This window comes from Benincasa hispida, chromosome 5 (genome assembly GCF_009727055.1).
Source record: "Benincasa hispida cultivar B227 chromosome 5, ASM972705v1, whole genome shotgun sequence".
Classification (NCBI taxonomy): domain Eukaryota; kingdom Viridiplantae; phylum Streptophyta; class Magnoliopsida; order Cucurbitales; family Cucurbitaceae; genus Benincasa; species Benincasa hispida.
The window spans coordinates 27553440-27625528 of NC_052353.1; the positions used below are offsets into that span (position 1 = coordinate 27553440).

Here is a 72089-nt window from a genome sequence, read left to right on the forward strand (position 1 = left end):
TCTCTCTATGCTATCGTTTAGTAAAACACTTTTACTCGATAGCCTTTCTATGAGATCAATCCAAATGAATACATCTACCTCTCAATTTTGGAAAACTATTTTCCTTTTATCTCATAGTTACCATAAAACTTTCAGTACCCTCTCACTCAATTCGGTTATTAAAGAAAAAGACTAATTAATTATCACATAATTAATATATTATAAATAAATACAATAACCAACTTATCATATTATATTTATAACCTATAGTTTTAATATTTCATCATATGAAACATATAAACTATAGTTCTTTTCCTATTTTATCGAATTTAATATAAATCATATTTATATTAATTTTTCCAATTAATGTAACTAATACATCAAATCAATTATATCAAATATAATTGAATCAATTTAATTATATCACATATAATCAAATTTTCTCTTGTTAATTTGAACACTTCAAACTAACCCAAAATCTGATTCTCAACTTGAACCCATTGAGCTACCAAGGGTACCTTATGGACTTGTAGCTTTAAGAACCAATGGTACGTGAATAACTGACTAAACTCTTTAATCACGAGATCCACCATTCTATCATATAGTTCTAGAATTGGAGATCCATATACTCTCCACCACAATCAGATCATAGTGTTTTATCTTCTTACCTAAAAGTTTTCAACTTCAACCTTATACTCCTTGAATTTGTCAAGGGCTTCAGCCTTACGTTGCATTAGGTAGAGATACCTGTACCTTGAATAATTATCAGAGATGAAATATTCATGTCTACCTCGAGCCCTAACACTCATCGGATCACAGAGGTCAGAATTGGAGATTCACTAGTATTGACTCGAAGAGTCATCTCTCACTGTGGCAGTGTTTGTTAGGAACTAAATCCTTTGTAAGAGAAACTGACGTGGTTAGTAGCATCCAAATCAAGGATCCAGGCAGAATCATCATTCTCTACCAAACACATCGCTAAATCCAATAAATCATATTTACTGTCTTTAGACATCCTTCTCTTTTCGAGAATAGTGGGATCAGTATCAGAACCTAAATAAGCTCCAAGTTGCATTTGAGAGAACACTTCTCTTCCATGACCCTCAACAGAGTCAGCAACAATTGCTTCCTCTTTCTAAAGTTTAATTTGGGAACTGACACTACTAGTTTTGTCGTCCATCCCTTTTTGCTCAAAAAGGAAGAACTGGCATTCAAAAAAATCTTGTAACGAGTCCATTATCTCGCGTGCAATGACCATGTTCTCAACCCTTTTAGCCAAAACATCAGGTATGCTAGCCAAGATGTGAATTCGGGCCAATGAATTAGCCTTCATCCATAACTCATATGCATTACAAACACTTCACGGTGCATCAAGGGTCAGGACTTGAGGACATTCCTAAACCATGACAAATTCGAGGTCGTTTACCACGAAAAATGTTTTACAAGACTCTTTCCACTGTATGTAATTGGTCAAATTAACGGCTTTAAATGGAAATACTAACGAGTTGTTGAAAACAAAAACACATTGACCTACGTTAAGTTTTAAGCAAATACCCATTGAAAAAACATACAACATCCAATAAGTTTTGCAATGACGCTTCAAAGGTTTAGGACAAAAGCTGCCAAAGGGAGGTCAATTATCCCTCCTCTAAATTGAAAATTTCTCAACCAGTCATTAATGCCAGAACAACTCTTGTTGCCATAACGACTAGCCGTCATTGAGTTGTTCAAGAGATAATTAACTTACTTAACAATCTCCCTAAGTGTGACCCACCATTTTAGGCCCTAGAGATCTGCTCCAAGTAGCTAATTCAAAGGAGAAAAATCCGATTGGGACAAAACTGAAAGCAACCCTATCCATTTCTGGAGTTCACTTTGATCTTGACCAACTGCACAAAACCTATTTGAAGAGGGATGCACCTAAGGCGTCATGAGGGAGTACAAAATGATCTTACGGTGTGAGCCAATGACAGAGACCGTAGGACATGTTAATACACACTCTTCACCCACTTACTATAAACACTCTCTTCGTCCACCTTGATACTGACTCATGCAAACACCATCCAAAGGGAGATGCTCCCAGGGCACCACGAGGCCAAGCATGAATCTCACGGCGCAAACATTCAGGGAGAAATGTGAGTGGAATCATTGACATATCAGATACATCTCTTCCTCTCACAATGTATTTTATAAGCTAGGGGTTAGTTTACTTAGAAAAAACACGGCTAATAATTTTAACTAAGTGACTGTTTAGGTTTTCCCAAGAGTAACATTTACCTTGGATAGTTGAAACAATTGTTGATCATCATCCATTAAACTCTTTAACGGAGTCCTTGACCAACTATCGTATGCTTGTAGAAAATCTATCTAATTCACTTTTCAAGGTAGGTTCCCAGGTAGGGGTGTTCTGTTTCCATTAGCTTAAGAACCCCAACCTGGACAGAACCCGCCTTAGACAAACAGTCTCTTATAGATAGATTTAATACAATTTTAATCTTTTATGCTAATCACTTTAATCCTATTAAACTGATTTAAAAAGATTAAACTTAGGTTGCTAATCCCATTAGAACCTTTGAACTTAGGTCTATCTCAATCCAATTTTAAAACCCTTTGAAAACTATGAGTTCACCCTAAAGTCTGCATGCAACTATTTCTTATCGATTTTAGTTCTAATTTCTATTATAGCACTTATAACGAAAACAACCAAAACCAACCACAATGCTAAGCTAACACATGAATGAATTCATAATGCTTATAAACATCCTAAGTGTCATGCCCAATACATTGTTCATTCATTGCTACTTTTTATATAACACTTATACAAAGTGGCAATGAAACAAGAAAAACGTGTGTCCATGTACCCTTATACTATAATGCTTATAATATAAAGATGGTGTAGGATAATGCTCACTGCATGCACAAATATTACTCTTATATTTTCATGATGCAAGCGCATTCTTTCACGTAATTTCTTCATGCTAGATTATAACACTTATAATACATGACGCATGAATAATTGCATAAACTAAGATGAGTTTTAAATCTATATGTCATACGCTTTGCCATATAAACCACATACATCACATGTATAATAAAGAAATGTTAATGAACTGGGAGAAATTGCCTCAAATCCTCAAAAAAAAAAAAAAAAAAAAAGCTAACTATTCCAAAATAAGGAGTCTCTGGTTCAAACAAGTGAACCGAGTCTTGAACCGTCCAAGCGAAGCCATGCCGTCTCCATTGATCGTGCACCATACACCCCGCGATTGTCTACATGAAAGAACAAATGCTTTGCTCAATCGTTTACCTATGCTTCCAAAGCTAAACGATCGTTTAGAAACGATCGTGTACTTTTTACTTATGCGATGAAGCACAAGGTATGCAATCATCTCGTGCGCCACGCACAACGCAAGCCTTATATACGATCATCTAAACAACTACGACGCGATGAAGCACGATCGTCTAAATGATTGCTGAGCGAGAGCCTTCGTATTGTATACTGCATGATCGTGTAGTCAGTGACTATACGATCAGCATGCTACCTTCATAATCGTTTAGCGCGCGCCGTCTTCCTAAATGAGAAGCATCATATGCTCCCACTACGATCATCTAGCTCATCGTCTATGCGATCGGGCAACCAATGTCATGCGATATATAAATGATTATCCATCGTTTAGCATTAGCTAAATGGCCGTAAATACTACACGATCGCAAATTCTACACACTCGTTTAGTTAAATCTCAACAATCGTTTACCTGAGGCTACACGACCCGACCAACTCTTGGTCTTCTTCTTCGTTGAGAACCGCATCTCCATGCTTCGAAACTTCATCACGAATGACTCAACTAACTCAAACACTTTGAATTACAGACTCGATTGCAATTAATACGCCCCAACACAGGGGCCCTTACAAATTAACACTTTGTAATTTAAAGAAAGCTTTAAATAGTAAACATTCATCAACGCCATCCGCAAACACATTTCACAATTAAAACAATGCAGAAAACCCAACACGACTGTAATAAATTCAAAACAAAAGTGAAATTTGGAATATCAGAAACAATCTGGCTCTAATACCAAATTGAAGAAATCAGACATGAGGATTTCCATGAGCAGCGAAAGGATCATTCTAAATTTGAATCGTATATGAACAACAAAATTTACAGTCGACAAACGTAAACAACAAGCTACGCGCAAAAATAAGAAATTACAGCATGTTTTATTACACGATCAAAGGCAATTAATATACATACCTTTGAAGACTCATCTTCACCCCTTGATCACGAACGCTCGATTAACCCACAAGACTGCAACACTCGAACGCTCGTACACCATGACCGCTACACTACACGATCACAGCTAACTCGAACAAAGTGATCACTAAGGTCACGAATACAGCAAACGCAACGAACGGCCTCCACAGAACCTCGACTAGTGTCAAGTTGAGTATGATACTACCAAAAAAGCTACCTTGGTATTCTTGGTGTGAGAATCCAGAAGTGTGGAATCTGGGTGGACTTGGTTAGAGCATGAGATGGGAGAAGAATAATCGTGTAAACGATTGAGCAAGTGGGAGATGTCAAAGTCTATATCGTATAGACGATGCCCAATCGTTTAACAAAAGCTATGCGATCATTTAGCAAAAACTATGCAATTATTTAGCAAAAGCTATGCGATTGTTTAGCTCATCGGCTAGCTGAGTGTCTATCGTATAAAAACACTTCATGATCTTCTAGTCTTTCCAAGCTGTCGTTTAGTAAATCGTATTTACTTGAGAACCTTTCTGTGAGTAATTTTCGAGAATGGAATTCTCAATTCAACATTGGCAAATCTTCTAAATTTAAGAAAACATTTTTCCTTTTATTTCACAGTTACCATGAAACTACCAATAACCTCCCACTCAATTGGTTATTAAAGAAAAAGAGATAATTATCTAATAATTAATATTATTATAAACATAAATGATAACCAACTTACCATACTATATTTATAACATATAGTTTATAAACCATAACTCTTTTTCTATTCCATGGTCCTTAATGTAGTGGGAGTATCGTTGGGTTTTATGTCCTAAAACTCGCAGTTTGTAAAAGATAAACATTTTCTATAGTCAATAAACTTATTATTGATTTTATAAATTGTATACATAAAACACTAAATCCAATAAACTAAGACCCATGACTATTACATGAGTACTTGAACTTTATGTGGAGACATAAAAGTGGACCAGGTTCGAGTATATAGTCAAAATTATCTATAGTATATAAACAAGGTCGGATGCCTTATTCTGGTAACACTATTGGATGTGGCCTACTCTGTAGTTGTTACAAAGAGTTGTAAAGTGCTACAAACGAAGTGTTCCTAATTCGTACATGTTATGACATGAGAAGTGAGGGCATCCTATGCAATGAGTTTGCATAAGATCAAACCAAGAAATAAGTCACTCTTACTTTATAATGTTGTCTATTATATAAGACTGACTATTTCACTTAGAGGACGTACGTAACTCGATCTTAATCCTAATCTAACTATGAAGTCCTGTTTATTCAGGATTTTCCTTAGATTTGCATAGGTGAGGGTTGGCTCAATAGCGCTGACTCAACAAGCCTCCCATTTCAAGGGTAAGACCTAATAGATAGTTGGGGACATAGGGTGCAAGATGTAATTCGCACCTACCCGAATAAGGGATAGGAGAAAGGTTATTCTCTCAAGTACTGAATCCAGGTCATGAATAAGGGGCCCCCTCTCACTGGGTTGAAAGAGTTTTGGTTTAGTGACTGTATCACAAACCAGTTGTTCATTAGAGGATCTGTAGGAACTTGAGGAACAAGATGTAATCTTGGGGGTAAAACAGACATTTGACCCAGCGTTATTACGAACAACCTGTGAAGGGTCGACTTACTAATCATGGTCAAATCATGTGGACATAATATATCTATAGGGAGGGGAGTGCAACTATGGGCTTTAGTAGAGTGATCCACTAGTTAACAAGTGGGGGTTAATTCAGTCTATTGAGTTTAGCTAATTAATCTCAGATCGTTGGAGCCCATGATCTGTAGGTCCACGAGGTCCCCCTACTAGCTCCTAAATGGATTAGCTTTAGAGTAGCATGATAAGTTAATTTGAAACGTTCAAATTAGAATTAAAGGAATTAGTAATTATATGAGATATAATTACATGTTTAATTTTAAGAATTAAATGGAATTGGGGAATTAATATTTAAAATATGATTTTAATATATGAAAGTGGATTTGTATAAAATTAATTTAGTATTTGATATTAAATTAATTAAAATTATTTAAATTATTTAAATAATTATTTATTAATTTTATTAGAAAATTAATTTATGAAATTAATTTGTAAAATTAATAAATTTTGATTTTTGAAATCAAATGTGATTTTAAAATCAAATTGGAAAAGATAAAAAAACATATAAATGGAAATTCAGTTTTTATCATTACACCTTCATAGTTGCTCACACAAAATATTGGATTTTATGTCCTAAAACTCGTAGTTTGTAAATTAATAAACATATTCTGTTTTGTTTTTCGATAAAATTGTTATTGAAATTGTAATCTTAAATCTAATAAACTAAGGTTCTGAGGCTATTTAATGTAGTTTGAACTTTATGAAGTGACATGAATGTGGATCAAGTTCAAATATATAGCCAAAATGGTCTATAGTATATGAATGAGGTTTGGCGCCTTATTCTGGGGACACTATGGATGCGGCCCACTTTGTAGTTAGTACAAACGATGTGATCCTGAATCGTTCATATAGAGATATGTGAGTGGGGGCATCCTATGCAATGAGTTTGCATAAGACTGAACCATGAAATAGTCACTTTTTACGTTCTAAATTTTATGTATAAAACTGGCTATTTCGTTAATTGATAACCTAGGTAACTTAATCTTAATCCTGAGCTAACTATGAACTCTTGTTCACTCGGAATTATTCTTAGATCTACATAGGTGAGGGAAACTCATTATCGTTGGCCCAATAAGCCTTCCATTTCAAGGGTAGGATCAGGTGGATAGCTGGGATCATAGGGTGCAAGACGAAATTCACTCCTACCCATTATAGGGATAGTAGATAGGTTGTTCCCTTTAGTACTGAATCCAGGTCTTGAATAAGGGGCCCCACCCTGTCCTTGGCCCGAGAGGGATTTGGTTTATAGGTTGGACCTTAAACCAATTATTGATTAGATGATCGGTGGAACTTAAGGAATAAGATGTAGTCTTGAGGGTAAAACGGTTTTTATGACCCAACCGAGACTACGAACAACTTTTGAAGGATTAGCTTCCTAATCATGGTTATATCAAATGGACACAAATATATCTATAGTGAAAGGAATGCAACTACGGAACTATAGTTGAATGACCCGTTAGTTAACGAATGTTGATTAACTCCGTCTAAAAGAGTTTTAGCCAGCTAATCTTGGATCGTTGGAGCTCATGATCTATAGGTTCATTAGGTTCCCCTACTAGCTCATATGGAATAAACTTAGAATAGTATGATAGAATAATTTGAATTGTTCGAATTAAGTGAAGAGAGAGAAACCGACAAGTATATGTGATATAGTGGTCGTTTTTTTAGTTTAGAGATACAGCTTTAATATTTAAATGTGATTTAAATATCAAGAATATGAATACGTTCATATTTGAAAGCTCGGAAATAATGGAAATGGTCAAAGATGTAAAAAGTCAAAGAGTTGACTTTTGACTTTGAAAAGTGAAATTTTGACCGACCTTATATTCAAATGTGATTTGTATTTCGAGAAAATGAATGCGGATTCATGCTGGGAGGTCAAAATTAGTCAACACAAAAAAAAATCATAAAAAGTCAAAATGTTGACTTTTTGGTCAAAGTTTGACTTTGAAAAATGACTATTTTGCCCTTTGACTATAGTTAGTGGGAAAATCAAAACTTTTGTTGGATAATTCTACTAATAAAATAGTGGGCTAGGTGTTGGCTTATAGTGGAGACATTAAGCCCGCTTAGATAGCAGATTCTAGGTGTTGGGTTTTTATTGGCTTTGTTTCATGCAATTGTTACATGACTTTTTTTTATAAATTGGCTTTCAATTTGGATGAAAAAACTTTTGCAACTTTTGCCAAAATAGTTTTCAAATTGGGCTGGAAAAAATAAAAACCCAAACACAAAAAATTCCATTTCTTTTTCCATCTCTTTCTCTCTCTTGGGTTCTTAATCTATCGGGTCCCATAACCAGGTTCTGAGTCCAGAGGATAGTAGGTCAGCTCTAGTAGTGGTTCGGAAAAGTTCGAGTCGAGATTCAACGAGGAAAAGTAGTTTTCGGGAGCTTCAAAGCTAATTTTTAATTTACTGTTTTTTCCTTCAATTGCATATTTTTTCCTTTAAATTAAAAGCAATTAGAGTGTAATTAGATTCTTATTCCGTTACGTATGTCTCGTGTTCCATCACAAAACCCATTACTTAAGGCTTCAATTACTCCAAGCATGAGTTGCATCTCATGCAGCCATCTTCTTTACATGATTGTCTGTAATATATTGAGAAGATTGGAGTGAATTTGAGGCATGCAATCTATAGAACTTTTTCTGTAAATTCGGGTCCAAGAAGATGTTCTTCAAGTGGGTTGCTATTGTGTGTTATTCTACAAGTTTCATTGATTCAAGCCTATTTTGAGTCCCACAACTCAATCTAGAGCACCAAGAGAATAGTGGGGAAGATCTTGAGGTGTTCTATAACAAGATTTAGAGAAGTCTGCAGCTGGAAGTTAAGATTTCAAGAGTTCTACAAAGGTATAACTTGAAACCCATTTATTTCTGCAAGAGCATGCTTTAGTTTTTGCCAAAATTAATGAATTAGAGTACTTAATGATCCTTGTTGCTTCCGCTGCGTGCTGATACAATCCAACAAATGTAAATAAAATCCAACAGTGCGATAATCTTTCACAGATCGCTCGTAAGTACAGCTGGGCCAATAACTGTTATGCCTCTGTAGTTACATCAAACTCCTTAAGTATCATTGATCCTTCTAATGAACATAAGTTATAGTTCTACTATGACTAAGTCCTCTCTTCCAAAGAGAAGTTGTGGGCACCATGTTCAAGCTTCAGAATCAACCCTTAAGGGAGCAATCTATCTACTTACCCCAACTTCGGGGAATGAGTGAATTCCATCTTGTGTAACTGAGTTCCTAGCTCCCAAATCAGAAAATTCCCCAAAAAGGTAGGCATGTTGAGTTGGCAATGGCCACTCTCACCCATATTAATCAAAGGACCGCCCTCAAAGATAGGAGTTCCCAAAACACTTAGGATTGAGGTCATGTCACCTAAGGTCGTTTAGGTGAGATGTAAATCTCCAGTATCAATGGCGTTATATACAGAGACAAATCATCTTGTGGTCCGGTCTTATACAAACTCTTTATATAGGACACCCCCACTCGCATGTCTCCACATGAGTTGTCAGGATCTACCATCTACATTAGTTCACAACACTTGCGAACCTCTACAAAGCGGGTCGTATCCGTAGTGTTATTAGGATCAGGTATCCCAACTTAATCCTTATACTACAAACCCATTTAAGTTATCACTTAAGGCATGTGATCCACTTGTATATCTCATATACATGCTTAAGTTTACATAGGATAATCATGGAGCATTGTTTATTGGATATGAGTAAATGCTAGAATGAAATAACTCTTATGTTATTCATAACAATGTGTATATATTACAAACAATGAGACTCTGGAGAATTAGGACACCAATCCCAACAATCCCAACATCAAGGTGATCAGTCCCAAAATTTAACATTCGTACTGATTTACACATTGACTCTTTCTTAACTTTAACTTCATTGAGTTTATTGGGGTTGATGCCCTAAATCTTGTAGGATTCTGTAGTTTTTACATTTTCTCTTTCCCCCGTAGTATGGGGAAGAAGTGGACTCTTAAACACCTGTCTGAACAAACATTTTGTGATATAATAATATGAGATATTTTATTCACTTCAAACTTTGAAATATGAGATATTTTAGTTGCATTAACCACAAACCAATGAACTAAGATCCCTGGTTGTCGTTGTAACTTAAGCATGTATGTGGAGATATACAAGTGGATCGTGCTTTAAATGATAACCTAAATGGTCTGTAGTATATGGATAAAGGAAGAAAACCTTATCCTGGTGACACTACGAGTGTGGCCCATTTTGTAGTTGTTACAAATATTGTAGAGTGCTATAAATGGTCTGATCTTGACCATTCATGTATTAGACATGCGAACGGGAATGCTCTATACAAAAGAGTTTATATAAGACCGGACCACAAAATATTTAGTCTTGTTATAGAACGGCGTTCATGACAAAGACTTTCATTTCACTAGGATGACCATAGGTAACATGACTTAATCCTAAGTGAGTTGGGAACTCCTGTCTATGCGGGCGATCCTTTCATTTGCATGGGTACAAGTGGCCAGATTGCCGACTCAAACCTACCACTTTGAGGATTCGTCTGATTGGGGAGCTGGGAACTCAGCTACACAAGACAGAATTCACTCCTTCTCTTAAGTAGGAGTAAGTAGATAGAATGTTCCCTTAAGGGCTGATTCTGAAGCTTGAACAATGTGGCGCTACACCTTCTCTTGGCTCGATAAGTGATTACTCATAGTAGGACTATGATGTATTAATCAATAGAGGAATCAGTGGTACTTAAGGAGTTAGATGTAACTACAAGGGAAAAACGGTAAATTGGCCCAGCTGTACTTACGAGTGATTTGTGAAGGGTCATCGTACTATTGATTGGTTATATCCAATGGATACAGAAATATATCTATAGTGTGAAGAGTGCAGCTGTTGTCTTTAGCTGAGTGTCCGACAGTTAACGGATGGTGAATATTGTGATTAAGTAGTTTAGTCAGTCATTCACGTACTGTTGGAGTTTCAAGCTACAGGTCTATAAGGTCCCCTTGGTAGTTCAATGGATTCATGTTTGAGAATAAGTTTTTGGGTTAGTTTGAAATATTCAAATTAACAAGAGAGAATTTGATTATTATGATATAATTAAATTAATTCAATTATATGTGATATAACTGATTTGATGTATTTGATACATTAATTGGAGGAATTAATATAAATATAATTTATATTAAATGTCATAAAGGAGAAAAAGAACTATGATTTAAATATTACATATGATGTGATATTAAAACTATGGTTATAAATATAATATGATAAATTAGTTATTATATTTATTTATAATGAAAACAATTATGAGACAATTGTGGTTGGTTATTTTTCTCTATTAACCGATTAGGTGGGAGGTTTCTATCAGTTTTAATAACTGATGGATAAAAAGGAAAATTGTTTCAATTTTTCTAAGAGGCAACATATTCGATCGGGTAAAAGAAAATAGCTATACGATAAACTTTGAGAGAGTGAACGATCAAGGGTCGAGTTTGCTAGACGATAGCTCCTTGCTACTCAACGATCGAGTATCCAAGTAGTCTATACGATAGACTTTCACATTTTCCCATTTACTCGATCATTTAGTCGATCATATAGTTCCTTCTTCCCTCTACCAAATCCATATAGATCCCACACCTCTTGGATTCTCACACCGAGAATATCAAGGTAGCCTCTTGGTGGTGTTGAGTTTGATGTTCGAGGGTCGAGGATCGAGTCTTACTTGATTTTGTTCAAAGATCTGACAGTTTGTGTTATTCACTGGTTGTTCGTTCCGTTCGTGCATTTGATCGAGTTTGTTTGGACCTTGATTGTTGGATCGAGGGAATACTCGAAGAATAGTTCTTCAAAAGGTATGTCACTCGATTTCCTTTGTATTAAACTTAATAGCATGTTGTAATTTACTTGATGATGAATAACTGGTGTTGTTTGATTGTAAATGTGTTAATCTTTCACAATGAGTTTAGAACGATCTGTTTCCACTCAATAGTTCTCTTATTTAAGAGTTCCTTCAGAGTTCACGCTTCAAGTCAGAGATAACAGATATGAGGCAAGTGTTATCAACAATAAGAGATTTTATTCTTTCCTTCTGAACATCCTTAGAATCCTCGCATATCTTCTTGTAAAGGTCATGATAGGTAGCTGTAATAAATGAGTCATGAGTTTCATCATCACCAACAATTGCAGTGAAGTCACCTATGAAATGTTTATTTTCATAGATGTCAGATGAGATGCAATTAACAAATGCATTGGCATCTTCTTCTAGATCACTATTGTCGTTAGACTCTTCATTTGACAAGATCGGGCATTCTGACTGATAATGAAACAAATCTTTCGCATTCTCTAAGTCAAAACAACTTATCGTTGTTTGTATCATTCCCTCCTAGTTTGTTAGAGTTCCTCTTAGAACATTGAAATTTTTTAGCAGTTGACCTAGAACTATTGTTATTCTTTGCCACTCTAAGAGAATAAAACCTTGACTTCTTTTCAAATTTCTTTAACACGCGAGAGAAATGTTTTAACAATAAGAAGATTGCATCAACAAGATTTTCTCCAGGTTCCTCTCTTGATTCAAATGAATGTCTATTGATTGACGACTGCAAAATGATTCTCTTGTCTATTTTCTCAAGCCTGTCACTAAGAGACATTTCAAACGCAAGTAATGATCTAAAAAGATCATCAACTTTCATAGTCGAGATATCTTGGCTTCTTATATAGCAATGACCTTCATGTCAAATCTCTAAGAATTTTTCAAAGCTTTTCTTCAGGGATCTTCTCTTATAGAGCAAATGATTCATTTGCAATGTTAAGCAATCTGATATTGAACTCTGCAATAGTCTCATCATCTTGCATTTTTAGAGATTTAAATTTTATGGCCAACAACTGCAATATAGAAATCTTGATTTTGGATGTTCCTTCATAAGCAACAACAAGAATATTCCAGACTTCTTAGGCAAACACACAAGTGTTGATCAAGCGAAAAATGTTTTTGTCAACATTACTAAATATGGTGTTTAAGGCCTTAAAATTCCCTCGATAAGCTTCATCTTCTTCCTCGGTCCACTCACTTTCAAGCTTGAGCATCGATTCACCTTTCTCATTAGAGACTTATGGATGTGACCATCTGATTATTATAGACTTCTAGGATGTACTATTTAAAGACTTCAGGAAGGCAATCATCCTTGCTTCCCAATATGCATCGTTGGTTCCATCTAATACTGGTGGACAAAAACAATGTTATGACTTATGTTATACTACACGATAAAATAAGAAGGAATCTGCTATAGTAAGAACAATTGTTATACTACACCAACTGAAAAAACAATAAAGAGGAATCTACTACACGATAACAATGTTATGACTTATGTTATAGTACTTCACAAGACAATTATCAAAATGTAGAATAGATAAAATAACACCATAAATTGGTAACCAAATTTGGTGTAAATCACCTACATCTGGGAGCAATGTGCCCAGAAAAGATAACTTTACTAATATCAATGATAAACAATTATAACGCAGTACTTATCTGTAATAGATGTACGATTACAGTGACTCTCTTACAACTTCATCACTCAACTAATAGACTAGGCTCCCCCTAGGTGTGATACTTCTTCTCATGGCATCTTAGGCTTTCCCTAGGTTATATTATCAGTGAAGCAAATCTTAGGCTCCCCTAAGATCGAGACTCCTTCTCTATAAGGCTTGAGCTCCCCTTAAAACGTGAAACTCCTTCTCACTCGTGTTGTATATTTCCTTCTAAAAACAAAGTTCCCTTTGCTCGAATGGTTTAAGCTCCACCAAAGCTTGAAAGTACCTTCTCAAAGGATCTTCTTCCTCTCAATGTGAGGTACACAGAGTACAACTCTATCAATGCACTACACGGTTGACCAAATACACTGACTATTTGATTTTAGTGAGAACTTTCCATAATAACGGAACCCTTTAAATATGAGTAACAGAAAACACTGAGCAACCATAACTTCTATAGCAATCGAGAGCGAAAGGAAAAAATATCGGCAGAATAACAGCAAAGGAAACCACCGATAAGGGGAAAAAAATCTAGCAGGATCAGCATTACCAAAGACATTCCTCATCCTGAAACCAATAACGTAGAGACACATCTCATAACATTTGAGATGCTTAAATAAATATTGCCAACCACAAAAAAAATTAACAATTTGATTAATGTCATGCTTTTTAATTTGATTTCAAGAAATTAGTTATCACTTAAGTAGCATGATAAAAGATTATTTTTTTATGGAAAATAATTTGGATTTGAGTTTCTATGCTTAAGCATATTGTTTAAGTCCCCATGAATAATGTAAGTAAATGACTTAATGAAGTATGTATCAAAATCAATACCCTAGAATACTTTGACTCTAAAATGTTCACACATTTTTCTTTAGTTTTATTTATTGTTTTAAAAAATCACACATTCAAAATCGATTTTCAATTCTTAGTTAAAATTGACACGATTCTAAAATAAATAAACAAAAGTGTGAATTTGATCCCTGAGGACGATACAGCTCTCTTATGCCGTTTTAATTTACTATAACTTGACCATGTACTCTTGCATTGACATCACGAAGTTAAGGTAGGTTATAGGTTTTGGGATGACCAAATAGGAAAATTCCCATAAGAAAATTTTGATTTTCATTGAGAAAGTTTTAAACAAACATAAAGTAACAATTGATTCAGAGATGAAAGTAAAGAAGAGAAAACTAATTATATATGTCTCCATGAGGTTGTGACCAGTGAAGATCAAAGTATAGTTGTAGAATCTAAGGAACTAGTTGTGGAACGTATTGAATCGGTTGTGGAAATGATGAAATTTTGAGAACGGCAACTATAGCAGTTAGAAGGTTTAGCAGGACTACCAAACCACCACAGAGGTATTCTACTATTTTAAATTACATATTATTGATTGGCATAGGTGAACTTCAATGTTATGATGAAGTAGTTCAAATGGAAGATTTTGTCAAGTAGGAGTTGGCCATGAAGTGAGATGGATTCTCTTATGGCAATTGGTGGAGTTACCAAGAGATAATAAAGCTTTGCATAACAAATGAGTTTACATAGTCAAACAAGAAGCCAGTTGTAGCAAAGGATATAAAGAAATGCTTGTAGTCAAAGATTTTCAATAGAATGAATGTATTGGCTTTAAAGAAATATTTTCTCCTGTAGTTAAATGAACTACTATTAGAATTCTATTATCTATACTGGCAAAAGATCATTTATTCCTAGATTAGACGGATATAAAGACAATGTTTCTTCATGGTGATTTACATGGTATATGATCGAACTGAAATGGCATCATTAACCCCTTTCGATCCAAATCAAATAAAATTATGTGTCTTACTCTCTAATAAATAGTAAAGTGAAGTATGGAGTAAAACCACAGAGAGTCACGAAGATCTCTTATTAAAAAATGTTATAGAATAGTAACCGAAGGAGGTTTGGTGTTTGAAATTGTTGCAATGGAAAATATATTCGCATGAAAATAAAATGAGAATAAGAGAGAGAAAGATTTGTGAAATTCAACAGTGAAAAAATCTAGTCCGCATTTGATGTTATATTTCCTCAATTAGATTAATTGCTCGCCGAACTCTAGACGAAACATGCTTTGCTTAAGCCTAGTCAAATTAATTAGAATCATAATTAACCGTCCTAATTAGCGAATTAATCAAAATGCATAGAAAATAAATCCGCTCAAAATAAATTGACCAATCACATTTAGGAAGGTTGCTAGGATGAACAAATTAATTTCCACCTTCTAATTAACCCATTAAATATGACTTTTACCATAAGATTGATTAAAGCAATATTTAGAGTGGTCGATTTCACAATTAACCAAGTTGATCTATTTTTGCTTCCTATGACTTATTACCTTAATCAGGGATAAATCTAAGCATGGAATAACATCAACAAGCATTGGTTGTCAATCAATACATAAAAATATCATTCATAATCAGAAAATTCATAGTAGAAATCCATAAGCAGAGAGTTTGAACAATGTGAAATAAAGGGTGGGTAAAAAAATATTTGATTTTTGAAAACCCTGTTATCACTTATTCTGCTTGTTCTAGTGCTTCCCTTTTTCAGGATAGTGGTCAACCAAAAAAGTTGGGGGTGACAGATGGAGTGACAACGATCAAGTTCGATCATGGATGATCAAGCCGAATACGATTGAGTAATCGACCTTAAAAAATTTTGTTTTCTGGAAGTAACCAAGCTTTAAATTTATTTGATTTCATAGATTATATTTCTTTTATGCATTTCTCCCTTTTATTCATGGAAAAAAGTCTGAAGGAAAGGATATAAAAGTTTGCTCTAACTAAGGAGTAATCTGCAAACTGAAGTAAAATACCAGTAGGATACAAGACGTGACCAAAGCTCAAAGTACACAAATGTGGGCATCATATTAATAGTTGATCCTAAATCTAGCATCACATGCTTAAATTTAATCTTACCTATCAAACAGGATAAGGAAAGTGTACCTAGATCGTCACGTTTAGCTAGTAAGTTACCAGTGGAGATGACTAGGCTTTCTTCACTCTTAGGCTTGTCTTCAATCTTAACCCACAACCTCTTGCCCTTTGCAGTAGGGCTTTCATTTCTCTCAGAAGACTTGACAACTTGCTTCTCATCCTTCTACACAACTCTTTAAGCAACAACCAACTTGCTAGGGAATGGGGCAACAGGAACATATGCGTTAAAATTCCATGGATAAATATTAGTCTAATCAAGGATCGGATCACTGGACGCCATTAAGAACATCCTCAAGTATCTTCAGAGAACGAGGGACTACATACTCGTGTATGGTCCTAAGGATTTGATCCTTATAGGATACATGAACTCTAATTTCCAGACTGATAAGGATTTCACGAAATCCACTTTAGGAGCACCAAGAAGAGGTGCATTGCTAACTGCACTATGGAGGTTGAGTAGCAGCTTATGAAGCCGCCAAGGAAGCTGCGTGGCTCAGGAAATTTCTAACTGATCTAAAAGTGGTTCCAGACATGTCAAAACCCATCACTCATTATTGTGATAATAGTGGTGTCTTGGCAAATTATCGAGAACCTAGGAGTCACAAACTCGGAAAGCACATAGAGCAGAAGTATCGTCTCATTCGAGAGATTGTGCATCAGGGGACGTGATCGTCATGCAGATAGCTTCGACGCACAATGTTGCTAATCCATTTATGAAGGCACTCACGGCTTAAGTGTTTGAGAGTCACTTGCAGAGTATGGGTCTACTAGACATGCCACATCTAGTCAAAGGCAATTAGGAGATTTTGTATTGGGCGTGTATTATGCCCTAGTTTCTTGTTTTGTATACTTTTGTATTAGTTTGACTTTTATGATGTACACCCCAATATCTTTAGGATAAGCGGGAGATTGTTGAGATTGATGCCCTAAATATCGTGGGTTATGTAGTTTGTAATTGTATTATACAAACAGTTTATTTATTTAATAAAATATGAGGTATTTTATTCAACATTTAGTAGCATTAACCCACAAAACCAATAAACAAACATCCAAGGTTATCTTCTGTAACTTAAACATGCATGTAGAGACATACGGGTGGATTATGTTTAAGTGATAACTTGAATGGTTTGTAGTAGATAGATAAGGTTGAGTACCTTATCTTGTGACACTACGAATGCGGCCTATTTTGTAGATGTTACAATTGTTGTAAAGTTCTACAAATGATTTAATCCTGATCATCCATGTTTATGAGCGGGGTGTTCTATATAAAAAGATTTATATAAGATCGGACCACGAAATGAATAGTCTTGTTATATAATATCGTTAATAGTAGAGACTTACATTTCACCAAGATGACCATAGTGACTTGACCTGAATCCTGAGTGAGTTGTGAACTCTTGCCTATCAAGGCGGTCCTTTGATTTGTATGAGTGAGAGTGGCCAGTTCGCTGACTCAATATGCTTACTATTTTAGGGATTTGTCTAATTAGGGAGTTGGAGCGCAGCTACACTGACAAAATCCTCTCCTTCCTTAACGTCAGAGTAAGTAGATAAATTGCTCCCTTAAAAGCTGATTTTGGGGCTTGAAATATTGGGGTTGATGCCCTAAACCTCGTAGGGTCCTATAGTTTGTAAATTTTCTATGAACAAACTCTTATGTCATTAATAATATATAATATTTTATTCACTTTGTCTATAAAATATGTAATTTTTTAGTTGCATTAACCACAAACCAATAAACTAACATCCAAGGTTATCGTTGTAACTTAAACATGTATGTGGAGACTTACAGGTGGATTATGTTTAAGTGATAACCTAAATGATCTGTAGTAGATGGATAAAGTTGGGTACCTTATCCTGGTGACACTACGAGTATGGCCCATTTTGTAGGTGTTACAATTATTGTAAAGTGCTAGAAATGATCTGATCCTGGTCGTTCATGTATTAAACACGCGTGCGGAGATAATCTATACAAAGGAGTTTGTATAAGATTGTACCACGAAAGTTTAGTCTCATTATATAACACCGTTCATAATAGAGTCTTTCATTTCACGAGGATGACCATAGGTAACATGACCTGAATCCTAGTGAGTTGTGAATTCCTGCCTATGAGGGTGGTCCTTTGATTTGTATGGGTGAGATTGGTAAAATCGCCGACTCAACAAGCCTACCATTTTGGGGATTCGTATGATTGGGGAGCTGGGAACACAGCTATACAAGATGAAATTCATTCCTTCCCTGAAGCAGAGGTAAGTAGATACATTGCTCCCTTAAGGATGATTCGGGGTCCTGAACAATGTGGCGTCAGACGCTCCCCTACCCAATAAGGGTTTAGTCATAGTAGGACTATGATCTATTGTTCATTAGAGGGATCAGTAGTACTTAAGAAGTTAGATGTAACTACAGGGGAAAAACAGTAATTTCGCCCAATTGTATTTACGAGCAATTTGTGAAGGGTCATCGTACTGTTGATTGGTTATATTAAATGGATACAGAAATATATCTATAGTGCGAAGAGTCAACTGTCAGTCTTTAATGGAGTGTCCGACAGTTAACCGATAGTGGATAATATGATTAAAGAATTTAATTAATTATTCATGTACTGTTAGAGCTTCAAACTATAGGTCCATAAGATCCCCTTAGTAGCTCAAAAGGATTTAGTTGAGAATTAGTTTTTGAGTTAATTAGAATTGTTCAAATTAATAAGAGGGACTTTAATTATATATGATATAATTAAATTGTTTCAATCATATATGATATAATTGTTATAATGTATTTGATACATTATAGTTTAATTGGAGGAAATAAATATTTGAATGAGATTCAAATATATTTTCTATGAATGTGATTCATAGTTACAATTTAATATAAATATAATTTATATTAATTGCCATAAAATAGAGAAAATAAACTATAATTTATATTGTATATGAATATAATATGATAAGTTAGTTATCATATTTATTTATATTATTTTATTATTTTTATTTTGAATTATCATATTTATTTATATTATTTTTATTATTTTGAATAATAACTTCCTCTATTTTCTCTCCAACCACCTTAGTGGGTGATTATTGTCTTTTGTGGCAAAAGGAATAAAAGAAAATGGTTTTCTCTTCTTCCAAAAAAAAAAAAAAAAAGAAGAAGAAGAAGAAGACAATGCAATATTCCATACGATTGAGAGATTGCAGAAATGTTCTGTACGTTCTTTTAATCTTCTTCCTCCACACTTAAACAATCCCTCCTAACCAAATAATCAAAGTCCACCACTCCTGGGTTCTCACCTTAAGAATACCAAAGGTTCATTGTGGTTGTGTCTTTGTTTGGTTTGAGAATATCTTGAAGGTCTTCAAGAGGTTGTTGTGTTCGAGGCTCGGATTGTTCAAGGGATACATGAAGAGAAAGGGTCTTCAAGGGTAATGTATCTTGAACCCTTTTTCTTGTATCAAGCATACTGTAATTTATTTTGAATACATATCTTGTATATTTACTGTAAATTTAGTTTTCAATAATTAATGGAATTTAGACGATCCCTTTCCACTCAAGAATCTTCTTCAAATACGAGTTCCCTCATAAACAATGTGGCACCATACCCTTTCTTGGCCCGAGAAGGATTTGGTCATAGTTGGACTATGACTTATTGTTCATTAGAGGAATCGGTGGTACAAGGAATTAGATGTAACTACAAGGGCAAAATGATAATTTTGGCCCAACTATACTTACGAGCAATTTGTGAAGGGTGATTGCGCTGTTGACTGGTTATATCCAATAGACATAGATATATATCTGTAGTGCGAAGAGTGCAACTGTCGATCTTTGGTGAAGTGACCGACAGTTAATGGAAGTTGGGTAATTTAATTAAAAGAGTTTGATTAATTATCCAAACTTCAATCTATAGGTCCATAAGGTCTCCTTGATAGCTCACCTGAGATAATTGAGAATCAAATTAATTTTGGGTTAATTAGAATTCTTCGAATTAATTGAGAGAATTAATTATATGTGATTTAATTAATTTAAATTTATTATATGTGACATAATTAATATAATGTATTTGATACATTATAATATAATGTTTATTTTAAGAGAAAATAAATATTTTAATATGATTTAAATATTAATTAAATGGATTAGATTCATATAATTAAATTTATATAAATTTGATTTATATTGAATACCATAAATTATTGAGAGGATTTCAAACTATAGTTTATATTATATTTGATATAATATAAACTATAGGTTACATGTTATATTAGATATAACATATAGTTTGATATATGTTATACATATAATAAATTAATTATTATTATTATTATTATTATTATATATGTATATATATGTATGTATAGATATATATATGTGTGTGTGTGTATGTATGTGTATAGATATATATATGTGTGTATAGATATATATATATGTGTGTATATATATGTATGTATGTATTAATTAATTTAATTAGTTTTTAAATTTTATTTAAAAGAGGGAGTTATTTTAACTCTTTTTTTTTTCCCATTTTTCTCTCGATGATGTTACATGTAAGTGGGGTGGTTAGTAGATCTTTTTCTTCCCTAAAGTCACAGAAGGTCTATGAGTTTTTTTTTTCTTTAATAATTCTACTTCTCCCAAGAATTTTCTCTACAGGAAAAATACTCTTTCCCTCTTTTCCCAAAAATTAACATAGAGCCCATAGTACTCCCGTGGATTCTCAACCAAAGGAGAATACCAAGGTTACATTGTGGTGGTGTCCAAATCTTTTTTTGGGTATTAGAGGTATTGCTGGTTTTTTTCATTGAGACCGTCATTTAAGAAGGATTACAGTACATTTGAAGAAGATCGTGAAGATTTCATTGTCTTCAAAGGTTAGTATGACTAAACCCTAAATTCCTTCACTATAATTTATGAAGCATGTTGTAAATTTTCTTTGTAGAATGCATAATAGGGTTTTGAATTTTATCTTTTTGTATAAATTAAAAATTGGAAAACGATCTCGCTTCCATCTAGGGTTTTCATAAACCTTCATAAAGAACTTCTCCAGAAATTGTTGTTGCATCTTTTCCCATGCGGTGATACTCCCAAGCGGCAGAATGTATAGCCAATCTTTCACATCTCCCTTCAAAGAAAAAGGAAATGCCCTCATGTTTATCTACTCTTAGGTCACTCCATTTGGCCTCATACCAATCGCACATAAGATGGAACTCTTTAAAGTGTTTATGTGGGTTTTCACCTACAAGGCTAGAGAATGAAGAAAATAAGTGAATTAAGCAAGATTTTAGTTCAAACGACTATTGCGTGGTGTCAGGTGCAACGAGCTCTCTAACTGTCTTCTCTCGCTCAGCCATTGGTTGCACTTCTTCTTCAGACTTTTCTTCTTCAGCCTCTTCTTCTAATGTGTCTTCAACACGGATGTGCTCGTTTTATGCAGCTTGCGCCCTCTTTTCTCTTCAAATTCTCCTCTCCTCCCGTATATTTCTGCAAAATATAACAATCTAGATCCTTCGAGAGTGTCAGTCATACACCAAAAGAAAAATGAGTTAGCAAACAAGAAAATTATAAGCCTTTTAACCAAGAAATCTATTGGTTCCTTAGTAACTACGCCAATTTGATCGAACCAAAAAGGTGTCGTAAACACCTTTCGACCTGGATCAAATAAAATCATGTGCCTTACTCTCTAGTAAGTAGTAAAGTGATGGAGTCGAATCACTGAGCCACAAAGATTTCTTAATTAAAAAACTTATGGTATAGGAATCGAATTGGGGGTTTGTTATTAGGAATTGTTGCAATGGAAAATAATTCGCATGAAAATAAGTTGAGAATAAGAGAGAAAGATTTGTGAAATTCAATAATAAAAAGATCTAACTCGAGTTTGATGTTATGTTTCCCCAATTAGATTAATTGCTCATCGAACTCTAGATCAAACATGCTTTACTTAAGCCTAGCCAAATTAATTAGAATCTTAATTAACCATCCTAATTACCTAATTAATCAAAATGCATAGAAAACAAATCCGCTCTAAACATAAGATTGATTAAAGTAATACTTAGAGTGGTCAACTTCACAATTAAGTAAGTAAATCTAATCTTTTGCTTCCTATGACTTATTATCTTAATCAAGGATAAATTTAAGCACGGAATAACATCAACAAGAATTGGTTATCAATCAATACATAAAAATATCATTCATAATCAGAAAATTCAAAGTAGAAATCCATAAGCACAGAGTTTAAACAATGTTAAATGAAGAACAAGTCGCACAAATAATCTAAGAAAGGGAAAAATTATCAAACCAAAGCTAGAAGAGTTACCTTAGCCTCTAATCATCCTCAAAATGTAAGAAATTAAGCTCCAGATTATAAAAATGGAAAAGAATAAGTGTTCACAGTGAAGAGAAGAAGAAATATGGCTAGAAGAGGAAAAATGTGTGCTACCCCGTCAAATTGGGCTAATTTTGTATTTATAAACTCATGGCAGCACCACGACATTAGAGACAACATCACAGCGCTCTTGTCGAAACGCAAAGGGGTGGGGTTGCACAGGCGCAACGACGCTCTGCATTACGCACAGTCAAAGCTTGCAGTTGTCTCCGCGGTGCTCTCCCACTTTTTAAAATCCGAGCTCTCTAGAAAATGAGTTAGGCACAATGCCACTGTACTACTGCCCGGCGCTCCTCAGGGGAATTTTCGTAATTCTTCATCTTCTTTCTCCCTTGATACAATTGAGTTCCAATTTGGTTCATTTTAGCATCGTTTCACTCTGAATGCCTCGTTCTACCTCTTAGACATCTGAGATTTGTAAAGTCATCAATTAAACACATTAAATAGAGTAACAACCCCAAATTAAGTAGAGGAAGATAGCACATTTTCAGTGCTATATTATAACAACAAAGATTTATAATACAATGATAGGAGGAAATAATATGTAAACTTCATAGAAACATGTATGGTCTCAAACAGATTCCCAAAAAAATGGTATAAGAAATTTGATAGCTTTATGGGCAACAATGGATTTCAAAGGTGTCAAGTAAATCATTGTTGCTACATAAGATCTGATGGTAACTCTTACATTATTAAACTATTATATGTTGATGGCATATTAATAGTAGGTACAAGAACAAACAAGAAATTCTGAAGATAAAAGCTTGTTATCTAAAGACTTTGATATGAAAGATTTAGAAGCTTTCGAACAAATCTTAGGAATGAGAATCGAGAAGAAAGATGGTATATTGATGTTGTTGCAGGGATAATATGTGAAAAAGGTATTAAATCAATTTCACACAAAAAATTGCAAAACATGTCAGTACTCCTTGACTTGTCATTTTAGATTATCTAAGGAGCTTCACATGGCTAGAGTGTCATATGCTTTAACTATATAGAAAGCTTGATGTATGACACGGTTTGTACAAGATTGAACATTGCACATGCAATGGAAGTTGTTGACATGTACATGAGTAATCTGGAGAAGTATCACTAGGAGATGTAAAGTAGATTTTTCACATATTTCGGAGGGACAATTATTATTGTTAGATGACATAATATTAAATTTGCTTTCACCCACTAGGTTAAGTTTTTAGGTGAATAGGTGATTTAATATGGCATCATAATAGGTGGTCGGGGGAGGTCCTGTGTTCAAGCCTTTGCAATGTTGTTTCCTCTCTAATTAATAAGATGGTATGTTTTTACTTTGGGTTAGTAACTACGATTAGTTGGGTTTCTAGATTGTAGAAAATAGTAGTCTTTTCCTACTGCAAAAGCCAAGTATATTGCAATGCTGGTGCTAGACAAGATTCTAGGAAGTCAAAATCCAACTAATATGTTTACCAAGGTTGTGAAGTTGTGCTCAACTTCGATTGGACTTCTCCATGAATAAAGAGAGGATGCACTACTATTGGGGGGAGACATTGTTTGTTTTGTCTAGATTGTTAAGAAATTGTTTGGAGCCTAAAACTCCCAAGACCCATTTACGCTTCCTAGTCCATTTGAAACAAACTTGCCCACCAAATTTATTGATGGAGGTGAATTGCTCACGACAATAGAAGCTAAAAATTTAAACAGGGAAGTCGTGGGTCTTTAAGTGTGAGATTTGATGCAAAATAAGAAGACCGTGAACAGCTTGTGTGAGTTTGGAGAGATTTTTCTTGAGTTCTTCAATTAGAGAGTTGTTCCTCCATTAAAGAGTCTGAGAGGTATTGTAAGAGTGGTTTTTGACCTTTTTTCCCAACAGAAAAATCATACCATTATAAACTCGTCTTCTCCTACATTGACAGTAGAGAACTTGATATAGCTCAAATTGGGTGAATTAGTATAAAACGATAGACTTCGGTTGAAGTTTTTGGACATCTTTTACGAGCTAGATATAAATTGTTTTATACCTATTAATTCTTTTGCATTGTGTTAACTATACTAATATATGGACATAATTTCTCCATTTACTTGTTTTAAATTTTAAATTAACTGATCTTATATGGTTTAAATTTTAGATGTAATTTAAATTTTAAATTAACTAGTCTTATCTAATTTAAATTTTACATTTAATTTGAATTTTAAATTAACTAGTCTTATAAAATTTTAGATTTAATTTGAAATTTAACTGATGTTATCTAGTATAAATTTTGGATTTAAGTTGAAATTTAGATTAAATAATCTCATCTTGTTTTATAATTTAGATTAAATTTGAAATTTAAATAAACTGATGTTAGTCGTTAGAGATTTAAAGTACTCATTTATAATACGGGTATTTTAGTCCATTAGTAAATCCGATTGTCATTTTTGCAATAGCAGGAGAACCTTTGTCATTTTTCAAAATACGATTAAATTTTACCATTTATTAGGTTAATTGTAGGGACAATTGCATGTATATCAAAATAAGATATCATATTTGCAAGTGTGTCTTGCGTTTTTCTTCTTTTCCAAATTTAGTAAAAATCGGCCTAGCCCAAGGACTAAAAAAGTACAATCATTAAGTGATACACCTAAGGTTGAGTATATATAGATGATATATTATTAATATACTTCATTTTAAGTCTATTAGTTAATCTAGTATTTTCTTATTGGTGTCTAACACACTCATATCTTATATTTGATATACATGTGATACACTTGGAATATTGTGTTTACAAAATAGAATACGCATGTTTTACGTCAAAAGAAGTTACTGATTGTATATTGATTGTTATTAGATATACTACTAATACACTTGAAATGTTGATTGATGTTAAATATACTGTTAATATACTCATGTCTTACTTCAAGTATCTACTGATTATTGTTTGATGCACAATCATCTGATATAATGTTGATACATTTGAAATCCTATGCTTATAATGAAAAACACATGGTTACTTCAAAATAAGTTATTAAATGAATGTTGATTGATAATAGATATATTGTTGATATACTTGGAATGTTGATTGTCATTAGATATACTGTAGATATACCAAATTTAAAGTGTATCAGTTGAGCATTTAAAAGTATATCACATGGAAATGTATAAAATCTAAAATCAATTATAACTAAAATTAATGTATAAGTGCATCAGTTGTTGGTATGTCAGTTATATTAGCTTTACTTATTAAATATTTATTGGTTGATATATCTATTTGGTTTATCAATTTAATAACTATAGACCTAAAATGAAGCATATTAATAGCATATAAAAATATGTAAAATCTCCTTGATACATTATTGATGTGGTGCATAGAGAGTATACATTCAATAAATATAGCTAAAATTATGTATATCACTAATATACTAGTGAAACACATAAAATTAAGTATTTTTGTAGTATAAATACGTCTCGTGTAGGTCTTTCAACAGAATTAATAGTCAAAGATTATGATAGGATAACAATAATATATGAGTGATACATTACTGATATACTTCATTTTAATGGTATATCAGTTAATTAATAGGGTCAATAATAGCCATCTATCGATATCTAATCTTTTCTGGTTTTTTCATCATGATTATAATTAATTTTACTAGAAATTCCGAAAGATAATACTATTCACCTCTAATAATCGTCTTCCTTCAAACTACTACTTCATTGTCACCATTCAGATCACAACATCCTTTTTCTTCTACTACTTTTTTTTCATCGGTTTTCTCTCAACTTTCCTCCACAAAATCATCTTTGCCATAGAAATCCTCATTGAACTAATTTTACTGTTCATCTTCAACACAAAATTCCTCTGTTGAATCCAATTTGATTTGTTTGATTTTCTGAAAAGTTGCAAGGAAAATCACAAGCACTAAGATGGAGAAGTGCAATTGAAACAACCAGGAATAAGAAATTTGTTTGGAAACTAACTGGCCATGGCATGCGATTGAAGCGATGAGCAACAGAAAATGGTGAGAGAAAAAACTGGGATCACAGTTTAGATTTATTAAAAAAGGGTAAAATCGAAAAACGAAAGAAATTAAAATCTGAATTGGAGAATTTTGCTATATTTGCAAAATCACAAAACTCAAATATATGTTTCTGAAATACCTAATATATTTTGCCACTCATTACAAGTTCTCTTAATTGTATTGAATAGCACTTTTAGGACTAATAATTAAGTGTAGCAAACTTTAAAGAAAAAACCCCATCGGATTTCAAAGTAGCACGATCTAATTCAAAAATTTCACCCAATTGAGCACGTCTAGCATATTTTTTCACAGTAGCAGGATCACTATAACTCACTCCATTGAGTTCACCACCATAGAACTCAACAGTTACACCAACCTGTTCAACAACCCGTTACCTGTGTCTTTGTTTCTATTGCATTCTATCTCATCGTATCAAATTCTGTTCTACGATATTTGAGAATCACCGTCAATACCTCGGTGTAGGTCCAGGATAATATTCCACAGTCTGGGTCTATTTACAACTAGCCAATTAAGAATTCTCAGATGTACTAGTACTAGCAAGTGCATCTTTGATGCAGTCATCGATTCTCCCGAGAGGTCACAATTACCGCAAGCAAATATATTAATGACGAGGAACACATTTTTACTATTCTACTAATACTTGTACTTGCTCTGCTATTCTGCTCGAGCATGGCTGAAGAAGAATTATGGAGCGTAAAATAAAAAAATATGTTGATTCGGGTTGGGTATACTATATTTAATTTATAACGGAACTCCCGCTCTTAACCCATTAATGAAAAAGAAAAAATCAAAAGATAAAGTCATTCCATTCGACAAAATACCCACTTTCTTCAACAATTTCTGATCTCTAGTGGACCTCTCAATAGGATTCGAACCCATATGAAGTTTTGACCATCTGTCAGAGAAAAAAGAATGAATGGATCTTGTAGGATTCCCGAGAAATTCTTCGATTTCTTCCTAAAGCGGATGGTTATTCATATGCTTTTCACATTCCGTGAATAGTCGGGACATTGAGGAATATCCAGAAAAGAATTTAGGGAATCATTCTGATTCTATCTCTGTTCGTTCCGTTTGAAGAAAGGAAGGATCCCAAAGAATCGATCTTTCTTTTAGTTGTTGAATCTTTCTTTGATTGATCAATGTGTGATATTGCAAATCCTCATTACTAATGGAATCGAAATGATCTCTGGATTGATCAGAAGATCCTTTCAATCATTATGAACTATGTATGCACATATGACTTAGATGTGTTTTAAAAAGTCACATAGGGGGAAATGAAGAAATATAATATGAAAATAGAATCGGATTCTATTTGTACTGTATCTGAGATGAATCTTGGCCATTCCCGCCTTTCAACTCTCCGAGACTAGACTTTTGGATCTTATAATGAACTAATTGAACCTTTCAAATATGTATAAAGTATTAATTGAACGCGAGGAGATAGAGTATGAACAAATAAAAAAGAAGAGGAAACAAAATAAAATTCTTTTCTTTTACATATCTATATATATCCTTTACATATTTATATAAATATCCTCTTTATCTTTACTTGTCTATTTTACTCATCTATAAATAGAGTAAGAAATATATATAATTTAGTTAAAGGGTAGATTTCTAGACATCATGATGTGCCAAGAAACCAAATTTGAATTGGTGACACGAGAATTTTCAGTCCTCTACTCTATCAACTGAGCTATCCCGGCCATTTCCGAAACATTATCCTTATTTTAATAGATGACTTTGGTCTATGTCAATTCTAAATCAGAAAAAAGGTATTCCAAAGTCTTCTTTTTGAAGTCCACAAAATTTCAGGTCTTGAATAAGATTTTGGAAGTTTCAATACAGTAGCCAGTATTGTTAATCATTCAAATTTCACAAGGGGGATTACTCGCAAGGATGTTCGTTTGTATGTGTATCATATAGAATACATACCACAAGCCTTGTGATAAGAAATCAAATTTCCGCTCAAATACGCTTGTGAAAGAGTCGAATGAATGATTAACATAACGAATTGTGAATTGCTAATGAAAGGATAAATAATTAAATTAAAGAGGCCAACGAGCCTTTTTAGGGTTTTAAGGATAGAGGGACTTGAACCCTCACGATTTTTAAAGTCGACGGATTTTCCTCTTACTATAAATTTCATTTTTGTCGGTATTGACATGTAGAATGGAACTCTATCTTTATTCTATTCGCATCTAATTAATCAGTTCTTCAAAAGATCTATCACACTATGTATGATGGAGTAAATGATTTGATCAATGAATATTCGATTCTTTTTTCAACTTGGAGATATTGGAATCGATTCATAACAATTCGTTCATTTTGATATATCATTTTTTATATTTATATATAAATATAAAAAAGAGAGATTCGAGTTGTCATTAATCAATATAGTATTTCAGTACGTAATACGTTTATCTTTCATCTTTTCTGGAGTTTCGATGGAAGGATTCATTCCTTTACTAACGCAACGTAGTCAACTCCATTTGTTAGAACAGTTTCCATTAAGTCTCTGCACCTACCCTTTTTTTTGTTTTCGGAAAAAGGATTTGGCTCAGGATTGCCCATTTTTCATTCCAGGGTTTCTCTGAATTTGAAAGTTATCACTTAGTAGGTTTCCATACCAAGGCTCAATCTAATTAAGTCCGTAGCGTCTACCGATTTCGCCATATCCCCCTCTTTTAAGATTAGTATCGCATTATGATGTCCTTCCCCGTTTTCTTTCATTTTTATTATACTGGAACCACTAAAGTCATTAGAATACCGATTCCTCTATTGAAAAGTGGTTCCTCCTATTGGAATTCTTATGTATCTTCTTCTTTCATCTCTCTCAATCGGAGACCTGTATTTGATCCGATCCAAAATGATTCTATCATTTCTGTATCTTCAATTCAATATAATTCAATATAGATAGATATATAGACATATATATTTGCCCCTCTTTCGATTTTTTTCTTAGTAAAATTTTGAATACTTAAACGGTCGATTCTTTTTTTCGTCTTAGCTTCCACCTTTCAGAATGAAAACAGAGAAATGCTTCATTATCATCTCNTTTTTTCGTCTTAGCTTCCACCTTTCAGAATGAAAACAGAGAAATGCTTCATTATCATCTCAATTGCATTTAGTTGGTTTGGATTGCACCTTTTCATTTTTTTTTTTATTTATTCTTACCCTACCCTTAGGGCAGATTCTCTATAACATAACTAAAAATTACTTTATTATTCGATAAATTATTTAATATAGTATAGTATAGAATTATAATATTATAGAATAGCCATTAACCAATTATTCTATAACCCATTATATTATATAATATATTTATATTATTATTATATAATAATATTATTAAAAATATAAAATAAATATAAGAAATTTCAATATCAATATAAAATATAATATAAAAAAGAGAAAATCAAAATTATGTAAATATTGTAATATTTTCATTTCATTTAAATAGACAGACATTCAAATAGCATAGTAAAAAAAATAATAAAGAAAAGAGTAAAAAAATAATAAAGAAAAGAGTAAATAACTAAAAAACCTAAAACCAAAATAACCAAAAATAAAAAATAATAATAAGAATTGTAAATGTCATTTGAAGTCAGAAACAAAAATTTACTATCTAATTGAGATTAACACATTAATTACTGTTACACATCCATTTGATAAATAGATCAAAATTTCCTATCGCTATATTCTATTGATCGTTATATTAACTATTATTTCTATAATAGAACATAATTATTAATATTTATTTGAAATGAAATTAGATTCTATATTCATATTAATTAGGATAGCTAAGATCCCAGTAATTTAGTAAATTACTATGCATGTAATATTTATGTTATGTGAGCCCACTTAGCTTAGAGGTTAGAGCATCGCATTTGGTCATTGGTTCGATTCCGATAGCCGGCTTTTCTCTATTTATTTGATTTATCAATTATGTCAAAAATCAAATAAATAGAGAAACGGCTTCTTACCCTAAAGTCAACGATTTATCATGTTGTAGGAACTTCCCTTTATGACTAAAGGGGAGGTTTTATTTCTGTAGAATAAATCAAGAAAGGAACTCTTACTTTTTTATATCATTTACATATACAATAGGATCCGGATATTGATCCAAGTCATCTAATTATTCTTTGTATTGTAGTACAATACTTTACTGGATTTTGCTTCATTTATCATATTTATCATTTAGTTTAGTTTTAATTTAGGTTTATGAAATTTAAATAAAATAAAAATAAGGAGTCTTTATATCATGTTACAGAGGGCCTCATTTCAAAAAAAAATACGTCGTCTGGGGGCTTTATCAGGACTAACTAGTAAAATGCCCAAAACCGGAAACGATCTTAAAAACCAATCGCGTTCCGGTAAAAAATCTCAATATCGTATTCGTTTAGAAGAAAAACAAAAATTGCGTTTTCATTATGGTCTTACAGAACGACAATTACTTAAATACGTTCGTATCGCCGGAAAAGCCAAAGGATCAACGGGTCAAGTTTTACTACAATTACTTGAAATGCGTTTGGATAACATCCTTTTTCGATTGGGTATGGCTTCGACTATTCCTCAAGCACGACAATTAGTTAATCATAGACATATTTTAGTTAATGGTTCTATAGTGGATATACCAAGTTATCGGTGCAAACACCGAGATATTATTACAGCAAAGGATGAAAAAAAATCGAGAGCACTGATGCAAAATTATCTTGATTCATCCCCCCCTCAGGAATTGCCAAAACATTTGACTCTTCAGCCATTGCAATATAAAGGATTAGTCAATCAAATAATAGATAGTAAATGGGTCAGTTTGAAAATAAATGAATTGCTCGTTATAGAATATTATTCTCTTCAAACTTAAACCTAACTAAAAAACAAGGGTTAGGACAATTTCGTCCTCCCCTTCGCCGAAGTCTAAGTAAAGAGACCGAAGGAAAGTAAAGTAACGTTTTGATCCGGAAATTTTTCTATCCTTCATGTATCATTGAGCGGGAGGGGGATTTTCATCTCTTGTCTATTCTTTCCAGTCTTTTCATTTCCGTACCACAAAAATGAAAAATTCAAAATAGAGAATCTTTATCCAAAAAGGTCTAACCGTTGAAATAATAGTATTCATTGTTATTTGATTTGCAAAATTTATCCATGACAGACTATCGTTGATAGACTCCTACTAACGATATAATCTATCATTGATAGACTCTAAAAGTTGAATCTAAATTTTGTTACATCTGTAAATTTATTTGCATTATACTTATAAGCTTAATTGCTATATTTACAACTAACTATATCATATAATGTGCTTTTATAAGCTCAATTCCAGTGTTTTCCATAACTATTTACATGATATAACAGATTTCCAGTGTTTTCCATAACTCTTTACATGATATAACAGATTTCTTTGAGAAAATTAAAGAAATTATGTGACCCGACCCCCTAAGACTTAAGTTAGGCTGTTATTAAATACATTCATATATGGAAATCAAAACGACACTCCGTTATGGTGAAATAAATGCTAATTAAATAAGTAAGTTCAAAAGACTTTCATTAAATTCAAATACTAAAATAATAGTAGGGTACCCTCATAAATCATAAAGAATAATAAATAAGTCTGAAAAAACGATTCTTAAAAGTAATTTTTAAACATCAAAACTAAAAGTTAAGAGAAACATGAAAAGAACTTTAAATCTTATGATGCGGAAGCGTAAAAACTAGTCCCAGTGGCTCGATCACGAATTCCGCTTGTCCATTGCCGGTGCATCTCTATACTTACCTGAAACAATAACATGAGAAAGAATGAGTATAAAATACTCAGTAAGTAACCCCACTACTGGGGTCAGGCTAGGCATCTATGTCTTCTAGATACCCACCTCTGGTGAAGCATATAAACTACTCTAGTCCTCATGGGACACATACACATGAAACAAGGAGACTGAGTCCTATCCTACTGTAATTAAGTATGCCCACTACCTCTGGTGAATCCCGAAGGAGACACAAACTGGTGAATCTCGGAGGAAACACAAACGGGTGAATCCCAGAGGAAATACAAACTGGTGAATCCAGAAGGAAACACAAACTGGTGAATCCAGAAGGAAACACAAACTGGTGAATCCATAAAGAAATACAAACTGGTGAATCCTGAAGGAAACACAAACTGGGCATCTAACTAATCAGTAAGGACATTTGCACAGTCTCAACATCATAATCATCACTGTACGAATCTATGACATACATATAAACCTCAACATCATGGTTCTACAACATACACATATACCTCAACATCATAGTTCTACAACATACATGTATACCTCAACATCATCAGATCAAATACAACCATATGGAAGCACATACCATCTCATACTAGCATTCAAGTGTCTATGTGCATAAATAAATAATTCAGATCTCATACCAGAACATACTTTGATCATATTATACTATCAGTCTATCATGCTATCATTCTACCATAACATTCATTTATCATGCTAGCATACATCTAATGTCTGGCCCGTGGACAGTTCCAGTAGTAAGATTACTTACCTCAAAGTTAAATCCAAAGAAGCCCAAGCAAGCTTATCCTTTTCAAGACAAGCAACACCTAAGATAAATCCAATATTTAAATCAATATTTTGGGTCTAACTCCAATCAACCAAATTATTCAAAGACCTCCAGTTTTACTTTACCTAAACTATAGCTCGGTCTTAACTTAATTCCAAAACCCAATTCTGTTGGTTACATAAACATACACAACGTTCAAAATTAATAACTTAATTCTCCACAATTAATCTTAATTCAAAATAACCTCCCAACAACGTACTCCAAACTTACCAAACTTCAAAAGATAATTGGCCTTTACTTTGATGAGCAACACCCTAAACGTCTCAAGTCTTGAATCTAAAATCCAAACCTAAGAGATATTAACAATTTTAACCCGAAACCAAACATATCAAATTTAATCTAACAATCCCCAAACCAAACCACATTGGGAGTTACCAAGCCTTGGAACTTACCAAATCACTACGAAGGAGGAACTTCAACACTCGCTGGACAGCGCACAAATTCTCCTCCAAAACCTCCAATTAACCTTTAAATGCAAGGAGGAACACTATTATAAACCCAAGACATAACAAGTGATCCAGAAAACAACCAAGAACAACAACACCCAAAAACAACTTACGCAAAAAATCTTACTCCAACCAAGATTTGATCAGAACCAAGTGGCAAAGAAGATTTATTGTGGAAGCTGGTTCGACGACAAGGTCGAGCTAACGGCGAGGGGAGGGCACGACTGGCTGGGAGTCGACGGTGCAGCTTCAGATCCAACGATGTGGCTTGGCGCGAGCAGATCTGGCAGCACACGAGCACGGGCGGCTCGACGTGGGAGACCGGAACCAGATCTGAGCTGTGCAAACGGTCAGCGGCGAGGGGCTAGAATCAAATTTGGGCGGCGCGAATGGTTGAGGCGCAAAGAAGCCGAAGTCGAAGCTGGGCTACTCGTGGCTCGGATCTAGGCTGGCGATCAAGGTCAGCAGCGAGGAGATGCTGGTCAAGGTCGACGACGAGAGGTGTTGGTCGAGGTCGGTGGCGAGCGGCTGGGTTTGCGAGAGGAAGAATATGGAAGGGGGGAAGAAAAAGAGGGAAAAAGAAAAATGAAAGAAAAAAAAAAGGAAAGAAATAAAATATAATATTTTTTTTTTCATTCTCTTCCTTTTCATTCTTAAAACAACAAATTTTGGCCTTGAATTCCAACACTAAACTCCAAAATTAATTTTTAAAACAACAAATTTTGCCCTTGAATTCCAACACTAAACTCCGAAATTAATTTTCAATATTAATTTCCATTTAAATAATTTAAATTCCAACAACTATACTTAAATGTCCAAAAATTCCAAAAATATACTCAGTTAGTAAAAATTTACTGAAATTACATTATTATTAAAAAAATATATATACGGGCTGTTACAAATTACATCATTTTTCAACTGTTGGAAAAGAAACCCAAATGTAGAGAGTCATCTTGGACCGGACAACACATCAGGAACAATATGAGAAGTGGAATCAATAAACGGGGGAGTTCTACGCCGGTGGTGGTAAGAATGAACCATACTATTGAAGTTTTGACGTGAGCTGTCTTCTTTCTGCCAATCTTCCCATCTCTCATCCAAACCATCGCCTTCCAGCATTTGCAACACTTCTGACATCTTAGGTCGTTCAACTGGGGAGCTCTGTGTGCAAAGCAGTGCAACTTGAATTACCTGCTCCAGTTCTTCCTCTACGTAATTGCCTCCGAGATCGGGATCAACCAACGTTTCCAGTTTCTTATCATTCAGAAGTCCTTTTACCTTCAGTTTTGAGTTGACATGTCAGCCACCTTATATTATGCAAGTGTTTGTTTATTACCTTATATTATGCAAGTGTTTGTTTATTACCAGGAAGATCAAGCTACCAAGAATCAGCAGAATAATATTTAACATTTACTGAATAACAGTAATAATCTAGCAGAGATACTGAGGAATACAAGAGGACCAATAGAAAGTAAGCTCGTTGGAGAAATTGGAAAACAACTCTTCAAAAAATAAGAGAGATTACAATCTCACTGACACAACATTCTGAGAAGGATAGTTTGGGGGCCTCTAGTCAGCAGAGCTTGGGGGAGTAGTGTTTTGTTACTTCAATAGAATATCGCCAAGGGCTAAAGAGAATATATTTCAACTGACATACAAAGGTATTAGTGACCAACAAGACTGCTTCAAATCCCCTATCCCTACTGTACTCAAAAAAAAAAAAAAAAAAAAAAAAAAAAAAAAAAAAAGAAGCCAAGGAAGCCTTATCACACATATCATCCATTTCTTTAATTGAACAAGATCTGGGTAAGGGCAGCCACATGACAACCAAATTCATAGTTATTCTAAAGGTTACACGTATCTGTGAGAGTACTAGTTAGAGGTATATGGGTTAGATTAGTATGATATTAGTAAAGGGTATTATTATTGGTAGTTAACTAATCATATTTGCTATAAAAAAAATGGAGTTATGGACCTTAAAGGGTGTGGATGATTTTGGTGAGCATTTTCACAGAGGGACTTTGGGGGAGAGAGAGCCCTCTTGAAAGGCTATCAGTATATTGTAACTTCTCTTGATATAGCAAAATATTAGTATCTTTTGTGTTCTTTTTGTTTCTTTGAGTTTTCTCATTAGGTGGTGTATAATAGTATTCTACATTAAAAGGAATTTGATTGTGTATTTGGCTGTCCTATTATTTTAGTTGAATTCAGTGGCTAGAGAATCACCACTCCTTCAATTAACCACTCTCAGCCTGTCAATAAAAAGTAAATATAATTTTCTCCCCTACAACTGCCAGGATGTCATCTTTAAGGATATGCCAGGCACCTCTGTTGATTTTAGCAGTAAAACCTCAAAGAACTAAAGTGTCCCATATCACAAGTTAGTTTCCTTCTTATCTACTCAGAATCTTAAAGATTCTGATACTAGAAAACTGAAATTTTCACTTTTTTGCATTCGATGAAAAATAACTGTGGGAAAACAATCTTGTGCTCCTTCAGTACTGGTGTACTATTCAAGGGATCTGAAGGGAGGTTATTTTCACATGCCAGAGTTGGCAACTAAGCGAAAGATATTAATCAGGATGTTAATTGAATACCATAAAAATACTAGGAGATACAATCCGGCAACACGAAAGAGAAGGAAAATTTTCCCCCCTCAACGTGTCCTGTGGAATCATAAAACCAAAGTAATTTTAACCTTCACTTCAGCTCATTACTAAGAAAATTTTCTATCATCAAATTATAGTAGAAAAACCACTCGTTTCTAATTTTGCTGCCATTTTTTTACCAACAATAACTTGAACCAAAATGGATACTTAAAATTTTCTAAATGGATCTAGGATCCTTTAGGATCAAAGATTTTCATAAAATAATATAAAAAGAACTCATATTATTTAAACAGGAAAGACACTGACTAAAACGGACAATATAATAGCCAAAATAGACACTATGGATTTTGGACCAAGCTTTTGTGGTTAACGAAGCTTTGGAGGAGTAGACTTAAGGGAGTGTTATTTAAGATTGATTTCGAGAAGGCGTATGATCATGTGGATTGGGACTTTCTGGATAAAGTGATGGAAAAGAAGGGCTTCGGTTATAAATGGAGAATGTGGATGTGGAGCTGCCTGAGAAATGTGACGTTCTCTTTCCTTATAAATGTTAGTCCTAGGAGTAGAGTGGTGGCCACGAGAGGCCTTAGGCAAGGAGACCCTTCGTCGCCTTTTCTCTTCCTTCTTGTGGTGGATGTTTTGAGTAGTTTAGTAAGTGGGTTGAAGGCAGTATTTTCATTCCTTTTGAGGTGGCAAATGATACTCTTTTCTTTTGCTCTGGTAATGAGAACTTGTTTTTAACCTTGAACCACATTCTTGCGGTTTTTGAAGAAATTTCGGGTTTGAAGATCAACAAGGGAAATGTAGTATCATGGGGATCAATTGCAAGGAGGAGAAGCTTAAGAGGTGGTCGGAGATGGTTGGGTGTGATGTTGGGATGCTTCCCTCTTCTTATCACGACATTCCTCTTGGAAGTAATCCCAAGGTGATTGCTTTTGGGACCCAATGGTGGATAAAGTTAGGAAGAGATTAGCTTCATGGAAAAAAGGATATTTTCTAAAGCTGGAAGACTTACTTTGATAAGATCAGTTTTGTCTGGCCTTCCTTTATACTTTTTCACCCTTTTAGAGCCCCTTGCAAGGTTTCTAAGAGCCTTGAGAAATTAATGTGTGATTTTCTTTGGGAAGGGGTTGAGGAAAGAAAAGGCAAGGCCTCGCATTCGATTAGGTGGGAGGTCATTGAGAAGTCCATTGGAAAAGGGGATCTTGTGATTGGAATCATAGGTTTCGCAACAAGGCTTTATTAGCTAAGTGGCTGTGGCTCATCTATTCCAAGCCTAACTCTCTATGGTGTAAGATTATTGTAAGCAATTATGGCCCCCATCCTTTTGAGTAGTTGTCAAAGGGGTCTAAAAGTACTCACCAAAATTTATGGAATGAAATATCGAAAGACTTTCGCGGATTTAATTCAGTGTGCAGTGGAGGAAGGGAGGGACACTTATTTTTTGGAGGATCATTGTGTGGGTGAGGCCTCTTTGTGCCTTATATCCTAGACTCTCATTTGTCGGCTCTTAAAAACCACTTCGTTGCTGATTTTCTTATGTGGTCAAGGAACTCAAGTTCCTTCTCTTTTGGTTTTCATCGTAACCTATCCAATAGGGAGGCGATGGATGTTGCTTCTCTTCTTTCTTTGCTTGAGAGTCACTCTTTTAGTCATGAAAGGGATGCGAGTGTTTGACCCAATCCTTTGGAGGGGTTCTTTTGTAACTCTTTTTTTCAGAGTCTGGAGGATCATTCCCCCTTAGGTGTCTCAGTCTTTTCGGTCTTCTGGAGGATTAAGGTTCCAGGAAAGTGAGATTCTTTACCTGGCAAGTGTTACATGGCCATGCGAATACTATGGATCGTCTCTCCAGGAAACTTCCCTCACTTGTTGGGTCATTCTGTTGCATTCTTTATCAGAAGGCGGAGGAAGATCTAGATCATATTCTTGGGCTTTGTGAGTTTGCTAGCTCTATTTGGGAGCATCTTTTCCAGGAGTTTGGCTTTCATTTGCTCGTCAGAGGAGAGTAGTTGCTATGATCAAGGAGTTCCAACTCAATCCGCTTTGGGGGGAGAAGGGTCGCTTTTTATGGTGCACACGGGTGTGTGCTATTGGGTGGGTGTTGTGAGGGGGAGCGAAATAATAGGACTTTCAGAGAAGTGGATAAAGACCCTAGTGAGATTTAGTCTCTTGTTCGCTTTCACATTTCTTTGTGGGCTTTGGTATCGAAGACCTTTTGTAATTATCCTATAGGTGTCATTTTGCATAGTTGATCTCCCTTTATGTATGAGGCTGCTTTTATGAGCAGGGTGTTTTTTTTTGTTGCGCTTGTAATCTTTCATTTTTTCTCAATAAAGTAGTTATTCTTATAAAAAAAAAATACTCAAAATAGACACTCTAGTCAAATAACTGAGAACAAAAGATCAACCATTTCACTTTCATGAACTTTAGTATGGAGCCCTCTGTAGTGTGAGACAATAGTTAATAATATTATTTAATGCTGAAGAACTCTTAAAATGGCAGCAGAATTCAGAGTAGAGAGTAATACATACCCAATCAAGCAGCATGACATCATCATCTTTTGCTAACCGAGCAAGATCAAAGGCTTTCTGTCCAGTTACGAGTTCGAGAAGCATTACTCCATAACCAAAAACATCAGTTTTTTCAGAAGTCCTTCCAGACGAGAGGTACTCGGGGGCTATATGGCCAATTGTTCCACGAACAGCAGTTGTGACATGAGTATCCTTATAGTTCATGAATTTAGCCAACCCAAAATCTCCAACAACAGCCTCAAATTCATCATCTAATAATATATTCGCAGCTTTCACATCACGGTGAATAATTTTAGGATCACAATGATTATGTAAATATTCAAGCCCCCGTGCAGCCCCTAAAGCAACTCGTTTACGTATTGCCCAGTTGAGTGGTGGTCGGCATTGTTTACGCTCTAAAATATTTAATATAGGTTAGTAAAAGATAAACTGATCATATGAAACGAAGACAGAACAAGAACCACTTGTTTGGGTTTCAAGAACTATTCTCGAGTCTGATGTTTTAGCTTTGTAATGATGATAGCTGACACATATAAAGGACAAGAGGTACCAGTGCCTAGGAGTTCTACATTTTGTCCAACTACAACATAATGCCCTAATAAATAAGAAACACATTATAAAGTAAAATTTTAAAATGATCCACTTTCAGGAGGAATAACAAGATTTGAGTCAAAGAGCACCTCTTAAACATGATGCTAGACTTCCATTAGCCATATAAGGATAGACAAGCAATCTTTCAGTTGGTGACATGCAAAATCCATTTAGACGGAGTAGATTACGATGGACAGCCATGCTAATCATCTCTACTTCAGTTTGAAATTGAAGCTCTCCAACCTCAGCACGCTCCTCCTTCAATCGTTTTACAGCCACAAGAGAACCATCAGCCAAACGACCTTTATAAACCTTGCCAAATCCACCTTTGCCTAAAATGTTCTGTGGGCTAAAATAATCAGTGGCAACTTGCAGCTCACGTAAAGAATATCTTTTTAGCTGCCCCAGGTTAATTTCAGGATCTTCTTCAGCTACATATATGTTAATGTAATCAAATAAGTGTGACATAGAAACAAGAAAAACTACACATACTAATAAGACATCTTCAAATTGACCAACCAGGTACATCAACGAAATGAATCTGTCGAGTTTTTCGCCGCCAAAAAGTAAATACAATAGCGGGCACAATAACCAGCAAAGCAGCAGCAGCAACAATTGCTCCAATAGTTGCTCCATTAGCCCTATCACCTGGAGCAAAAAATGTCATGAAACAACTATCCAAGTACTATGAAGAAGTAAACTCCATTTAAAATAACAAAAACAATAATTAATAAAAGAAAGTGCTCAACAAAATCTATAGGATAAGAGGAAGTTGAATCAGCACAGCTCCTAATTTTGAAAGAATGCTTAAACTGTGCAACTTAGGTCTTCTCATATCGATGAGAGACATATTACATATGTGGAAAGAATAATGACAATAAAGACAAAATATTGGCAACTCATATTTATACACAAATAGTAGACATTCCAAAACTCCTCCTCCTCAAGTGGGTTTGTCTTCCATAGCCAACTTGCAATTAGTTTGTCAAATTGCTTCTTTGTGATTCCTTTGGTTAATAAATCAGCATTATACTATGATGTTGGAAGGGAAGGAACACAGTACAACTACACCAATCTTCTGCAACTACATCAATCTTCTGTTCAATAAAATGCTTATCAACCTCAATATGCATTGTTTAATCATGTAGAACTAGATTACGATCTATCGAAATGAATGCTTTTATTGTCACAATAAATCTGCATGTGTGTCTTCCAAAGGAACTTCAATTCTTCACATACCCCTTTGATCCATTTACCTTTCACAAATTCTATTCCAAAGCTCTAAACTCTCCTTGAGCACTTCTACCACATTTTGTTTTTTTGCTCCTCCAAATAACTAAGTTCCCTTAAACAAAGGTAAAATAACGTAAGGTTGATCTTCTATATATAGCACTCTTTGTCCAATCTGCATCAGTACAAACTTCTATCTGATAGTGATGGTTCTTTTTTAACAAGAATCATATCCCAAGAGTTCCGTTTACATATCTCAAAATTCTATAAGCAGTTTAAAATGAATTGGTCCGTACATGCATAAATTGACTTACCATACCTATTGCGTATGTGTATCAAGATGCATATGAGATAGATAGATTAACCTTCCACCAAGTCTCTGGTTTGCTACTTGTCCTTTATTCCATCTACTTTTGCAACTTGCAATTTTAGATTAGGTTCGATGGACTTTCCACAACTCTACAAGTATTCATGTTTCTTCAAGTATGTCAAGGACATACTTTCTTTGACTAACAAAGATACCCGTCATTGATCTTGTGGATAGATAGATTAACCTTCCACCAAGTCTTTGGTTTCGCTACTTGTCCTTTATTCCTTCTACTTATGCAACTTGCAATTTTAGATTAGGTTCAATGGGACTTTCCACAACTCTACAAGTATTCATAGTAGTAAGTCAAGGACATACTTTCTTTGACTAACAAAGATACCTGTCATTCCATCCCCAAAAAATAATTTAACGTTCCAAATCCTTGACTTAGAATTCTCTGACAAGATTTTTCTCAAGTCCGGCCTTGCTTCATCGCGCTTATGAGAATAACATCATCTACATAGCCAATCTAAATTGAGATTATATTATTACCTGAGTATTTATTTTTTTTAAAAAAAAAAAAGTTTGAATGGATTGAGTTTGAAAGATATCCATGGCTAGACAACTTTCCAAACTATCCAAACCAAGTTCTTGAGGATTGCTTGAAACCATAGAGGGGGATTCGGCGAAAGTGTAGTTATGAAGGCTGGGGAGTTGTGAACTCCTAAGGCCCACAATGTAAAGAGTTAATATGACATAAAAATGATGGTTTTTAGTCATAAGGCGACCCACGAACTCCTTAGGCCTAAAAAGGCATGGAGTTCACAACTCCACTCTCCCCAACACCTACCCTTCCAACCTAAGAAGCACAAATACAAATACAAAACATGGATACGACAAGACACGAACACGAAAAAACACGACACAGTAAGGACACATTTATTAATATATACATGAAAAATATTTACCATTTTTATACTAGATGAAAATTCAAAGTAAATGGGTTGATACTTTATGTACTTAAAAAGTTTGATGCATTTCACACTCAAAATTTATTATTATTGTCATATATGTGTTTTTTAGTCCATTCAACAATTATTCTATGCATGTCTAACACATTTGTTACCCTAATAAGTATCTAATACGTGTCCAACACAACAAGTATTGGAGTGTCCAAGTGTCGAACACATGTCAAACACAGACACGCTAGCCAAACTAAAGTGTATGTGCTTCTTAACCTCCAATTCCTTGGACAAACATCCCATAGAGATCTCAAGACATGGTGGTAGACTCATAAAGAACTTTTCCTCAAGACTGCCATTGAGAAGAGCCATTTATCCTAGATGTGAAAGTTTCATGACTATTGGACAATTTCTATGACTTGCAATTTGCAATAAGGTATTCGACACAACTTAGAATACCTTTTTCTAAAGACTGCATGAACATCAAGATCAAACATAACTAGCAAAGTATTTTGAATAGTTGAAGAAGTAGGAATAGAAGAAGAATTATTAAGATTCTTTAGACATAGCTACAAAGTATTTTGAATAGTTAAAGAAGTAGGAATGGAGGAGTTACCAATATTTTCAGTTTCATTCCTCAAAGTCTCAGATTAGTTTGTAAAGGATCAACTATCTGATTTTAAAACGAAAATGAACGGACACATCTCTAAACACTGGGCACCAATAACAACCAATTTTCATGAGCCACGCCAATATATCAAATATTTGATTCTTGAAAAGGTAAACTATTTCCATCAATACTATCATCAATGAATCCAAGAATTAAGTCGTTCAAAAAATCCTTTGGTGTTAAAATACATGCATACTCCACAAGAATAGAGGAAAAAGATTTTCAATTTTTTTCAAATTAGGTTGCCCATAAGTATCTTTTTCTTCCACACTTAAAGAATTCACATCCTCCTAGTACTTCCTCTGATATAACCTTGATCTTGGTTGTTCTTGAACGATTCTTGATAAATCTTGGTTTTTCTTGATTCTCTTGTTGTCTTTCTTGGTGGTCAAGGCTAATTTCTGTTTTATTCTCTTGTGGTAGATGTAATTGTGGTTGGCTATGTGGCTTAGTTAATTGATCTGACCAAATGGACATATTCTTTGCAGTGGCTTCATCTTCTTTAACACCTCCTTCGTTGATTGCATTGATTAATAGTTCCTCATCATCTGGTTCGAATTGAGCAACCTCCATGTTAGTCCCATCGATTTTTTCTTCTTCCAATGTAAGCTCCTCTTCAATCTTTCTACCTTTCTTATTCAACTCGTCTTCAATTGATTTTTTTATTTTCTTCTACGTCGTTCATTTTTTGCACAATTTCACAGCCCATTTGGATGAGTTCTTGATCTTCTTGAGTGACTAAATGTGATTCTTGATGGTTTCTTTTAAAATCTTGAAGATTATAATTATGCCTTTCTTGAATTTTTTCTAAAAGAACCCGAATTTCATTCATTCTTTTTCAAAAGTCCTCTTGATAAATGTTTTTATTTGAATATTTCTATTTTTTTTTTAATGTTTCGACCTCCAAATTTGTGTTGGAATGATTCATGGGTGTTCTTTGATGTTGGTGATAATAATTTTTTTCACACTCTAAATCATTTTCTGAATCATCTAACTCCCAATTCTTACGTCGATTTCTTGAGAAACTGGTTTGATCGGATCGTCAGGCTCTTTGTTGATAATTTTGCCTTGTTATTCCGTTTCAAACTGCATTAGAATCTTCATTGGAATCGCTAGAATCACTATAATCAAATTTCAAATGTGGATAATGATATGTTTCTTTGTATTATTTTAGAATTCTTTTTTTGAATCACTTGAATCAAAATTCTAACGCTGCTTTTGGGGGGAAATTTGACTTTCTTGCCTATACCAACTGCTATATTTTTTCTTCGCCGTCTTCCTTGATCGGAAATAGTCCATTCTAGCAAAATCTTGAAAAAAAAATTCTCGATATCTTCTTTCTTTTCTAAAATTTAAAGGGTTCCCCTATATAAATGTGGACTGTTCAACAACGAGCACAACTCACAATGCTCCCTCTTGCGATCGGCATCACCAAGAGTTTTCCAGTCTTCCACCGGCGGCAATCAACATTTGCCTAGACGGTTGCTCTGATACCAAATTGATGTAGCCTAGAAGATAAAAGAAGAGAAATCTCCAATAATAAAATCAAAGTCTATTATGAATCGAAAGTTGCCAATACAAGAAGACAATATCTCTATTTATAGAGAATTGGAAAGCAAACTAATCCTAATTCTAATTAATCAAAGAACTAATCCTAATTCTAACTAGTCAAAGAAATTAATCCTAATCCTAATAAACCAAGGAAACTAATCCTAATACTAATCAATCACGGAAACTAATCCCAATCCTAATCAATTAAGGATTTGACCATAATACCCTAATTTATCCTAATCCTACTACTTCATTTATAGTTGATTTTCTAAAAAGTACATATCCATAATCTAAAAAAATGTTTGAGAGAGACCTATTACATATATGGAAAGAATAATGACAAAAAAGTCAATATTGACAACTCATATTTACACACAAATGGTAGAAATTCAAGCTCCGGCATTCTTAGTATGCATGACAATCAAAGGAATAGCTAATGTGTCACAATATTATATCCCATCATTGTGTTTGAGGTGCACCTTGAGTTGGGTTTGGTAAATAACCAATATTTAGAGGCAACATTTATTAGTTTCTATTTCTTTCATTGGGTTTTGTATTGAAACATGAGGTGCACCTTGAGTTGTGTGTAAAGGAAATTCGTTTGATTTTGAACCAGTGAAGTGAAAGGATCATGGAGTTTCCTTTTAGCCTATGTGAAAAAAGAGGGTCAAAAACAGTTTGGTTCGCAAGAAGACTTTTCAAGTAAAATACTCAAGGAGGAATCTAAGATAGTGGAGCAGGCATTTGTCTAATCACAATGAATCATGTTGTTAATCTTTCTTGATCAATTTTACATAGATTGCACCAATATTTGTACACTGGGCCGTTTGGCCCATCAACTTATTAAGTTGGTTTAAACAACCCAACTTAAATAGTAAACACTATTGAATTTGCACATTTATCGAGTAACTCCATCTTCCCCTTTTTTATACTTTTCAAATTTACCAAGGAACTAAATCTTCCATCTCTACTTTTCACATTTTCCCAATAACTCCATCTTACTTTCTTAATCTACTTTTCACAATTATCAAGGAACTCAATCTTACAACTCTAGACCCCAAACACAAACTTACTAACTCCAACATATTAACCAGACTTATTAACTCCACGCAGTGGGCCAAACGCCTCCTTATAAATCATATTGTTACCTTAGTATGCTTTAAGTGATAAACTAGTTGCTAATTTTGGCTTAATTAAAATTAAACTAAAATAAAAAAAATTGGCTGGCAACTCTCTATTATTCCCTTTTCTAGTGTTGTCATTTGATCCTACATTTTCTCCAATAAAAAAAATAAATTGTCTTAGCTTTTACAATTTCTTGTGGAGGAAAAAAAGGTGAGTTTTCTTTTTTAACCAGAAGGGGAAAAAAAACACCCTTTAATATAAGATTAAATTCAATCGTAAATGCTAAGTTGTCTTTTTGTTAAGGTGGCAAACAAAAATCTAACATGAAGGACTACAATAGATCATTTCCTAAGCTTCCAGAACAAAAGTGTGAGATTTAAAATCTAGGGACCAAATGGAATTGTTATCCAAACTATAGATCCTAATGGATAATTCTTCCTTTTCTTTTTATCCTTGCGCAATATGGACAGTAGGCTTTTTTTTCCTTTCTTACACTTCTGACCTTAATCATAGCAACTTTTCCTAATTCACCAATTGACTCAAAAGTTTAAGTTAATAGATAAAGGTAAATGTAATATCATATCATCTAACACTTTCCCACACTTCTGAGCTTTTCAATGTAAAGAAGATCCAACAAGAAGAAATCAATATTAATTAGGGAGGAAATAACATTGCAGGGGCCTGAACATATGATCTCTAGGACCACCTATTTTGTACCATCTTAAATCATCAATTGACTCAAAAGCTTAAGTTGATAGGTGAAGATAATTTAAAATCATATAATCTAATAACTTTCCATGTATGAGTATTGTTTTCTTTATACAAAATTGTGCTTAAACTATAAAAAAATGTGTTTGATAAAAATAAAAATAATGTAAAGAAGGATAGAATTCAACAAACATGATTTCAATTCCACTTAAATTGAAAATAGGTAAAAATGAATTACATACTTTCTGTAGAAATAGAAAGTACTACAAGCATACCTGAAAATTTTCGTGGTGCATCTGTCAATGGGGGAGGAGGAGCAGAGGGAGAAATGTGAAATGAATTATTGGCAAAACTACAAAAAGTGGAAAGATATCAGCCATAATTTTCTTACACGCCTCGTTTTAACCAGAAATCGAAATGACAAAGAACCACAACGGAGATCACCTAAGAATGAAATCAATAGAAATAAAAATTTATTTCTTTGATGTTATTTACTGCAAATTGTCTGAATCAAAATTAGAATTGGAAACGTTTCAAATATTGTTTAATTGTAATAAGAACAGGAAAATGACGTCAGTTCAGCATAGCTCATCAGATAAAGACTCTTATTATTATCCCTTTACCTCATCCAAAAGGGATGGTTTGATCTCCCACCCCACGAAGAAAGTATGCTAATATAACTTAACTGGAAAATTAATAACCCAAATAATTGACAATAAGTTTTTAATAACTGACAATTAAATAGTATTATGCTATTTAATTTGTAGTTGAGTTTTTTACTTTTACAATTCATTCGATAACAAATAATGACTATTTCAAATAAAACTACACCTAACTTAAAAAATTCAATTTTTTTCATTAGAAGAACGGTGATTGATATTAAATATTTCATCAAATTATTTTATTTTTATATTTAATAATATTGGATTCTTTTTAAAGTCTCATTAATATTAATTAAAAAGAATCAAATTAAATTAATAGAAGTTTACAGTATTTTATAATAAAGTCGAATCAACTAAAAAAGTTAGTACTTCTGTTAGAAGAAATTTTTTGTGTGAAAATTGTTCATCAATTTTATTTGATTATCCAATAACAATATTTTATTTTAATAAACTAAATAATAATAATAAAAAGTAACTAACTAAAATCAAATAGCCAGCCAATTGAATAGAAATTCGTAATTTTAGTGAAGAAATCACACATGTTAAAAAATAGGGAGCTTTTTCTATTTCAAAAAATAAATGTTATTGGTCTAAGTTCTAAAGGAATTATATATGTTAAATTATTAGTCTTTGAACTTTTATTTTTGTATCTAATGGGTCAACTATAACAAGCATCTAATAGGTTTTGAACTCTCAATTTTCTATTTATAGGTCTCTAAACTTTAAGAAGAGTTTAATAAATCTCTAAACTTTCGATTTTATATATAATAAGTCATTGGGCTTTCAATTTTTTGTCTAATAAGTTCTTGACCTATTCAACTTTTTTTGACATTTACGAACCTATTTAACACAAAATTGAAAGTTTAATGTCTTATTAGATAAAAAATTCGATTTCTATGCCTAACAGATTCATAAAATAAAAAGTGTTAAACAAGTCAATGACCAATTAGACATAAAATTGGAAGTTTAAAGACCTATTTGAATTTTTAAACTTCATGATCTATTAAACACAAAATTGAAAGTTCATGAATTTATTAAACACATTTTAAAGTTTAGAGACCTATTAGACAAAAAGATAGCACAAAGCTTAATAAAAAGATTGTGTCTCACAAATAATAAAGAGGAAAGATCAAAGTTGAAAAATGATGAAATATAGAAGAGGGAAAGAGAAAAACAATGCACAGTTACATGGAAACCTTATTACAAGGAGAAAAACCACGGTATAGAATTCTTTCTTATTAGTTAATCTGATATAAAGAATACACAGTGACTGCCAGCTTAAATTGAAAAAAAGGGAAACCCTAGAGTACAGGTATAAAGACAAAAATGCCCCTGGAGTAAAAAACCCTAATTTCAACACTCCCCCTCAAGTTGGGGCGTTTCAACTTTGATCTTTCCTCTCTATTATTTGTGAGACACAATCTTTTTATTAAGCTTTGTGCTATCTTTTTGTCTAATAGGTCTTTTAACTTTAAAATGATGAAATATAGAAGAAGGAAAGAGAAAAACAACGCACAGTTACATAGAAACCTTAGTACAGGGAGAAAAACCACGGTATAGAATTCTTTCTTATTAGTTAATCTGATATAAAGAATACACAGTGACTGCCAACTTAAATAGAAAAAAAGGGAAGCCCTAGGGTACAAGTATAAAGACAAAAATGCCCCTAGAGTAAAAAACCCTAATTTCAACACTCCCCCTCAAGTTGGGGCGTAGATGTCAGTAAGACCCAACTTGCTCACACACGAGTCAAACAACTTTCTGGGCAGTCCCTTTGTTAGGACATCTGCAATTTATTGACTGGAAGGAATATAAGGAACACAGATATTGCCATTATCAAGTCTCTCCTTGATGAAATGCCGATCAATCTCCACATGTTTATTCTATCATGTTGAACTGGGTTATTCGCTATGCTTATTATGGCTTTATTATCACAATAGAGTTTCATTGGGCCGGTATGATCTTGGTCAAGGTCTCTTAAGACTTTTTGAAGCCAAATTTCTTCACAGATTCCCAGACTCATGGCCCGGTACTCAGCTTGGACACAACTTCTGGCAACAACACCTTGTTTTTTACTCCTCCATCTGACAAGGTTACCCCACAAAAAAGGTACAATACCCTGATGTCGACTTTCTGTCTACCACAGACCCTGCCCAATCTGCATCTGTGTATGCCTCGATGCATCGTCTTTCAGTTTTTTTGAACATCAAGCCTCTCTCTGGAGAAGTTTTCAAATATCTCAGAATGTGCTCCACTGCCCTCATATGTTCTTCGTACGGAGATTGCATAAACTGACTTACCATACTCACTGCATATGAAATGTCGGGCCTAGTATGAGAGAGATATATAATTTTCTAACAAGCCGCTGATATCTCTCTTTGTTAACTGGAACGCCTTTACTCATATCACTTAACTTTGCATTTGCTTCTATAGAAGTATCAACTGGTTTGCAGCTTGTCATACTTGTTTCCTTAAGCAAGTCTAGAGTATATTTCCGTTGGAAAACTGAAATCTCTTCTCTCGATAGAGCTACCTCCATTCCAAGGAAGTACCTTAGTTTTCCAAAGTCCTTGATTTCGAATTCCTCAGCCATCTTTGCCTTTAATCAGTCAATCTCTGAGGTATCACCACCTGAAATGACAATATCATCAACATAAACAATCAAAACTACAATCTTCCTGGATACTAACCTCTTAGTGAAGAGAGCATGATCTGAATATCCCTGACTATACCCTTGTGACTTTACAAACATAGTAAACCTGCCAAACCAGGTCCTTGGGGACTATTTTAACCCATACAAGGACTTTCTCAGTCTGCAAACACAGTGGTTAAACCATTTCTCGAATCCTGGGGGAGGACTCATGTAGACTTCTTCCTCCAACTCTCCATTGAGAAAGGCATCCTTCACATCAAGCTGGTGAAGGGGCCAATCTTTATTAACTACAATTGAAAGCAGAACCCGTACTGTATTCAGCTTTACTACTGGTGAAGAAGTCTCGGAATAATCAACCCCGAATGTCTAAGTAAAACCTTTGGCAACCAATCTGGCTTTGTATCTATCAACTGTTCCATCGGGCCTATACTGTGAACACCCATTTACATCCGACTACTTTATGACCATTTGGAAGAGTGACTTGGTCCCACGTATGATTTTTATTGAGAGCCCCCATTTCTTCCATGACTGCAGCTTTCCATTCAGAAATTTCCAATGCTGTGTGTATGCTGTTTGGTATCACCACTGTGTCTAGGTTCGTAGTGAAGGCCTTGAACTCAAGAGACATGTTGCTATAGGACAAGTAACTCTGCAGTGGATATTTTTTACACGATCTGGTACCTTTCCTTAGAGCAATCGAGAGGTCAAGGGATGCATCTCTGTCTTTACTTTCCTCAGACTTCATACTGCACTCACCTTCCTGCTCATACGTCTCATGTTCTGTCATTTTTCCACTTTCAACGGTGTTTTCAGCTGGAATAGGTGACATTTCTTTTCCAGGTTCAGCAATATTCTCTACTGGAACAAGTGTCTCACAATCATCATTTTCTGCCTCGATTACATCTTTGATGTCATTGTCTTCCCTGTTTTTGCTCTCACCATTTTCAACACAAACATCAATTTTATCACATTTATTACCATCATCAGGGATAGGACTATTAATACCTGGAACTGATCTCCGTTCTGACTCATGGACTGGAGCCGGAGAAATAATAGGCGGCGCCATTTCCTTCCTGAGATTCCTCCTATAGTATGTGATCCATGGGACTTGTTTGGTCGGTAGAATGGATTCATTAGTACTGATGTCAAGGATGGGTTCAGGCAAGACAGATAGACTCAGACCCCAATTGGTTTCTTCACTAGTATTCTCCCCTTGAAGAGAACCATTGGGAAAGAATGAATGATCTTCGAAGAATGTCACATCCATGGAGACAAAGTATTTCCTAGAAGAGGGATGATAACGCTTGTACCATGCTGATGAAATGGATACCCCACAAATGTACATTTTTGAGCCCGAGGGGTAAACTTGGTTCGGTTAGGGCCATGAGTATGGACAAACACAACACAACTAAAGATTCGGAGGGGCACATCAGAAAGAAGCCGGGTATTTGGATAGAACTCTTTGAAGGAATCTAAGAGGGCTTGGAACTTTAAAGTCCGGGACGGCATTCGATTTATCAGATGAGTTGCTGTCAAGACAGCATCACCCCATAAATAGGAAGGAAGGGAAGTGGACAACATAAGAGACCAAGCAACTTCGACTAGGTGACGGTTTTTCTGTTTGACCATTCCATTTTGTTGAGGGGTGTACGCACAGGAACTCTGATAGACTATTCCTTTTGAGATTAGGAACTCTCTTAAGGAATTATTAAGGTATTCCCGACCATTATCACTCCGAAGAATAGCGATTTTGGCATTGGACTGGATTTCTATAGAATTGTAGAATTGTTGAAAGACCGATGTAACTTCGGATTTGTCTTTCAGAACGAAAACCCAAGTTAGCCTAGTATGATCGTCAATGAAGGTTACAAACCATCGCTTTCCAGTGATGGTAGTAACAGGTGACGGACCCCAGACATCACTATGGAATAGGGTGAATGATTTAGAAGGTTTATAAGGCTGAGACTTGAAAGAAACACGGAGTTGTTTGGCTTGGACACACACATCGCATTTTAACTTAGAAATATTAACATTATGAAAAAGATGAGGAAACAAATAATTCATATACTGAAAATTAGGATGGCTAAGGCGATAGTGCCATAACATATAGTCAGTTTCAAAAACAGAAAAATGAGATGAAAACAAACTAGCCCTATCGCATATCTTAAATGAGGCTTCTTCAGGGAGGAAATAGAGTCCCCTGTCATGTCGGGCAGTGTCAATCGTCGTCCCCGAGTTCAAATCCTGAAAAACAACAGCATCAGGTGAGAAGATAACACGACATTTCAAATTCCTCGTAATTTTACTAATAGATACAAGATTGTAAGAAACTTTTGGCACATGCAACACATCTTGGAGAATTAAGCCCTCAAAGGGCAACACCCGTCCTTTTCCAGCAACGAGGGCAAGACCCATTAGTAATCCTGATCCTTTCATTTCCAACACTAAGTTGATAAGAGAGACACTGGTCGGAGGAACCAGTCAAGTGATCTGTGACCCCTGAATCTAATATCCATAGTTTATTACCAGTTTATATTCACAAGGCCAAAGGAGTGAAAAGTACCTAATTGGACAATAGTACTCACCCCAACCGTACTCAAACTGTTCTTACTGTCAACTGAAGACTGCTTCTGAGTATGTTCACCTACTGAGTCACTCACTAGGGCACTACCAATGTTTGATTTGTCATGAGACTGTCGTCGCTTGCTGTTTGGGGGTCTCCCATGCAATTTCCAACACTGGTCCTTTGTGTGCCAGGGTTTCTTACAATGCTCACACACAGTAGGGGGTTTTTTATCGCCATCAGCACTGGGCAACTTTGCAACGAAAGCTATTGCATCAATTGTAGTAATAGGCTGGACAGTTGTCACCGGCGACTGTAGGTGATCCTCGTACCTGCCCAGCGCACGAGGTGGCATCAGCTGGTTTGAGCGGTTGAATGGCTCGAGCGGCATCTGGTTTGACCGACTGGAAGGCTTGAGCGAAGTACTTAGCGCGGACAGCAGCACCCCACTGCCACAGCAATCGATCAGACCGACGCGGAGGACTCAAACGGTGCGATTGACACAGATGGCAACAACCCATGGCTGGACTCGAGCGACTCGATCGGCTTCGTCTCCTCCGACCGTCGAAGGCAGCACCACTCTGGTATTGATCTCCAATCGTGGCTTCCGTCTGGCGCGGAGGCTCCCATCAACTACGGTTCTCCATTGACTGCTGATCCCGACTCTCCATTGACTGCAGCTGGACTGCTGAAATAAGCTCCGGTGCTTGAAAACATTCCATCACGGCCGCTTGAATGGCTGTCTTCATGTCAACATTTGAAGTTCCATCGGCTGAAGAAGACTGTGGTTGGTTCTCTTCCATGACGGCTAGGGTTTCGCAACCTAGCTCTAATACCATGATGAAATATAGAAGAGGGAAAGAAAAACAACGCACAATTACGTGGAAACTCTAGTACAGGGAGAAAACCCATGGTATAGAATTCTTTCTTATTAGTTAATCTGATACAAAGAATACACAGTGACTACCAGCTTAAATAGAAAAAAAAAGGGAAACCCTAGGGTACAAGAATAAAGACAAAAATGCCCATAGAGTAAAAAACTCTAATTTCAACAAAAAGTAATTAGTAAATAAGTTGTTGGTTCCCAAATGTGAGGTGGGTTGCACAAATTGATTACATTCCTTAATTCTATTAAATAACGTTAAAAGGAATAAAACTTCTATAATATCATTCCTCCATTCCCATTCACAGCAAGTAAACGGGCCCTTACAATTACATCATATAGTGACAAATTTATAACACGTAAAAGATATTCAAACCTGATTGGTGTGAAAAGAGAAAACGAGCCATTGACGGGAATGTCTCCTGTCAGAAGGTTATTTGAAAGATCCCTGAAACAAAATTGGGTGGATATAGCTATCATCTACGGAACAACGCAAAGAACTAATCACTAATATAACAACAATTAAAGGTAATGAGAAACAGTAAATTGTCAACAAGTAGATATGATGCAAGACTTACAGAAATTGAAGTGGAACAGTTGTTAAAGACATTGGAATGGTTCCTGATAAGCTATTGTTGTTCAGACGCCTATATATCACCACCAACAAAGACCAATATAAAAACTGTTTTTTAGGGGAGTCAGAGGATTCCATCAAAGTATGATAATAGTTCAAAGGACACGGTTAATTTTTATGCAGTTGCGTCTAGCGAGCAATTAGAAACAATCTACGAGACTCAAATTTCTCAAAAATGCAAAGTCATGGTGATGTCAAGAAACACAAAATGAAATTGTCAGAAAACAATTCCATGCTCTTTCTGCAATGATCATTTTGAAACTGTCATGAAGAGACTGAACGCTGTTGTGAATAGATGTGGCAGCCCATTTCTTGAAATATAAGGTAGCCGGATCTAGCTGTCAATTAGACAAATTAGAAATGAAGGGCAAGAAATTGAATACCTGAATTTTCACTTGTGTATATATTTGGTCCTTAGGTTTTCAATTTTTATAATTTAAATTCAAAAATTTTTAGCATAAGGTCTATAGATGGTCCCCTATTATTGTTAGCTACACTAATTTGACAGAAGATTTGGGAGATTGAATGGGGAAGATAATCAACACTTTCAAAGTTCAGTATTTTATTAATCCATTTACAAAAATTCCTGAAAAATATGCTATAAAAATTATCAACATTTTTAGACATATAAGATGTTTCTGTTCTTTGAAGAAAATTCATGTTGTTACAAAACTATTAGTAAACATATACATTTCTCAAAAAGAAATTTCAGCAGAAAATTTATATAACGAATAGAAAAATAAATGTAACAAGATAAAAGGAAAATACTAAATAAATTTACCCAACAATCTAATAGAAATGACAGTCTACATACAAGGTACTTAGTTTTGTAAGTTTGCCCAGTGTGTCAGGTATGGGACCAATTAAACTGTTAGAATAAAGATCCAAGCCCTCCAAGTTTTTCAAATTTCCAAATCGTTCTGGAATTGTTCCACTGATGTTATTGCTGTAGAGTTCCCTGTCAGAGATTAGTAAATGATTTTGAAACCACAATATGCATAAATAAGATATCCTCCTAACATGTTCCACTGATGTTATTACTGAAATGTTACTCGTCAAAGATCAATGAATGACTTTCAAACCATAACATGCATAGAATAAAAATAAGATATCCTCCTAATATTATCACTGCAGTATATTTTATTTTGTACAATAGATATTATGCAGGACTGGGAAAAGGTAGAAAAGGAAAGATACAGAGAGAGAGTAAAAAAGATGAAAGCCATATATTTATACTCTCTATTATCGATGATTCTCATAGTGTTGGTGAGATGGATGTTATAGATGGTATACAGTAAAACTGCCTCCTTTGCATCCATTACTGGTAATGGTTAAAGTTGGTCTTGGGATCAAACCAATTTATGCAACCTAACATCTAAGATGATGGGCTTTAAGATTACTCAATAATAGTCTTTTTAATATTCAAAATATTGAAAATACAAGAGACTGTCCTATTTATAGAATATAGTAAACCACAAAGCAAACCAATTACTTACAGAATACCCAACTGACAAACAATCAACAATTTCAAACAAAAAACTACAAGACTATCCCTAACCTTACTATTTCACTTCCCTCCGTCTAAACAAATAACTCATCCTCCAACTCAAAAAAATAATGAAGTTGAAACATTGTTTTTTTCCACGTATCAAAGCAGTATGCGATGCTGTAGCTAACTTGGCTCCTTACTGTTGTGACCATTTGCAGCTAATTTCTTTTTCCTTCACCCAAAATTGTGGGAAAATCTGACTCATGCATTCTATTGCCACTTGAAATTTCCTCTGAATTATCCTCATTAAAAAAAACAATGAAACAACACAAAAATTCTTCCTCCAGCTTAGTCAAGAAAGTTTGAGAAGATCCTTGACTTTTATTTGGTTCAGGTTGTAACAGCTTTTCTTCATTATTATATCGCCCAAGTGGCACTGAAATAATTCTAGTTCTTGTGCAAGTCTCCAATAGTCCTAGAATCATCTTTTGGTTTCTCAATGCACATACAGGCATTAGTTAGTCGAGTAGAAATTAACCAACCTTCACAATTAACAAAAGAGCAGTAAATATAGTATTTGGTTACTAATATTGATATTTCACTATCACCTTTATTGTATTAGCAATAATACTAAGCACCATGATGGTGAATATTACAAATTGAAAAGAGATAATACTCACACAGCACTAAGACCAAAGAGGGAGGGGGAACAACTGATATCAAATGCAAAAAAGAAACAGGAGAACATAGACTTCCCCTTAAATCAGAATGACTTACAAGTATCGCAAGTTTGTGAGTTGATCAAGCTGTGGAACCAGTTTTCCAGACAGATTCGCATTACCAAGATCACTGTACCAAATAATCACAGGAACATTTTGCTTATAAGTTCTTGTGAGCAGTAACTAATTAGAGAAACAAAATACTGTAGGATGAATAAACATACACCCGTATAACACTTCCTTTTTCATCACATGTAACATGAAACCAAGTGCAAGGATTCATAAGGAGGGTATTCCAACTTTGCAAGACGTTGTTGGGGTCGACCAAACTCGACTTTAAGGCATTTAGGGCCTCACCTGTTCAAGACCCACAAAGAAATTGGAAACATACACGTTCATATATCTCAATTACCCAATTTCTTTCGTATCCAATCAACAATTTCACAAAGAAACCATCGATAAGGAAATTATTCCAACATAATCTAGACAGGCAGTAATGAGAATTCAGCCACACTTCCAGTGTATTTTCACCAAATACAATTCGTAACTACATGTTCTTGCCAATAAAATAATTGACAAAATGGAAAAGAAGTAGCAGAATCACAAAACCTTCCCCATTTGCAGACACCCGTAAAACGAATCCCATAGCCAAAATTAATCGCAGGAAAGGCGAAAACGCGGAAAACACCAATGTTGCTCTCTCCATTTCATCGCTTCTCATCTCTCCACAGGTTAATTTGATAATAAGACGCTGAATGCAAGCCAAATGGGGAAAATCAGAAAGGGGGAAACAATGGCGTCGAACTTGAAAACCACGAATGTGGGAGCGATGAAGCTTCTTTGAGTAAATTAAGATCTGTGATGGGTTTTGTTGAGTATCTGGGAAAGACGAAGCAATCTTGGAGGGTGTGATTGATCGGTCAAAGTGGCTGATGGAAGGGTCGGGTTAGTCATGGAAGACATTTCAAGGATCGTTTGTTTGATAATGAAAATTGTGTTCTCCATGGAAACAAAGAATAGAAAAATAGGAGATGGTTTGACTGAAAGAGAAGGTGACTTTTATGGTGGAAATGGAATTAGAGTCAACTGGGAGAGAAGAAGAATGCTCAATGTTGAAGAAACAGCGCCACTGCAAAAGAATAAGGGCCCAGGGATTTGTAAAATGGATTTCTTCAATATTGCAAGCCTTCATTTTGCCCTTTTAACGGCTACTTTCTTAGGGGCTCTTTAATAGCCTCCATGGAGTTCGGTTGCCGTGTTTGATGGCCACTTAAATGAAAATGGTGAGTTTTAAATCCATCTTTTTATTTACCCCCTTTTCTCCCTTTATTTCACTTTCTATTTGCAGCATTTTAATTACCCCATCTCTATCTTCTCGTCATGCGTTTTCATTACTCACCCTCTCTCTCTCTTATCATCTTCTCTCTTCTTTCGCCATTCGATTTATCTTCTTCATCTAGTCTCTTCGTTCGTTTGAATTTTCTTGCTCAACAATGTGTTTCTCTTCTTTGACTTCTTTGTATGTCTACTTTTTTAGATCGGGTAGATACGAACGATTTTCTAGTAGATCTAACTACTTTTTTAGTATATATGAACAATTTTATAGTAGACCTAGTTTTTTTCTTTTTATTTCTAAAAAAAATTCGAATATGTGGTTTCTCGCTCAAGATTTGTACGTTGTCGTCTAGATTTCCTCATGTTTTATTCTTCCTTGCATGTTTGATTTTTCGATTCTTGTTGGCTCGGTACTTCATCTAATTCCGGACTGTTCTGATCTAGTTTCCGTTCCATTTTCGACATCTTTCTGGCTTGCATGTTTGTGACTAATTAGGGTTTACTCCTATAATTTGTTCTGAAGGAATGGTGAAGTTCCACAGCGGAAGTGTGGATCGTTCCCAATTTTATTTATTCTTTTTTTTAACATAGAATCAAAATTTATAGAATGAAAAATAATTATGCATTAACAAATTTAGAGCAAGCTAGAGAGGGGGGAAAAAGAATTAGGGTTTAGGGAAGACTTACCCTTGAAGAACCGAAACCTTCTTCATGAAATCTCCTTTACAAAACAGTCACGAACAACCACGATCATGAACATCCAATGATAACACCACTAAGTGGAGCCTGTGTATTCTCTTTTGGGTAGGAGAATCCTCAGGAGTTGTGGGCTCTGGGTTTTGGGAGAGACGGAGAGAATTGAAAGAAGGAGAGGGTCTGTGGGAATTTTTATTTTTTAGAGAGATTCACTTCAGTTTCTCCTCCCATAGAAGATGAGGTCTATTGAAAAAAAACCCCACCCACCACGGTACATCAAGAGAGAATTAAGGGGACTTTTAATTTTGAAAATTAAAAACTAATTTTAATTTAAATAATTATCATATATATATAACACATAACCTATATTATATTGTATCAAATACAATATAACCTATAGTTTTTAATTCTCTCAAATCAATCATGATATAATATAAATCACATTTATACTAAATTTGATTATATGAATTTCATCCATATAATTAGTATTTGAATCATATTCAAATAATTAATTCCTCTCCAAATAAACTTTATATTATAATGTATCAAATGCATTATATTAATTATATCATATGTAATTAAGTTAAATCAATCATATCACTTATAATTAATTCCATCAATTAATTTGAACAATTCAAATTAATCCAAAAATAATTTGATTCTCAATATCCAAGTTTAGCTACCGAGGGGACCTTATGAACCTATTGATTGAAGCTCTAATGGCACTTGAATAATTAATTAAACTCCTTTAATTAAGTTATTCAACATCCGTTAACTGCCAGTCACTCCACTAAAGACCGACAGCTGCACTCTTCACACTACAGGTATATTTCTGTATCCATTGGATATAACCAGTTAACAACACGATGACCCTTCACAAATTGCTCTTAAGTACAGTTGTGCCAAAATTATCGTCTTGCCCCTGTAGTTACATCTGACTTCTTAAGTACCAGTGATCCCTCTAATGAACAATAATTCATAGTTCAACTATGACCAAACCCCTCTCAGGCTAAGAGAGGGTGTGGCACCACATTGTTCAAGCCTCGAAATCAATCTTTAAGGGAGTAATTTATCTACTTATCTCGACATTAAGGAATGAGTGAATTTCGTCTTATGTAGCTATGTTCCCAGCTCCCCAATTAGACAACTCCCCAAAATGGTAGGCTTACTGAGTCGGCGATCAGGCTACTCTCACTTATATAAATCAAAGGATCGCCTTCATAGATAGGAGTTCACAACTCACCAAGGATTCAGGTCATGTCGTTTGTGCTCATCTTGGTGAAATGTGAGTCTCTATCATTAACGTGCTCCAGTCTTATACAAATCCCTTTGCATAAAATACCCCTGCTCACATGTCTCTACTGTTGGGATTGATGCCCTAAATCTCGTAGGGTTCTATAGTTTGTAAACCTTGTACGAACAAATTTGTATGTGATTAATAATATTTTATATTTTATTCACTTTGTCTATGAAATATATGATATTTTAGTTGCATTAACCACAAACTAATAAACTAACATCTAAGATTATCGTTGTAACTTAAACATGTATGTGGAGACATACAGGTGGATCACGTTTAAGTGATAACCTAAATGGTCTGTAGTATATGGATAAAGCTATGATAAGTTGGTTGTCATATTTATTTATATTATTAATTATTTAGATAATTAACCCACTTTTCTCTCTAACCACCTTAGTGGGAGGTTAATTGGTTTTTATAGCATATGTGGAATAAATAAAATATGATTTGATTATTCCATAACTAAGGCACACGATTGGTGAGTGGATCTATATGATAGAGCTTAAACTCTACACGATTGAAGAACTTCCACATATGAAAGTGTGTTCTTCCTCAATCATTTTCCTCCTCTAAACTCACAAACTCCTTCCTAACCAAAATAGCAGAGCCCACCACTCCTAGATCTCACCCTAAGAATACTAAGGAAACCAAGTGGTTATGTTCTTCACCTTGTAGTCCGAGATTTATTACTGTTTGGAGAGTTCGTGACTGTTTGAGGAGTTCCTAATAGTTCAAGGGATTTATGTGAAGAAGGCTTCTTCAAAGGTATAATCACTTGAACCCTTTTTCTAGTTTAAAAGCATGCTATAATTTTTATTAAGATGCATAATCTATATGTTTTACTGTAAACGTTTGTTTTCAATCGAAATGGGATTTGGACGATCTGCTTCCGTTCATAGGTTCTCTATAAAATGAGTTCCTTCAATTGGTATCAAAGCTAGGTTGTAGTTTTGATTCTAAATTCCATTTTCTGTAGTTGAAATCATTTACAGTTTGGTGGGTTTTATTTTCTGCATTGCATTTAATCATTAAATGTATGTGGATGGTTGTTGATGGAAGTTTACAGGATAGTTGTCTTTGTTTTGGTTTTCTGTTTATGTTACAAAAGTTAACTTGTAAGGGCCCCTACGTTTTGGGGCATTAATTCTTGCAATTGTGTCTATCTTTATTTTGTTTTGAGTCATTCGTAGAGCTTTAGATGTGAAGGTTGCAATGTGTTTCGATGGAGAAGACGAAACGGTGGTCGCATCGTATAGCTAGAGCTAAACGATCGTTTAGATTTTGCTATGCGTTCGTGTAGAGTTTTCTGTATGATCGTATAGCATCTGCTAAACAATCGCATAGCTAATGCTACGCAAATGTGTAGAGTTTTCTGTATGATCGTATAGCATCTGCTAAACAATCGCATAGCTAATGCTACGCAAATGTGTAGAGTTGTCTACTCGATTATGTTGCGTTGGCTACATGATCGCGCAAGTGCTCGAGGAGTAGACGATCGCACCGTATTTGATACTCGATGCATGGCTTGCATGCTAAAAGATCATGTAGACTATCGTGCTCATCGCTGAAAGAGTAATATAACACGCAATGGAAGAATTCATAATCAATAAGCACTTAAACTACATTTAATTTGATTTTTAAACATGCTACTCATGAAGTTTTCAAAAGAGGGTTTGAACATGACAATACCTTTGTAGTTCTCTTCATATTTCCAACAGAATCTCCACAAGTTTGAGCTGGATTCTTCAGATAGACCACCAAAGAGATCTTTTCATCTATGCTCAAGAAGGAATGTGTGGTGGAAATATTCTAATCAAGTTGAATTGAAGATGAACCAGTGAGGGTGGAGTAGGGTTTTCGGTTTTAACAGTAGTAAGGATAAAAGAAACTCGGTCTCTTTTTCAATTTTCATGCATGAAGAATCATTATATAGCCTTGAATCATGCATTAGAAGATGGTTGCATGTAGGGCAGCTCCTACTTTATATTAATTGAAGAACTCATGGTGGATATTGGTGATAAAACACCATATGTGAGTTTAGAAGATTTTTCCAATTTTTGAGAAAAATCCACTTACTCAAAATCAATTTGAAAAAAAATTAAATTTTTATTTAAATAAAACTATTTTATTTAAAATTTAGTTTTATATAATTAATTCAAAATTAATTAATATAAATAAAACTAATTTAAATAATTTAATATCTTAATATTAAATTAATAAAACATCAATTCCACCAATATAATTCAAATTCATATAATAATATTTAAATCACAATTTAAATATTAATTGATTCTCCAATCTCATTTTAATTTCTATTAAATTAAACGTTTTAATTGCATCGTATACAATTAATTGATAAACCCTAAAATTGAATTTGAACATTTCAAATTCATAACCCTAAAATCAAAATTCATCCAATCAATTACTCAATTCATTATTCCAGTTATGAGATAGTAGAGAGACCTATTGGACCTACAAATCATGAGCTCCAACGATTTGTAATTAATTGGTTAAACTCTCGAATTAATAACTTTTCGTTAACCATCAAGACATACCACTATAGCTCGATAGTTGCACTCTCCTTACTGTAGATGTATTTCTGTCCATGTTAACCATAATCAGTAAGTCGATTCTTCACATGTTGTTCGTATTTATAGCTAAGGTCAAAATTACCGTTTTATCCTTGTAAATACATATTGTTCCTTAAGTTCCCACTAGTCCTCTAATGAACAATTGATTCATATTACCACTTATGAATCATGTCTCTCTCTATCATGAAAAAGCGAGGCCCCGATTGTTCAAGACCTGAAATTAGCACTTAAGAGAACAACCTATCTGCTAACCCTAAAACGAGTAGGAGTGAATTCCATCTCGTAAGGGTATGTCCCCAACTATCTATCCGGACTTATCCTTAAAATGGAAGGCTTATTGAGTAGTGTTGTTAGACTACTCTCACCCATGCAGATAAAATGAAAATCCCGAATAGACAGAAGTTCATAGCTAGCTGGGGATTAAGATAAAGTTATCCTAGGTTACTTTAGTATGAAATAGTCAATTTTAACAGTAAATGGTCGTTATAAAGAAAAATAACTATTTCATGGTCCAGTCTTTATGCAAACTCATTGCATAGGATGCCCCAACTCAAATGTCTCTACATGAATGATTTGTGGATCACATCATTTGTATTACCAATACAAAATGGGCCGCATCAAATAGTGTTACCAAGATGAGATATCCAATTTTATCCATATACTTATAGACCATTTAGGCTATATACTATTAACTTGATCCTATTTATGTCACTACATAAAGTTAAAGTATTCATACTATAGCCATGGATATGTTTATTGGATTTTCATAATAGAATGCAATATCAACAACTTTATCGAATAAGATACTCAATAATATTTTATTGATAAATAGAATGTTTAACACAAATTTTACGAACTGTGAATTCTAAGAAATTCCCAACAATCTCCCACTTGGACTAAAACTCCAATGAGAATAAATATATACAATACAATGTTGAGAAACATAGAGGAAAAATACAATAAACTAGGGCATCTCTAATATCATAGATATTCTTCCACTTACCCTAGATTACGTTGCTTGGAGTCCTAGTCCAACTAGGTGGCCCTCGAACACTTTAGCCGAGAGGGCCTTTGTAAATGGATCAACAAGGTTGTCTTCAGAGGCTATCTTTGTGACGATCATGTCTCCTTAGTGTACTATCTCGCTGATGAGATAGTACTTTCTCTCAATATGTTTTCCATGTTTGTGACTCTTTGGTTCTTTCGAGTTGGCAACAGTACCACTATTGTCACAATACAGTGTGATGGATAGGTGCATATCTTGAACCACTTCCAAGTCAGCCAAGAATTTGCGTAGCCATACTACTTCTTTAACGGCTTCACATGCAGCTACGTATTCTGCTTCCATCGTGATACAACTCTGTTTAATGCTTCTCTAAACTATAACTCCTCCATTGAGAGTGAAAACTGATCTTGAAGTAGATTTACTTGAATCTATGTTAGTCTGGAAATCAGAATCAGTGTATCCAGTAAGGATCAAATATTTAGGTCCATACACAAGCATAGTCCCTCATTCTCCTTAGATACTTGAGGATATTTTTTACAGCAATCCAATGACCGTGTCCTAGATTGGATTGGAACCTACTAATAATTCCAACTGCAAAGCATATGTCAGGATGTGTACATAACATTGCGTACATCAAACTCCCAACTGCAGATGCATGTGGAATTCTTTTCATTTCCTCAACATCTTGAGGTGTCTTAGGACATTGTTCCTTTGACAAGTGAATTCTATGTCTAAAACGCAACATACCTTTTTTGGAATTTTGCACATTATATCTTGACAACATCTTGTCAATATAAGATGCTTGAGATAGTGCGAGTGTTCTATTCTTTCAATTTCGAAAAATTTGTATCCTTGAAACATATTGAGCATCACCCAAATCTTTCATTTGGAATTGTGTTGTTAACCATCTCTTTACGTCAGAAAGAAAGCTTGTCTCATTTCCAATGAGCAAGATGTCATCAACATAAAGTACTAAGAATGCTACAGTCTTGTTGACTATTTTCGGTTCGTCAACATTCTATTCAAAGCCATAAGATTTGATCACAGTATCAAATCTTATATTCCAAGATCTTGAAGCTTGTTTTAACCCATAAATGGATCATTTAAGCTTACAAACTTTCTGTTCCTGTCCTTGTTCGATGAACCCTTTTGGTTGAGACATAAAAATACTTTCATCAAGATGACCGTTCAGAAAAGTTGTCTTAACATCCATTTGCCATATTTCATAGTCATAATATGTGGCAATGGATATAAGTATTCTTATAGATTTTATCATGGCAACAAGAGAAAAAATTTCTTCATAATCAACTCCTTCTCTTTGGGTAAAACCTTTTTCCACGAGTCTAGCCTTGTAGATTTGCACCTTGCCAGTTTGGTCTCATTTTCTTTTGTAGACCCATTTACATCCTATAGGTTTAACCCCATGTGGTTGATCTACAAGTTCCTAGACAGAGTTCAAGTACATTGACTCCATTTCAACGTCCATGGCTTTTATCCACTGTTCCCTATCAACATCTTCCATTGCCTTTTTAAAGGTTAATGGATCCTCTAAGTCATCATCATGTATGATGTTTTGAGTTTCTGTTAAACCCATATAGCGTTCAGGTTGTTGAATAACCCTTCCACTACGTTGAGGCATACTCAACTCTTGAGAAGGACATGATGAGGCAACAACAACTGTTGATGGACCAGTTTGATTCTTCTTGATTTTTCTGCAGCATCTTTGGTCATTTCTTGTAATATAGTTTACTGCAAGGTTGATGATTTTTAACATGATCTTCTTCCAAGAATGTAGCATTTGTCGATACAAACACTTTGTCTTCTTGGGGATCATAGAATAGTCCTCCTTTTGTTTTTTTAGGGTATCCTACAAAGAAACATAACTTCGAACGCATTTCTAGTTTCTTAGGATTTTGTACCAACATGTGTGCTGGACAACCCTAGATACTAAAATGACGTAAACTAATTTTGCATCTTTTCCATAATTCATGAGGTGTTTTTGAAACACTTTTTGAAAGAAAAACGTTCAAAATACTGCAGTCTGTACTGCATACCCCCTAAAAGGATTGAGGTAACTGAGCATAACTCATCATTGATCAAACCATGTCTAACAAGGTTCGATTTCTCTTTTCTGCAACATCGGTTTGTTGTGGTGTTCCAGGTGCTGTGAGCTGGGATTGAATTCCATGATCTACTAAATAGTTCTGGAATTGTAAATTCATATACTCACCATCTCGATCAGATCGAAGTGTTTTAATTCTTTTACTTAAAAAGTTTTCTGTTTCGATCTTAAATTCGTTGAACTTTTCAAGAGTTTCAGACTTGTGACTTATTAAGTAAATGTAGTCATATCTAGAGTAATCATCAATAAAACTGACAAAATACTGATATCCTCCTCGTGCTTTTACATTCATTGGACCACATAAGTCTGAATGTATAAGTTCGAGAGGTTCTTTGGCACGAGGACCTTTTTTAGAAAAAGATCTTTTCGTCATTTTTTCCTCAAGACATGATTCACATGGAGGTAAATAATTATCTTCTAAATGACTTAGATGACCATTTTTAACTATTCTCTCAATTTTGTTGAGATTAATGTGATCAAGTCTAAGGTGCCAAAGATAGGCGTTAAGAGAAATTTTTGGTCTTTTATTTTGAGTCTTAACCGTTTTAAACATCACTATATTTAGAGTAGCTTTTGCTTCAGTTGGTTTTAATATGTACAAGTTATTTTCGAGTCTTGCAGAACAAGTATGAACACCTCTTGAAAAAAACAAACACTTCATTATATTCAAAATATATTTTGTACATATTTTCTAGTAGACAGGAAATGGAGATTAAATTTCTTTTCATCTTAGGTACATAATATACATTTCTAAGTAAGATGAAAGATTCTTCAAAAAATAGCTTGACATGTCCTACTACATGAGCTTAAATGACTTCTCCCGTTCCCACCTTGAAAGTCATTTCTTGTTCAGAAAATTGTTTCCAAGAACTAGTTTCCTATAGAAAAGTGTAAATATGATTAGCGACGCCCGAATCTAATATCATGGTTAGGTGAGTATTCTCCACTAGACATGTTTCAACTACTACTAAATTTGATTTACCTTGGTTCATCTTTTCCACTATCTTTTCTGCTAAATACTTTGGGCAGTTACGCTTCCAGTGCTCATCCTCTCTGTAATGGAAACACTTTCCTTTGGGAGCTCTGTTTTTGTTTTTATTTTTCTTTGCAATAGTTTTCTTATTCCCTTTACCCTTCTTCTTCATTTGTACAGTCTTATCTTTGGAAGAAGAGGGAACAAACTTCTTTTTATCAACGGGTTTTTTTCCAGATGTAAAACCCTTTAGAAACTTTTTAGGTCGTGAAATAACATTTACTTCACCTTCTTTAAGTTTCATCATAGACTAATACATCTGTAGTTCGTTCAACATTGTAGTCAAATTGTAAGTAATTTTTTTTCATAACAACATTAGTTCTGAAAGGTAGATAACTCTTCAGAATTGATTCTAATATCATACTCACTTAACTGATTTCATCCATCATCGCCCCATGAGCCTCAACAATATTAAAATGGACCATCATATCGAGAACATGTTCTCTAACGTTGGTGCCATCTTTCATGCAAGTACTATAAACATACTTAATGGCTTCATGTCGAACAGAGGATGACGGTTGCCCAAACATCTCCTGGAGCGCCGCCATTATCTCACAGGTAGTGGGCATCACCTCATGTTTCTTATTAAGTACATCAGATATACTTGCTAAGATATAAGCCCTGGCTTTTTCGTTAGTCCTAACCCATCGATCATAGATGTCCCAAACATTTCGGTTCGTTGTTGTACTGGGAATCGGAGGACATTTCTCCATCGATAAAAACCTCAAATCATCCACAACTAATATTGTATTAATATTGGATTTCCAGTTTGAATATCCTTCTCCGTTAAACTTATCGGAAGCAAGCAGTTGTATAATTGAATTTGACATTGCTGAAAAAAATTTAAACAAATTTGATTAAACTTATACATCTAAATCCAATTTTAGCAAAGAAATAATTTATTTTGCAACGATACTTCAGTGATTCAGAATAGTTGCTACTGTGGGGCAGTAAAAAATACTTCCACTAAAGCAAGACAATCTTGACCAAATACTATGTTAGAATAACTCTTTATTCCTATAGTTCTTTTGGTTATTGTTTTCGGTCAAGATCTTTACTAACATTTAGTCATTCTTGTAAGGTTGACCCACCATTTTTAGATCTTATAGAATGGTATGAATACACCCCCGAGATGGAAGACAATATCCAAGACAGAATTATAAGAGCCTATTCATTTCTGAAGCCTAGGTTGTTCTGAATCCTATGTTACAACCTCCGTGGGGATCACCGTGGTTAATGACTAGCTAGTTCCGCCTAAAAACAACAGCAGGTGCAACATAGGAATCTCACAATTCAGACTAATAGAGGAGACTGTAGGAGAATGTTGACACATTTTCTTTACCTACTTACTATGAACTACTTCCCCCATTCACCTTGTTATTGACCCATGCAAATACTTTCCGAATGGAGTAGTCACGACAAAAGCGACACGAAGCCAAGCATGGATCTCACGGTATGAACTCTTTGAGGACGTGAGAGCTAATAACTATATATCGAATATATTGTTAATCTCCCACTGAAGTGCTCTAAATGTTTGGGTATTTATTTACTTAGGTTTAAAAATGGCTAACTTTAAACAACCTAAATTTATATAATTTTTATCCAAGTATAACATTTATATTTGGATATAACCCTACGATGTCTAAGTGTTTAAACTAGTTTTAAACCTCATTCCGCTCACGCAAGCTCATAAATCAATTAACAACGCTTAATATTTCGGTCATAACCCCTAGGTGGAGGTGTTACGTAAACTGTCAACTTAAGTACCCCAACCTTAGACATGTTTATGAACTGTTTTGAGTTTGTAATCAAATTTTAGAAGGTAACAATCTATTTTAACTGTTAAAACTAGTCGTTAACCTAAGTGAGCATGTTATCTTTATTATGGATTTTAAAGTCTAATTTCATTTTATAACAAACTTATAAAATAAACATGCTTTAACATACCATAACATGCTTCAAAGGTATTTAAATCAATATAACAATTACATCAATTTTTAATAAATCCTAAAACATGCATACTATATATATTATAACTAATTATAACATACAATAATGCATGTAACGTGTTTACTTATGGTGGGCTTTTAAATCTAAATGGCATACTTTATGCATATATAAGAAAATATTTAATTAGAACAAACATCAAATGCATAAATAATTAAATATAAAACTGATATGGTTTTTGGTTTTTGGCATTTTTTTAATAAAATAAAAGTCTAACTATTACAAGAATCAGCAAAACCGACTTAAAAAGCTTCTAGACCGCTCGAACCACTTTGAACCGGGAAAAACTCATCGAGTATCAGCAAGCAAACAGCATCGAGTATGCTAGTAAGCATTGAGTATGACATCGAGTATCAAATATTTCACAAAAATACCATCGAGTAGACACCATTGGCCATCGAGTAAGGCATCCAACATCGAGTATTGAGTATTTCATGAAATATCATCAAGTAGATGCATTGAGTACCATCGAGTATAGCATCATGCATCGAGTATTTCATGAAATATCATCGAGTAGATGCATCAAGTACCATCGAGTATGGCATCATGCATCAAGTATTTCATGAAATTTCATTGAGAATGCCATCGAGTATCCCTTCCAGCATCGAGTATCTGGCAGAAAATCGAATTTCCAGTTACTGTTGCTTCGTCTTTCTTCATTTCTTTCTTCAATTACATCTTAATTGCAACTTTAATGACTCCAAACGAATTACAAACTCTTAAACACATATTAAGGCCCATCAAACAAGAGCCAATTATAAGAGTTACAACATAATTGAAAAGATTCAAATGGCAAAACAATGAAAAACCAAATCAGCATACTATTTTCATACAGTTCATGAAGAACGCCCACCAAACTCAAATTAAAAATAGTTAAGCGCTTAAATCATGCTCTGACACCAATTGAAGGAGTAATATAATATGTAACGGAAGAATTCAAAATTAATAAGCACTTAAACTATATTTAATTTGAGTTTTAAACATGCTACTCATGAAGTTTTCAAAAGAAGGTTTAAACATGACAATACCTTTATAGTTCTCTTCACATTTCCAGCAGAATCTCCACAAGTTTGAGCTGGATTCTTCAAATAGACCACCAAAGAGATCTTTTCATCTATGCTCAAGAAGGAATGTGTGGTGGAAATATTCTAATCAAGTTGAATTGAAGATGAACCAGTGAGGGTGGAGTAGGGTTTCGCTTTTTAAAGGAGTAAGGATAAAATAACTGTTTCTCTTTTTCAATTTTCATGCATGAAGTATTATTATATAGCCTTGAATCATGCATTAGAAGATGGATTCATGTAGGGCACCTCCTACTTTCTATTAATTGAAGAAGTCATGGTGGATATTGGTGATAAAACACCATAAGTGAGTTTAGTCGATTTTTCCAATTTTTGAGAAAAATCCACTTACTCAAAATCAATTTGAAAAAATTAAATTTTTATTTAAATAAAACTATTTTATTTAAAATTTAGTTTTATATAATTAATTTAAATAAAACTAATTTAAATAATTTAATATCTTAATATTAAATTAATAAAACATCAATTCCACCAATATGATTCAAATTCATATAATAATATTTAAATCACAATTTAAATATTAATTGATTCTCCAATCTCGTTTTAATTTCAATTAAATTAAATGTTTTAATTGCATCGTATACAATCAATTGATAAACCCTAAAATTAAATTTGAAAATTTCAAATTCATAACCCTAAAATCAAAATTCATCCAATCAATTACTCAATTCATTATTCCAGTTTATGAGCTAGTAGAGGGACCTATTGGACCTACAGATCATGAGCTCCAACGATTTGTAATTAATTGGTTAAATTCTTTAGACCGAATTACTTACTTTTCGTTAACCATCAAGACATACCACTATAGTTCGATAGTTGCATTCTCCTCACTGTAGATATATTTCTGTTCATGTTAACCATAATCAACAAGTCGATCCTTCACAGGTTGTTCGTATTTACAACTAGGTCAAAATTATCGTTTTACCCCTATAAATACATCTTGTTCTTTAAGTTCCCACTAACCCTCTAATGAACAATTGATTCATTATACCACTTATGAATCATGTCCCTCTCCATCATTAGAAGGCGAGGCCCCGATTGTTCAAGACCTGAAATCAGCACTTAAGAGAACAACCTATCTGCTAACCCTAAAATAGGTAGGAGTGAATTCCATCTCGTAGGGCTATATCTCTAGCTATCTATCCGATCTTATCCCTAAAATGGAAGGCTTATTGAGTAGTGCTATTGGACTACACTCACCCATGTAGACCAAAGGACAATCTCGAATAAACAGGAGTTCATAGCTAGCTCAGGATTAAGATTGAGTTATTCTAGGTTACTTTAGTATGAAATAGCCAATTTTAATAGTAAACGATTGTTATAAAGAAAAGTGACTATTTTGTGGTCCAATCTTCATGTAAACTCATTGCATAGGATGCATCCACTCATATGTCTCTACATGAATGATCTGTGGATCATATCATTTGTATTACCTATACAAAATGGGTCGCATCCAATAATATTACCAGGATGAGATACCCAATTTCATCCATATACTTATAGACCATTTAGGCTATATACTATTAACTTGATCCTTTTCATGTCACTACATAAAGTTAAAGTATTCATACTATAGCCATAGACATGTTTATTAGATTTTCATAATAGAATGCAATGTCAACAACTTTATTGAATAAGATACTCAATAATATTGTATTGATAAATAGAATGTTTAACACGAATTTTACGAATTGCGAGTTCTAGGAAAATCCCAACAATCGCATAGTCAATAGCTATACAATCGCATAGTATACGATACTCGACACACGCTACTCGATCGTGTAGACTATCTTGCTCATCGCATAGTCTTTAGCTACACGATCGCATAGTATATGCTACTCGAAGCACACTGCACGCGCGTGGACTTTCATGCTCATCACATAGTCCAAAGTTACGCGATCGTTTATACTCGACGCTCGTTGCTCGATGATTAGGAGTTATGCTACACGATTAAGCTGCGAGGCTTCAAGGAGAGCGATTCAAGACCTAGTTCACTTATTTCAAACCGATGGACTCAGATTTTGTAATAGTTTAGCCTTTTCTTTTCCGGTTTTGAGATTAACTATCCCGATCCATCAACTTTATTTAAATGTGCATGTGATGTATGTTTATGATATATGTCATAATGTACGTCATATAGTTTTAAAACCCACCATAGGTTATGCATTTTTCCTTCATGCATCATTTTATATTATAAGTGTTATAATATATTAGTATGCATGATTTAGATTACATTAAGCATGCTCATGCATCATATAATATAAGAGTTATAATATATACATGCATTATAGCATATCCATGCATCATTTATATTATAAATATTATAATATAAGGTTGAATCTATGTATGGAATGTATGCTATAGTTTAGTTCATTACTTTATTATATAAAAGTTATATATTAGTAATGAATCAACATTGCATGAAGCATCACACTACCTTAGGATAATTTATAATTTCTATAAATAACTTATGTATGTCTAGCTTGCAATGATGTTTGATTTTAATTGTTTTATTTCTCATAAAAGTTATAATTAATGAAATTATAATTAAAATCAATAATAAAGAGTTGCATGCAAGCCCTTAGGCTTTAATCATTTTTTTAAAAAGTTATAAAATTTGATTGAGATAAACCTAAGATCACATTTCTAATGAGATTAGAAATTTAAGTTTAATCTTTTAAATCGGTTTAATAAGATTAAATTGATTCTTAATAAAAGACAAATGTATCTATAAGGGACCTTTCGACTAAGGCTGGTTCTGAGTAGGCTGGGGTACTTAAGTTGATGGAAACGTCGCACCCCTACTTGGGAATCTACCTGGAAAGATGAATTAGATAGATTTGTTACATGCATGCAAATTTGATGAAAGTATGTTAAAGAGTATAATAAGACTTGAATCAAATTTGTCTAATCATCAAAAGCAAGTGTTGTTTTTTAGCAAATTAAACAAATCACATAGATAAAATCAGTAGCCGGATTTTCTAAGTGTGAACCCTAGGTAGAACATTCAGTGGGAGGTAAATGGGGTATATGATACTTCACTTTCACCTCTACACATTTGTCCCTAAAAATTCACACCGTGAGATCTATCCTCGGCCTTGAGGTACCATGGGTGTTCCCTTACGAGTGGCATTTGGGTAGGTCAATACCAAGGTGAATGGAGAGAATGTTCATAGTAGGTGGGAGCGGGATGTGT

General features: G+C 34.3%; 2 protein-coding genes and 2 long non-coding RNA genes across 6 annotated transcripts; all 4 read right to left on the reverse strand.

Annotated features, from left to right (window-relative positions):
• Positions 1-29731: 29731 nt before the first annotated feature.
• On the reverse strand, positions 29732-30018 carry LOC120077143. Its single transcript, XR_005481738.1, has 2 exons — positions 29850-30018; positions 29732-29787 (listed from the first exon to the last, which is right to left on the reverse strand). It is a non-coding gene; the product is annotated as an uncharacterized LOC120077143 (long non-coding RNA).
• A 2470-nt stretch (positions 30019-32488) lies between these two features.
• Positions 32489-34453, reverse strand: LOC120077688. The gene is made up of 5 exons (XR_005481817.1): positions 33948-34453; positions 33781-33854; positions 33599-33664; positions 33311-33368; positions 32489-32546 (listed from the first exon to the last, which is right to left on the reverse strand). It is a non-coding gene; the product is annotated as an uncharacterized LOC120077688 (long non-coding RNA).
• A 216-nt stretch (positions 34454-34669) lies between these two features.
• Positions 34670-56930, reverse strand: LOC120077686 (BRASSINOSTEROID INSENSITIVE 1-associated receptor kinase 1-like). Of its 2 annotated transcripts, none has more exons than XM_039031644.1 (11): positions 56331-56930; positions 55946-56078; positions 55780-55851; positions 54328-54459; positions 53458-53526; positions 53256-53327; positions 46394-46470; positions 40085-40213; positions 39655-39996; positions 38975-39369; positions 34670-35112 (listed from the first exon to the last, which is right to left on the reverse strand). In XM_039031644.1, exons 1-11 carry the CDS (start codon positions 56440-56442, stop codon positions 34783-34785), a joined length of 1863 nt encoding a protein of 620 aa, XP_038887572.1. In that variant the 5' UTR covers positions 56443-56930; the 3' UTR covers positions 34670-34782. The 2 variants fall into 2 exon arrangements, with proteins under 2 accessions (XP_038887572.1, XP_038887573.1); XM_039031645.1 differs by having other exon boundaries at positions 34671-35112; positions 54328-54471; positions 56331-56665.
• On the reverse strand, positions 48336-52750 carry LOC120077687. 2 transcript variants are annotated; one of them, XM_039031646.1, is made up of 2 exons: positions 52019-52750; positions 48336-51677 (listed from the first exon to the last, which is right to left on the reverse strand). In XM_039031646.1, exon 2 carries the CDS (start codon positions 50776-50778, stop codon positions 49858-49860), a length of 921 nt encoding a protein of 306 aa, XP_038887574.1. In that variant the 5' UTR covers positions 50779-51677; positions 52019-52750; the 3' UTR covers positions 48336-49857. The 2 variants fall into 2 exon arrangements, with proteins under 2 accessions (XP_038887574.1, XP_038887575.1); XM_039031647.1 differs by having other exon boundaries at positions 51997-52750.
• Positions 56931-72089: the final 15159 nt, after the last annotated feature.

Coding starts and splice junctions, on each gene's coding strand:
- LOC120077686 (XM_039031645.1), bottom strand. CDS start 56,442: ATGAGAAGCGATGAAATGGAGAGAGCAACATTGGTGTTTTCCGCGTTT. Junction 55,852..55,945: donor AAAGGAAGTGTTATACGGGT/GTATGTTTATTC, acceptor TATTTGGTACAG/TGATCTTGGTAATGCGAATC. Junction 39,997..40,084: donor TCATTTCGTTGATGTACCTG/GTTGGTCAATTT, acceptor ACATATATGTAG/CTGAAGAAGATCCTGAAATT.
- LOC120077687 (XM_039031646.1), bottom strand. CDS start 50,778: ATGTACATTTGTGGGGTATCCATTTCATCAGCATGGTACAAGCGTTAT.